Source organism: Carassius auratus, unplaced genomic scaffold (assembly GCF_003368295.1).
Source record: "Carassius auratus strain Wakin unplaced genomic scaffold, ASM336829v1 scaf_tig00214110, whole genome shotgun sequence".
NCBI lineage: Eukaryota > Metazoa > Chordata > Actinopteri > Cypriniformes > Cyprinidae > Carassius > Carassius auratus.
In genome coordinates this window covers 1-72,089 of record NW_020527522.1, presented here as the reverse complement: position 1 = coordinate 72,089, position 72,089 = coordinate 1, and the positions used below count along the sequence as shown (strand labels likewise).

The 72,089-nt window shown below is 38.6% G+C and overlaps 2 protein-coding genes and 1 pseudogene across 3 annotated transcripts; all 3 read right to left on the bottom strand.

Annotated features, from left to right (window-relative positions):
* Window positions 1–35,091: 35,091 nt before the first annotated feature.
* LOC113091170 (serine/threonine-protein kinase 33-like) lies at window positions 35,092–41,788 on the bottom strand (annotated as a pseudogene).
* Window positions 41,789–52,387: 10,599 nt separating this feature from the next.
* On the bottom strand, window positions 52,388–58,283 carry LOC113091174 (ras-related and estrogen-regulated growth inhibitor-like protein). The gene is made up of 5 exons (XM_026256621.1): window positions 58,061–58,283; window positions 57,097–57,153; window positions 55,996–56,069; window positions 55,372–55,520; window positions 52,388–54,579 (listed from the first exon to the last, which is right to left on the bottom strand). The coding sequence occupies exons 1-5, from the start codon at window positions 58,110–58,112 to the stop codon at window positions 54,300–54,302; spliced, it is 612 nt and encodes a 203-aa protein (XP_026112406.1). The 5' UTR covers window positions 58,113–58,283; the 3' UTR covers window positions 52,388–54,299.
* Window positions 58,284–61,523: 3,240 nt separating this feature from the next.
* On the bottom strand, window positions 61,524–71,913 carry LOC113091172 (tripartite motif-containing protein 66-like). 2 transcript variants are annotated; one of them, XM_026256617.1, is made up of 11 exons: window positions 71,801–71,913; window positions 70,478–71,121; window positions 67,655–67,861; window positions 66,481–66,562; window positions 66,271–66,355; window positions 65,537–65,717; window positions 64,798–65,459; window positions 64,591–64,711; window positions 64,347–64,421; window positions 64,098–64,250; window positions 61,524–62,678 (listed from the first exon to the last, which is right to left on the bottom strand). In XM_026256617.1, exons 1-11 carry the CDS (start codon window positions 71,904–71,906, stop codon window positions 62,439–62,441), a joined length of 2,556 nt encoding a protein of 851 aa, XP_026112402.1. In that variant the 5' UTR covers window positions 71,907–71,913; the 3' UTR covers window positions 61,524–62,438. The 2 variants fall into 2 exon arrangements, with proteins under 2 accessions (XP_026112402.1, XP_026112404.1); XM_026256619.1 differs by having other exon boundaries at window positions 66,481–66,559.
* Window positions 71,914–72,089: the final 176 nt, after the last annotated feature.

Genomic DNA, 72,089 nt, shown 5'->3' with positions numbered 1-72,089 from the left:
TAATAATGCATTTTTGAATCGCTGAGGAGCCGCTGCAGTGTGATCAGAGTGCCTCAGGATCTGAGCTATGAACAGGACAATTGACTCAGTTCCTTTTGTAGCAATAGGTCATTTTTTTAGATCAGAAACTCCTTAAAACTATTAAATGTGAAGAAGCATTAGAAAAGCATTAAAGTAACTTTCTACTCAGTTTCGAGTCGACTAAGTTCTCCTCTGTATTAATCCTCTTCTAATATTCTACGTTCTTTTTGTTTTGTTTATTTTTTGAGGGGCCGTATTTGGACTATTTTGTGTGTGTTGTCCATCCCCATGTGCTCCATTACCCAGTTCTTCATGTGTCAAACTACTAATGCTGTAACGTTCACTAACTATGCAAATTAATTATCAAATGTAAACATTTTAATTTGACTAAATACAAATACTAAACAAATATATGCACACATACATTTTATTGGCTTTCATGAATGCATGAGATTAGTGGGCAATGAAGCAATAGGCAAGTTACTCAACTAAATGACCTGAGTACTTTCTCTCTCTATTTCTCCCTCCCTCTCTCTTTCTCACTTTCACATACACAAATTCAAAATGAGGCTAATATGCGAAGGAATCCAAGGCTGTATTGGCCAGCAACACTTCTAATTATGACTGCAGCTCTGGAGTGATTACTCACTCAGTCTCTTTTGGTTGCTCGCTGAAGTGTGTGTGGCTGAAAAATAGATGAGAGCTTTGTCACTCAAATTACTATATGTTTTTAAGTGCTTTAGATGGGTCCATCATGTATTATGGAGCGTAGTGGCGGGACTAAGGGAGCATACACTATTTCTTGACTTCTTTGTTGCCTTTGGACAGCATGAAAGATGCACAGCATCGCTGTTTTAATATAGATTTATGTTTAATGTACAGTTTAAACCTAATTAATCTGAGCGATGCCACATGCTTAAAGATTCATTCTACACTAGCTGAGGCAGCTAATACCACCCATCTGTGATGCTGAGGAAGAGCTTTTTTAATTTAAAAGATTAGGCTAGTCAGCTTTACTTTGATATTAGCTGCTATTTTATTTAGATTGCAGATGTACAGTCCTTGTGTAAAGGCACAGAGATAAGATTAAAGTAGTATTGTGCCACCACACACTGTCCTAAGCTAAAGCGCTAATAACAGAAGGCGTTTTCACATAAAGGGCATGTAATTCCAGGAGCAAGACTTGACATTGCAGCAAATTACCAAACTTTAATCCTCAAATATTGTGATAGTTATTTCACCATCACTGGCACACAGTGGTAACCTTAAAATATTTTAAACTGGAAATATGTAAAAACTCAGACTTGCTCAGTTCTTCAAAATTTCCACAGCTATAGTAATTGTCTCCAAATATGAGAGCACTTTATACATATACTGACCGGAAATGAAAATTGCAAGAGGATTGTAATCATGTGGCAACAATTTCTGCTTTCCATCATGAGCAGTTGTCTTATTGCAAAGTATAGCCAGTATTTCATGCCAAAATTTTTTATTAATTTAGTGGTAATTTAAGAGCATTTTAAAGCACTCACCGTATGTGTTATTCAGGATTAGTGTCCACACACCCAGTAGACCCTTATTATGTGTTTTTTGTGTGCAAGTGTGTGGTGTATTTGATTTCCCTTAAGGGCACTAGCACAGGTTCCAGTACAGTTAGAGAGACTTGGCAGGTTCCTATCTGCTCAGGGTCATTCATTATTGAAGGCTTGATGGGGAATAAGTCCGACTTACTTCATGGCCAATGAGAGCACTGTTCTGTGCCTGAAGCTTGTGGAGTGGTTCTAACAATCAGACAGGTGAGTTAACAGAGAAGCTACAGCACTGCAACAGGACAAAAAATTCTGTAGCACTTCTGTATTCACACTTAAAGAGATAGTTCACCCAAAAATGAAAATTCTATCATCAGTTATTCCATTTCAAACAATTTCAGCAATTTATATATTGTGTTGAAAGTTATCTAGTGTTGTTTTAAATTTAGTTATGTAGTGTTGTTTATGTAGTGTTTCCATTAACTTTCCTTGTGTTGACAAAATTAGTCAAAATATCTTATTATTATGGTCTTGCACATCACATTGACTTATATATTACTAAATGTCATCATTATATCTTTTGTGTTCCACAGAACAAATAAAGTCATGCAGATTTGGAATAACATGAGGGCGAGTAAATGATGACAGAATTTTCATTTTCAGGTGGGTTGTCCTTTTAAAAGCAGGGTTTAAAAAGATTATAACCTGGGTTTGAGTGCAGTGTGAAAAGAAAGGAGAATTTCTAGGCTGTAACATGATAAGACACCTTTGCTTTCTTAACTTTGAGTGATAGGTAATTAAAACCGGTCATGTCTACCTCATTAAGTGCTTGATTCATGATCCTCAACCCATGATTCACATTGGGGGTTGTCAGCTGATAAGGATATCTGAAGTGGCCACAAATCTGTAGTTTTACCTAAACCATCCACTTTCCTAATGGCTATTTAACATAATAATAACATCAGATGGGACGTTCATGAGGGACTTTGGATTTGTTAGATAGATTCATCCATGTGCCATTTAGCCAAGTCCTGTCAGTGTCATTCCGTCACTCACAGCCAGATCTGGCTCATCGGAGAGTCTTACATGGTCTTTGATTTCTTTTGCCTTCTAAGCCCACACTGGGTCTAAATGTCAAGATTCTGTTAAGGGTGCCTTCATTCGACATCAGAATCATTGGTGCACTCACGCCTCCTAGTTCCCTTTTTCCTCCTCTGCAGATGTACCTCGGGTTGGCGGAAGCCTCTGTCGTTTCCTTTGTAGTGCACATCTGTTCTGCATTAAGTGACACAGCTGATTAGCCTCACTCAGATCTTAATAAGACAAGCTCAGCTGCTCGCCAAACCGAAATTGGTGCTCTCTGGCTTGTCCCCAAGCCACATCCCATTACGAAAATCCTGACTCAGATTAATACGCCGTCCAGTTTCCATATTTTGGAAGTCTCATTATTAGGAATGAATGTTAGACGGCCTTGTCACCTTGGCGGCAGAGTGAATTTGTTTTATTGTTGTTATTGTTCGTTTTTTTCTCTGCGTGTCGGCTTCAGCAGTTTTGTAGGTAATGATTATCTGTTTATGACATCTTCGCCTCCAGGTGTGTCAGAGGCGAATCGCCGAATCTCATTTGCTCTCGACTCGCCGTGCGACTTCTGTACAATCTGATTGGACTGACACAGAGGCTTCACACCAGAAATGACTCGCAGTCTATTTGAAATATATGCCAAGACACGGCAAGCATTTGTTATCCACAGTCCCTCCAGTTCAAATGTGTTCGAGTGCATCATACATTATGAATATAGTCAGACATAAATAGCATGTTTTTGGTCATAATGTGATTTATATAGAGCAGTGCAATGTTTTTTATTTTTTCCCCTCCACATTTGCCTAATTGCACCAGGTGTTCATGTGTATGTATGTGTGCAGGGAGAACAAAGCCGAACAGGCAGCGCTACGCGTCTGTGTTTCTAAGTTTGACCGTGAATGCTGAAGCATGTGGGTGTACGCTCATTCCCGGCTCTCTTTCTCATTGTAGCGGCAAGGGGTCGAACTTCTTTCCACTGTCTGCCATTGTCTCCGTTCTGCCCCCCTCCTCGTCGATGCCCCAACTTTGTGATCTGTGTGTCCCAGCCCACCTGTTCAGTGCTCATTACTGTCAGCACCGTGGTTAATAAATATCCAGGTGGAGAGATCTTCCCATCGGCCCTGCTTCATCTCCATAAGTCTCCCTCTACACACACACACACACTGTAGATGAGCCTGACAGCGTTCATGATTACACTGTAAGTACGGCCGTTTTTCACCCCATGCCCAAACCCTGACACTGCACTCCATCTTACACACAAACACACACACAGGAAAGTTTTCACAATCCCAAGTCTGTTTAAAACTTCGTGAACTCTACAAAACATACTTTCACTTGAGGACATACTGTAAATGTTTCCAAATATAACAGATTCCTAGCAAAACGTGGAGCTTTTACTAAGATAATTGTGGATTAGCAGTGGCCCTCAACAGATTTTACAAGTGCCAAAAGTCTATAAATTGTCCTTAAATTCAACATCAAAATTATGCTTTTACTCTGTGCAGTCAATAATTCACTGAACAAAGGACTTTGTGATCGTCGCAATCCATTTATATCTTTGTTGTATGTAATGTACAGTAGTCCAATTTATTTTGGGGTCTATGATTTGAAATATTTAATACTGTGTTTGCCTTTATTTTTATTGGACACTTCAAGAAAAGAGATGGAAACAGGATCTGGAAGAACCATTATACCAGGACATCTATCATCTATCTCAAACGCTGCAGAAGCAGAGCTGCTAAAATCATCAAAGACTCCACCCACCCCAGTAACCATCTTTTCACTTTGCTGCCATCTGGTAAGCGCTTCTGTAGCCTGATGACGAAAACCGAGAGACTGAGGAGGAGTTTCTTCCCCCATGCCATCAGGCTCCTAAACTCAAAACCATCCCTTAACATCTTCATGTCTCCACTTAATGTTCGCTTTATCAGTAAGATATTCATCATTCACTACCTCACACTGACACACTGACAGTGTCAACCTGTTTGCACATTTGCCTCTTATACATTCCTGTGTATCTTAATATTTAAGACTACAGTATAAAGCATATGTGCACATTGTACATCCCTGTGTATTTTAATATTTAAGACTACAGTTTACTTTCATGCACATTATCTTGCATTTTATATTTAATTCAAACATATACACCTTTTTTATATTTTATTCTTATATTTTTATTGTTTGCTTTTATTTCATTCTTACATAGCTATATTTATGTATATTTTCATCTGTGTTGTTTTCTTTAATAATTGCACTGTCCATGGAGCGGATCTGACTCACATTTCACTGCTGGTTATATATTCTATTTATAATTTTGTATGTGACAAAGAAAAATCTTGAATGTTGAATCTAGTTGAGACTACAACTCAGGTCTATAGAAGTGCTGACACGTTCATGCTACTTTGATTGCAAAAACACAAATACACAAACATTTATATTATGCGGATTATTATTTGGGGGGGGGGGCTATCATACACATAAGCAAGATAGGGGAGTTAGTGGTCAGATTTCCTTAGTGCTCCAAAAGGCCATGAATGCTGCCTTTAAAGGCTGCGGAAATGACAGTTAGTACACAGACACTTGATTCTGAAGAAGCAATCAGACGCTAAGGCATTTAATGCACTGCCTTGAGTCTGGGCCACAGCAATTGGGTTTGATAGCCATGTCATTATGAGAGGAGGGCGTTTGGAGGTCTTCAGGAGTCAGGGATTACAGAGGGGAGCGGGCGTGAGTGTACGTGTCACTCCAAGCCCTCTCAGCAAAACTCCCACCTTACCACTGATTCCCCCTCCATCAAAAGCCTGGGCTGGAGAGGAGCACTTGATCAGATGATAGTATGTCTGTGCAGACACCACCAAGTACACTCAGGGATTCATGCAAAAAGTTAGGATTGGGACTTGGGACTGACATTGAGAAGACGTTGTTTAGAGGATAACTATAAACGTTGTGTCTTGATTAAATGGAAGATATTTGGTCAAGACTGTATGCCACTTTCCATATTTATGGTGGTGGACTGAAACCTGTGACATCCTCAAAATGGCAGACAACTGTGTACCATGAGAGAAGGTATATATTGGATGTAGTAAATGCAGGGAAAGGATGGAAGATGGCCGTGTTAGAGTGTCATCATCAGTGTAGAGAAGTATAGAGAAGAGCACAGACTTTAATCTCTCTCTCTTTGATTGGGCAAATTGTGTGGCACCCATCACTTGCCACTACTTCACTTTGATTAGCGGCTCCATGAAAATGTATGTCCCGCTCTCAAAGAAAACTGGGGGAGTCGCTACCTGTCAAGAAATTCACAAACAAGCCTATGTAAAGCTCTGCACACCGCATACATTAAACTCTAATCCACCTAGCCGTTTCATTGTGGGGCTGAGTTGCTAAATCCCCCCTGACTCCCCCTTCCCAATGCTCTTCCCACATCTGACACACACATCCCAGGACGACAGGAAAGGAGGCGCAGAACCAGCCCCCCAAACCACAATCAGGGGGAGAGAGAGCACTCTGCAAAGCATACTACAAAGGCATCCCAACAGATGCCGTGAATACCAAAAAAGCCCCTCTCTCTCTCCTTTGTGAAACGCAAACAGTAAATGAATTAATCAGAGTGCAGGTAGATAAATAAATAATGTATATAAGGAGCTAATTAAACGTGTTTATTCCTGTTATCATATGTTGCCCCCATTTCCCCCTTTCTCAAAGCCATGAATTTTTTAAGTGCTTGTTAAATTGGTCTCAGGGGCAAATGTGGTGGCAGAGGGGCGGTCAGCACCTGTCTCTGCTGAAGGCAGGTGCGTGACCAACGGCCCATGATCCTCTGCTGTGCAAGGCTTCATGTGGAGAGAAGAGAGGAAGCAGGCATCATGCTGGGAGGTTAGCGTCCAGACGAGGAGTGGCTGACAGGGCCGGCACTCACAGCAATGGCTTGGCTTTGATTAATGAGGGCATTTGAAAGACAATTAGCGGGAGCAGATTTACCTTCAACTGCCTTATCAATCAGAGCCCTTTATTTCAAAGTAGAGCACCCCCTGTCAGAAAACGGGTGTATCAGCACCAAGCCTTCGATGTGTAGCAAGCTAAACAGAGCCAGCAGGGCGAGGAGAAGGAGAGCATTTGAAGCTTCGTAAACCAAAGCAAACTTTCAGGCCTCACAGTCGAGGAACTCTTTATATCTTTGACTATAAGTTTTTCAAATGGCTTTTGCTATGAGAGCCCAGGATTAATCGATGATTTCAATGAAAATACTTATTAAAGCAGACCATATTTCACTGTTGCATAAATTCTGATGTGAATGTGTAAATTGTACCATCTGTGGGTAGATTTAATAAAATACAGCCATGCTGACATTTAACAAGGTTTTAAACCTCCTAATTATTAAGTAATGATCCAAAATTGCAGACATAAATCATGTTAGTGGGCGTAATGCCGAAGACTTTGTACAGTGTTCACATTCACTCTTCACACGATTGCAGCCCACTACAGCACAGAAGTCTTGCATTAAAAAAAAAAAAAACTTCCGTGCAGAATTTAGTTGAGAATGCATTTTAAATTTCAGTTTAGCTCCTGAATTTGAATTTAAGTACCAAATAGGATGCAAAATTTTTTTATAAGGAAATACACTATGTATTATAGTTAAAAAGTAGTTTTTATTGGAAAAGCAAGGCAAAAGGACAAACTTTAAATGGTGACCACATTTTTTTGTGCATGTGTTTTTTTTTTTTTTAAGCCTTTTAGTTCGAACATGGATGGATGGATGGATGGATGGACTACATTTCCCAGAATGCATTTATGGCGTGTTGAATTTCTTTAAATTACAATTAGGTAAATTCCTCTTCCTTTGATTACAACACAAAGTTTTTGTTGAGTGTGGCCAATTAATTTCATATTCATATACTGAAAGCGAGTCAGTTCTTCAGTTCAGAATTTTGGCTGATATGCTTAAGATATTTCCTGTAGTTTTTGACACCCCTCGACAAATATACTTACCAGGACTCACTCTCTTCAGTAACTGTGCCCAATTACACACGTCAGTCATTCAAACACAAATTATTTAAACCACTGGAAGAATGATGAAGGTTTGACTCACTGGAGCGCTTAAGGGGGTTTAAAACAGAAATGTGTATTTATAAAGGCGGAACAAGTGAGTAAAGAAGCGTCTATATCGATCTGACTCCTTGTAGATAAAGCCAGTAAGAGGGGTGAAAAGAGACAAGCAGATGAGCTAGACAGTACCCCTGGGAAGAAAATCAATATGGCTGCCCCACTCGGTCCTCTCTGATCAGACTATTCTCATTGGGCCCTGGAAGCTACAAAGGGAGTGAGTGGACAACTCGAGCCAGTTTTTTACATTGACATATTGAAAGGTTTATTTTAGACAAACAACAAAAATGGTTAGATTATTATTTCATGTAGAGCTGAATAGATTCGAAACAAATGTAATAATCAAACCAAAGTTCTCATTTGTCCATACCGCCGAGAGCTATTAGAAAAGTACAGCAGACAGTGTAGAAATGAGACCGAATCTTGACGGCACTTGTCTGACCCCAAGAAAGAGCTTGAAAATGAGTGTAGTTTGCCAGCTGGCATTAACAGTCAGACCTTCCTTCATAGGGACATGACATCATTAGAGAAGAGGTCAGTGAGGGAAGAGAACTGCTCCAACATAGAAAGCAAGGGAATTACTCCCACAAAAGACTTCTCTTGGGAAAATGAAGAGAAACCTGACAATGAAAGTAGGGATTCTGTTAGTCATGCACCCTCGTTTGTGCTAGGACTGACATTAAGCCCACAGGCAAGGCCAGCCCTCTATGCTTCACCAGGCCACTAGCTCTCCTTCAGCTGCAGCCCTGTTCGCTGTCAGGAATATGCTGGCGCTCCTCTATTTTCCATTAGCCGTTTATTTCACGGAGAATTTACTTGCTGCATGCCATAATTGGTATGTAGGGCTTCCTAACGCAGTTGGTGCTTTGGACATTTGGAAGGTGAATTTTTACACAGGTGAAGGATGCATTATATTACCCTTTAAGCTAAACATTATTAGATTTTAATTCTCCATTATTTGCTGAACACACTGAAACACTTGATTTCACTTCATGATTTGATTATTGCAAATAACTTTATAAAAAATATATATATAAAAAAACGCACATTGATTCATTTGGCAGACACTTTTATCCAAAGTGACTTACATTGCACTCTGGGAATATTTCATCAGTTCATGATTCTCCAGAAATTAAACTCAAGGCCTCAGCATTGCTAACACCATGCTAACAGTTTGGTTAAGTATCCCTTATATTATTAAAAAATATATATATAAAAAAACGCACATTGATTCATTTGGCAGACACTTTTATCCAAAGTGACTTACATTGCACTCTGGGAATATTTCATCAGTTCATGATTCTCCAGGAATTAAACTCAAGGCCTCAGCATTGCTAACACCATGCTAACTGTTTGGTTAAGTATCCCTTATATTATTATTGCATTATTTGTATGTTTATGTAATGATTTAAATGTTTATGTTATCGTTTATTTAATGTTTGGGAAATGTTCAAATTGCCATTCTCTGTATTTATATGCATGTGTTATTTTATGGAGCAAAACACTACCATACAAAGGGCTGGAGTTGGTTTCAGCCTCTTATAATCACCAAGGCTACATTTATTTGATCCAAAAAATTAAAGTAATATACTAACATTTTATTACAATTTAAAATATTTTTTTCTATTTTAATGTTTTTAAAATGAAATTTAAGTATTCCTGTGAAGGAAAAGCTGAATTTTCAGCAGCCATTACTCCAGTCTTCAGTGTAACAAGCTCCTGCATAAATCATTCTACTATTTTGATCTGAAGAAATATTTCTTATTATTATAACTTCTTATTATCCTTATTATTATTATTTGAAAAGAGTTTTGCTGCTTAATATTTTTTTGGAAACTGTGATCATTTGTTCAGGATTATTTGGTTAAAGAAGAGCATTTATTTGAAATGAAAAGAAATCTCAGTTACCCCACTTTTTGAACAGTAGTGCATGTTATGTACGCACAACCAGTTGTATGCCAGAATTCAAGTATGATGGCATTTACATTGGAAGCTACTGCAGGGCACATAAAAAGTTAGTACCATTGTGCATGTCCAGTAAAAACATGGTAGTACCATGGCACTCCTAGGAAGTTTTTGTAAATAAACAGGTTAAAGCATTACTGTGTGTGTCAAACTCTTTTCCATTCCCATATCCTTACCAGGCAATTATATGGAAAAAGTTCAGTATTCGTTTTATGGTTCAAGAAGTAGTCCTAATTTGTGGTTTGCCTTCACCTTATGACACCACACATTTAATGTATTTACAGGACGAGTGAGAGCGCACACGTGTCATTAGCCCACATTTCCCAGTAGTAATAGCAATAGTGTGCATAGCTTTGAGGTTTCATTAGTGATGTTTTAAAAGGAGCCGTTTTGCGTAGAAACCCATGATTTGTTTTCCAATGTTTGCTGTATCTAGGAGACAAATTTCTTTAGTTTCATAATAGATATTTGCTCTTGGAGAGGAATAAAAAAAGATAATTTCATTTTTCAATAATGAGGGCACCTTAATTATCTCTCTCTCTCTCTCTCTCTCTCTCTTATAACTTTCTGGGGCCCAGTTACAGCAAATTAGTCATCCATTGTGTATTTAGAATTCCACATGCATGCAGCAAGTATTGAATGACAAATTGCAATAAGTCTTTGTCTCCAGTGGAGACCAAACCAGAGACTGTAATGATATTCATTTTCAAAGAGGAGAACATTCTAATGGGCAATTAAGACGATCAAGCCTGCCAAGCTACATGTGAAGAATGGAGACCCGGTGCCAGTCATTATGTGTCCACCCCCTTTCCACTTCTCCCAAGCTGGATCTTTGTCTAACACGTATGCGCGTACGAAGGGAGGAGCGGGAGGGTGCGTGGGGGTGTCGGGGGAGCTCCAAAAGCACAATATAATTGAACTTTCCACATTACTTCTCACTAATATGTGCTGCCACTTGGTCTCATTAGTGGAATGATGTGCTCTCCAGTTCAGGAATGAACTCTTTGCCCGAGTAATTAAAGCTCCTAAAGTTTCCAGTCCTTTGTTTAAAGAATTCGTCCTTGTGCTCTCCATGCCCCATCAGCTGCCTAATTAGCAGGGCCTTTGTGTGATTAAAAATTCTCACAGAGATTCCATTGGATATTTTCCTCTGTTAATGAGTGTTTGTGGACAGCTGGGAACAGGCGCCGTCTCCCTCCTCGCCGGACCTCCTGTGCACCGGGCCAGACCTCTGTTAAGGCCCAGGAGTGAAAGCTGTCATTTCTGTAATGGGGATGGAAATTGGTCAAAACCAGCGCCGGCCTCCCGTAGGATTGGAAATGCCTTGAAATATAAATGAGGATGAATATTCATATTTCTCCTTCTTTCTCTGATTCAGTAAAAGTGCTGAGTATTAATATACATGTCAGTCAGATTAGGAAGCCCCTCGGAACTCTGTGCCAACACTGGTCCATTAATGCGGCCCTGGCTTCATTTGCTATTATTCTCAGGTTCTTTCTCTCCCCAAAGTTGGGGTCACCTTCTCCACTGAGAATTCCTCACTAGAAGCTTTACCTTTTGTAATGTTTCTCCCCATTAAGTGAGAGAGAGAGAGAGAGCGCGTGTGTGTGGAGAAAGAAGCAGAGAGGCATTTAATGAAGCCAACTCGGAAGTACGAAAAGTAGGGGTCAAATTCAAATGAAAGAGCAAAGAAAAGTAGTGCATGCACTTGGAAGAACTGGAACCTGGAGCAGGGAAAAAGGAGTTTGGGGGGGGAAACCTGAAAAGAGATAATTGGCTAGTACAACTGGACTGTTCTAAAAGCTCCTTTGTATGGTGCAGTGATTCTCAACTGGTTTTGCTTCGACTTGTCTGGATCGCCATCAAGTGGTGACCGAAACTCTTTATGATACAAGTACACACAAATGTCTTTAAAATAAAACATTGACATTTATTAATATAGATCATTCGATTTTTTTTAGTGACTCTGGTGACATCGCTACAGTGAATCATTGAATCTTCGATTCAATTGAATCTTTCAAAAACACTGATTCTTTCAGAAATGAGATCAGTGAATGTCCTGGTGAGTCATTAAATCATTCACTTAACTGATTTGTTCAAAATCACTAATTCAAGAAATAAATAATTTTATAAGTGAGTGATTAAATCATTAACCCAAAAAATTCCTTTAACAACACTGATTCATCCAGAAACTAAATCGACTGTATGTTGCTTAGAGACATTACACAATACTAATGTTTTGTTTAATGAACCATTGTATAAAAGCAAAACACATAGTTTCCGTTCAGAACAAACACATCTTGCTAAAAGAAAAAATAGCACAGGTTGATACAATAAACAATTATGTGGAAATGGCTTACATTTTTGTTTATCACTGTGTGCGAGTGTAATGTTTCTACATTTCCCGAATCCTATACCAAAGATTTAACGACATATTGCGAAATGCAGTATAGGCTTCAGGAAATGTGAGCTCACGGCTCATGAGGCTTGAGGCAGCACAAGACAAATCAATGATGTGATAAGTACTTGACATGGGTTTGGAGAAACTGTTGAAGCAAGCGATTCTGTGAAAGTTTAATTACAGTTCAGGAGCAATAGATAGATTTCTGGAAACATCATTATATACAGAGAGCTGGTGCATCAGGCCACCCACCTCATTATCCTTCTATTTAATGTGTCACATTTCCAGAGAGCAGAAGATCTGATGACAGAACATCTCACTGAACAATCTACACCTGAAAGGACATGTTTTGCTTTGAAATTTAATTGAACAAAGTGACAGGAAATGATTCCTTGCCTTGCCTAAATATGATTTTCCAAAGAAATATGATGTGTCTTGTGATAAAGGCCCTGTAGTGAAGGTTAAAGTGATTAGACTTGATTATCAAATAATGAATGAGACACTGATGTAGTCTTAATTGCATGCTCCGGTGACTGCGTTGTTTGACATACATCATGTGTTCAATTTGTAAATATAATCCAGCTCTTTATTCTACAGCCTTTAGTCTCTACTCTCTCTGGCACTACTCTGCTCTGCTTGGAGTTGATGTCTTAAAGTTAGCATGAAAAGAAAATTAACCCTATCTGTTTTCTAAATGCATATTATATATCTTATTATGGTGAACTAGTCATACATCCAGATGTTTCTTTTTTTTTAAATGGATGGATAGAAGTCTTGGCCCTTCATCTTTTTCTTTTTTTTTCACTCGATGAATGTCACATTATTGAAGAAAACATTTGTTGCTACTTCCATTACATTGTATATTTAAAAGGTACAACACAGAATTTAGTTAAATTAGCCAAGTAAAATCATATTTTATCTTAGCTAAAAGGGACAACTGGATCTCCTTAGGAGTCAAATTAATTAATATGAAACAAGTAAAATCATGTATACGATGTATACATTTCAGTTCAAAGTCAGAGAATCTTGATCTTGAGTAACATTTGATATCCCCACCTCCTTTTTGGTTACTAATTATTCGGTTGTAATTAAAATCAAGTGTTTTTCAGCTGTGGCTGCTAGATTGTCCTGTTTGGTGATTTGAGCGTATGTAATCAGAAGCAGTACTAAAATGTGTTTCATTAGGTGTGAAAAGACCCCATAACTCAATTGCAACAAGCCAAACCTCCTCCTGGCACTGGCTGGTTACTAATCTGTTTTTCATTTCATCTGCACCAATGCAGGAGCTCCATAAAGGGAAAAACGACATACCTCGCTGGTTGCTCTCCTGTGAAGTTGAGGGTCAGATGGTAGAAGCATAGCTGAGAAACTCTTAAACACTCCAGCTGTGAGTGAAGATGTGCTATTGTTACCAAGTAGGTGACTGCTTTGAACGAGTACAGTCTAATGCGATTCACTCCAGACTCCACAAAACACAGTACTAAACATTAACTGGAACTTCCTCATGACTGGTGTTTTATCTTGTGTAAAATGTCAATGTAATGTAATGACAAATACAGAACACTCACATGTTGATATTCAATTCATTATTGTTTGAAAAAGGAAAATGAGGTTCACTCAAATATCAGCACAGCAGTTACAGTTCGTAGATTCTCCCTATAGCACAGGAAGTGTTGTTTGATGTACAAAATAAATCATGGGTATGTGGCAGGACAAAGAAGAGATAAAAGGCACTTGAGGTAAAATAAACAAGTGAGGAGACATGACTTCCACCCCCCCACCCCTAAGACTTGACGGTGTGAGTGTCTTCTACTTGTCTTTTTTTCCATCATGAATAGATTATCGCAGGGCCTAATTTGCTTGGTGAGAGCCATGGAAGAGTGCACCAAGCCCTCCCCTCTCATTTCTTCAGCGATGACTTCTGAAGCTCTTAATAAGGCGACAAGTACGCCTTCCCGTATTGAAATACATCAAAACCACTAATCCTTGTAGATTGGAGCCACCCACTGATTCAGATTGTCATTATGTATTTCATAAACGTTCCAGTCTGAGGTTTTTATGCTCCCAGATAAAAGAAAGTCGAAAAACCTCAAGAAGTTGTGGGTGGAGGAGGAAGGTGTAAATGTTCTTTTCATTAGCATTCCTTGCTTTCTGAGGAGTTAAGCCCGAAATGGCTGACTACCGAAACATTCTCTATGGCTTTTTTCCACCTAAGATGAAAGCCCCATTTGCGATGGCAATAATGGTTGCAGAGCCATGTCATTTGATGTGGCTTGTATTTCTCTGTTCTCCATCATTTAATTGGGTTTAAGGAGCGTGAGAACACTGCAGACTTTGTGACCATCACAACTAATTGACCAGAAGAACTTTACTTACAGTGGTGCACCACTGTGAAAACAAGGGAGATGGAGACAGTCTTCACTTTTGCCTATTTGTAGATATTAAACAGTTTTATGTTACTACTTCACATTTGAAGCCAGCAAACACAAAGTACTGATCCTCCTTTTAAAAACATGCTGCACTGCAGTCTGGAGTCATTTTCAGTGGGCTCATTTCTCTTAACTGAAGCTGATAAGTTGATTACTGATAAAGTATGATTAATTTCAATTTCAAACTAATTAAAGTGGACTTTTATCTAAATAAGTCAACTTTGATAGCAATAGACATTCATTTTAAGTTGAAACTAAAGTTGGCTGTTGACATTTGTTATTTAATTTTCTTCTGTTGAGCCACTCTAACACGATTTCCTCATTGTCTTCCATTATACCGATTGTGCTTTTCCTATTGAATTAGCCTTTAAGCAACTAAGAGAAGTCCATGAAGCAATATGGCTCTGGCATTTCTTTACCGAAATTAAATGTTTAATTAAACCTAATTGAAAACATAATTGTTCCTGGCAGCAAATAATAGAACTGGATTGTGCCTGTAAGGAGAATCAATATAAATGCTGACATTCCTCTTGCGTCCGAAGAGAAGTTTGTCAATTCAGGACCTAACGAGAGTAACTCGGGGGACGGACACTATGGGAAAAAAAATAAGGTAGCTGTTGAAATGGACTCCTCTATTTTTCATGAACGAGGTCACTTATCAGTGACCGGAAAGTCACCAAGTTCTCTTCATCAATTTAATAAGGATTCAAAGTAGAAAAATAGTACGGCCATTTCTTTGTAATACACCCCTGGGCTTTTTATTATGACTTCATTTCCCAATGTAATATTGGAATGTCTCTATAATTGTAAAAGTGTAATAGACTCTAATAGAATTTCATTTTGAACCCTGAATGGTCTATGCCATCTCTGCTCAATTTGAGTAGAATAATGATTTTTAATGTCCACACATGGCTTCCTGTGACCTTATTCAATCTCAGGCCTGATCAGGAAATATATCGATTCAATTACAGCCTGATGACAAGCCAACTGAGGAGAGGAGGGGGAAAAAGGTCAGCATATATTTGAAAATGTAAATCTTAACAATGTCTTTTGGGTTTGCTGAAAAAAGCCATTATCAAATGCCATTTGGGTCCAACAGCACCAGGCCTTTTTTTTTTTTTCTTCTCCCTCTCCTTCTCTTTTCCCTGAGCGATGGGAATCGTTACAACATGTTCAACACCGAGGTCGGACTTTCCTATTGTCTGGAGTTGTTATATGCGAAGTCATTTAACAGGAGGGGCCTGCTTATTGGGTTATGTCTGTGCTCTGTACCGCTACTTGTCATGCACCGAAAAGATGTTTTGCTGTTTTGACAGCCTTGCTGCCGTATTTCCTCTTCATAAGTCCAAGGATGTGGCTCTGCGTGTGTAGTTATTGGCTGAATTTTAAAACACGCCGAAGTGCTGCAAATCCACTCAGAGCAAATTACATGCACATCACAACGGCTGCTAATTCTTAGTTCGGTCATTAAAAACTCATTAAAATTAAAGTGTTCATTTGCATAGCTCTGTGTGTTGCATCATAAATTATTAATTGAAAATAAATAGATGAATGCACTTTGGAGGAATAAGTGGTGGAACACATGCACCTGCAGTACAGTTTTGACTGTTTTTGTTAACATTGACAAAACACAGAAGGGGGAAAACAGTGAATCTGAGGTTGTTCAAGGTTGCTTTGTGGGCTTTTTTCTTGATGGCTCTTAGTAGCTGATGCCAAAATACAAACTATTTTCTGAAAGTAATCATTAGTTCTTAATTCAAGATGCCTGTCTGAAGCAGAACACATCTTTTACTTTCTATCTTTCTACCTAAATGTTGAAATCCATTAACCGTGGTTGTTCACTAGCACTTATATTGCACTTAGGATTGCTTCAGAAACTAGGATTTGACATTCAGCGTTGAGTTCAATACTTGATTAAAGTACATACTGTTATGTGTCAGGCGCCGTGCCTTTATGCCTCATTTGATTTTTTTTCTGTGATATTGTGCCCTTTTTTTCATTTGCAAGCATTGGTAATTGCAACCCTTTTTCAAAATCACTTCATTAATTAAATGAGATTGGAAAAGGTTTTGCGCTAATGGATTACGCAGGGGCCTGGTGGCTCAGTCCTGTTTACCCGAGGTCACATTTCATTTGCTGCCTATGTCAAGCGACTGGCGGCAGGACCCTCTGAGGCAGGCCAATCAATGTCTCCGTGCCCAAGCCCTCAAATGAATCCATTAAAGTTATGCGGATGCATCCTTCCTCGATGGAGAGGGAGAAAAAAAAGGTCTCCTGATACCTCTGATAGAAATTAGCCATAAATTAGGAGCAAGGCTGCCTCAGTCTGGAAACAGGCCAAAGCGGAATTAATAGGCCATCAGTGCCTCTTGTGTGTTAAATCCCATTTGAATCCCAGTGTTTCATGAAAGTGTTTTTTCTGCTGCCTAGTCTGGCTTTGCCTCTGACCCCCATTCTTCAACCATCACAACCTCAGGCTTTTAAAGAGTTCAACAAAATGTAAATTCTGCCATTATTTTCTCACCCTCATGTAATTCCACACTGAAATGCTGTTGTTGTTGTTTTCTTCTGTAAAACACACACTGATTTTTTTTTAAGAACCTTCACATTTCTCTTTTCCATATGACAGTTCATAGGAATCATATCTGTCAAGCTCCAGAAACCACCATAGGCACATGCTATTAATGACGCCATATTTATAGTCCATACAACTTTTGCAGTCCATTTCAGAGATCACGTATCAAGTAAACAACAAATCTGTGTTCGTTTGCCAATGCAAGCTATTGTATTCTAGTAGATACTGAATTCAGAAGACTTGATGCATAGACACACTTACACACTCACACGCACACAAGCACACACACAGTGGGCAGTGAGAAAAGTATGAAATCTTAATATTACCTACTTCCATGCATTTTCATAAACTGGGAGATACATTAGAAGTTATTCTGAACAAGTGTGTATTCTATTGTTTTTAAGTATGCAATGACATATCAGGGATTATGGGAAGAGAGAGGTATTGGTTAGTAAAATTATTTGACATATGCATTACTTACTTTAAAAAGTAATTTGGATATTATAGTACATAATAAAAAAATAAAACAATGACACAGTTTAGATTTTTGGGTGAAGCATTCCTTTAATATACAAGGAGGTATTGTTGGACAGAGGCTTTGGGGACTTGTAGAACATGTTTGTCTCCGGTTCACAAGAGTGGACGACTCATGCTGTGTTTTTGATCTGAATCTCCAGAACTAATCGTAACTGTAGATCTCTCTCTCCTCCAATTGCAGATTCAACCCCTCAGTGCAGCATCATTATTTTTCGTTGTGTAGAGAGGCATGAGATATGAGACATGAGATAATTATTAGACATATACTTTATACATAAAGTAATGGCTCTTGGCATCTGTGATTCAGAGGAGCTGTCTGGCTCCTTTTCTCATGCCCACTCATATTGAAGCTCTGCATAATTCATTGGAATGTTGCCCTTGATAAAGCGCAGCGTTGTACTGTGAGGCTTCACCGTGTATAGTTCTGTCTCTCTGTTCACTTTGGCTGTTGCTGAGGGTAGTTTTGTCCCTTAAAGACCAATTAGCAGCCTTTGTTTAGTGCAGCGTAATCGTTTAAACTGATAGATCAAGCTGTTTTCTCCACACTCAGGTTCAGTGCTGATGAAAGACTGAAGAAGGAGCGGATAAAACAGAAAAAGCTCTATCGTTTATTCCGTTCCCTAGCGGAGTTTGGCTGATTGTGTATGCTTCCATGTCACTGACCAACAGCAAAGATAACCTCTAAATGAACTGTTGCCCACTAAAATCAAGCGGCCAAGCAAACTAGGAACTGGCAAACTAGCTAACTGTTGATATGATCCAACAAACATTTCAGACCACCAAACATCCTGAATTTGGGTAAATCTGATTACCTAGGTTTTCAAGCGTACAAATTATGCTTTGTTTGTATCATGTGTGTTGAAATAACCTCATTTTTACCTATCTTTAATATCGCTAAACTGTTGTTTTGTTCTTATTGCATTAAAATTTCATAGACTTGGCTTATTTCATCTAAAGAAAAGTAAAGCCAACTGTTCTAAAATCTTGGACCAAATACTTGTGTATACTGCATGTCAGTTATTAAAATGAGACATCTGAAACTTTATAACTTTATAATGTACACTTCAGCATACTTATTACAGATATAAATACTTTTTAATATCACTCTGACTAGATTCTTCTGAAAGAAGAAAGTCATATACACCTAGGATGCCTGAAGAGAGAGTAAAACGGTATTTTATTTTAATAGAGTTTACTAGAGAAATTACAGTTGTTGTTTTATATATATATGTGTGTGTGTGTGTGTGTGTGCGTGTGTGTGTGTGTGTGTGTGATACACTATAAATGCAGATTCAGTACAGTTAATTAATACAACTTGCGGCCCAAAGTTTAAGAACCACTGGCATAAACAACAACAGCGCTCTCTGCTCCTCTCTGGCCTGAATGTAGGCTGGTCCATCTGAGCAAACCCACATAAAATGACCCACTGTAATGGATTAAACTGCACATGCACATTCTTTTCCATAGCTGCCATACCACACGCACAAGTATGAACACATCCGCATACACACAACGTAAATGAGATTTTAAATGGCTCTATGCTTTGCCTTTTCTCTCCAGCACCAGAGTCACGCATCATAGTCCGCAGCCAACAAAACAAGATGAAATAAAATTCTAAGCTGTCCTGGCAGTCAAGGACACCATTCCCTCACCGTAATAGCCTGTATCGTCTGGACACTCCTTGTGTAGCTTTTCTTCATTGCTCTGGGCTTTTCTTCTAACAATAAGCTCTTTATCACTCCTCAACACAATTCATTTAAAGCCACCGTCAAGAAGCAATCAAACCTTAAGTAAGAGGATTCAAAGTCAATGTGTTATTGTTCAGCAAAGTACCATTGCTTCATTTCCATAATGCACACAAGGAAGATTCCAGGGAAGTCACACTTTAGTGATAGGACACATGAAAAGAAACCATTTGCTTGATTCTATTTATTGCCATATTATTCATGTTCTTTTGTGTGCACGTTATGATTTAACTGTTCCTATTGTTTTCTCATTTCCATTCTGTAATGTCCCCGTTTTCACTCGTGCTTCTCTTATTTTCTGTCCCTTTTCCCGAGATGACTTTCTGTTTGGCTTTCTTGTCTCTCTGCCCTGGACACCAATGATTTAGAGACTCTTGACATATCCATTACACAGTACAGATTGGCTATTCTCTCCTCCTCATGTCTCAGCACCTATAGAAATGACATGTACTGTACCTTTTTATTTTTTCTCTAATGCTCTCAATTCATGGACAGTTGCTTTAAGCTAGAAATGGATTCAAATTTCAGGAGTCCTCCAGTACTATTAAGTAGAGACTTCAATGTTGGCAAAGTCTTTTTGGAAAATGCTTTTTTTGGTTTCTGTTGCTCCTCTTTTTACAGCACTATTGGTCATCCTTGTTTGTTTGTGTCCTTTATATATGCATGTATCATATGTATGTGTTGTGCATGTACTGTACTGTATGGAGGCCGTGATTAGTGTTTTGATTTCATGCACTTCTTGATTTGTTAAAATATGCAACTTACTCTCAATATGTCTATACGTTCACTTCGAGCTTCACTGCTATTGTCTTTAGTTGGATAAAGACTGTCACAACAGCACTATGCTAATTCTTAAGAATGCTGAATTTCACCTTGTCTTGTGCTATAGGATGCAGCACATGACCTTAAGAGCCATCTGGCCCTGAAGTCTGAAGTCTGGAGTGTCTCATCTAACTGTCTACTGTTTAAATCAACCTCATTGCCGATACAGCACAAGGTATATTGTAGTTAATGGTCTGACAAACATGTCTCAGGCAGGTCCTGTCCACTCTCTCCATCTCTACGCGACTGTCCTTCCTCACCCTGCCACTCCTCCGTCACTAGAGGATTAGAGCTAATGCTTTAAATGAGCACGGCTCAGAACCAAAGGGTATTAAAGGCAATTAGCATGCTAACAAACCGCTAATAACATGTCGTTTCCACAGTTTGTGCAGCTTTACCTGTACTCTTTTGACAAGAGCTTTCATTCTCTCATGTAATGAATGTACTCGGGTGGTCTGTCAATTATTGAACACAACTATTTTAATATTAATAGTTATGCTTTGTTAAAAAGCCTGGCAAACATAAAAGGATCACTGGATTAATGTTTGCACATTTTATCACTACTCTGCCATGATGTCACGAGAGACTAGGGTTTTATTCACAGATTTCACAGTAAACAGTAAAACAACTTAGCGGGCTCGCGGAAGAGGTTGTATGAGTTCTGCAGTGACGCCATAGAACGTCTCGCTAATTAATCCCATGCAATTAACACTAGCAGTCTATCACGGTGGGTTTTACACCTTGACAGATTTCCCGGAAGCCATGCACAACATTATATATGTCTAATATTATTTATGAGGGTTTTGGATATAGCAGATCTCTGGTAAGGCAGTGTGATTTAAAAAAAAACATGCCTGATTCATCTCCGCAATCATCTCTGCGCTCGCCCAATAAAGAAAAGCACTACTAATTACAATGATAATGATGATAATAATAATAGCATCATTTCAATCTCACTTTCAGTAATTGCATTGTTCCACTCGTTTCCGTTTCTGCTTAAATTATATTTAACTTCATCTATCCCCGGCCCTGCAAACAGGATTACTGGTACTTATCTGAAATGAAAGTGCATCTTTGATGCACTGTAATAACAGGGAGTGGAAAATCCAGCCCATCGCAATAAAGCTGAAACTAATTCATTAGAATGGCTGTCTGCAAGGAGTGTTTTTTCGATTCCGCCATGCGGCGCGTGGCTCGGACCCACCACGGCATTGGTCTCCTGTCTCAACCCCCCGCAGCCCTTCCCTGGAGCAAATAATAAAGGTGATGATGAGGGCCATTTGTGTGATGTGCCATGACCTGAGATGGGGAAAGGGGCTGTGAAAAAGATCACAGCAGCTGCATCAACAGCCATGTGTGTCAGGCCTCTTCAAAGGCTGCTGCTAAAAGGCCAAGCTGAACACAAACAAGACTATCAAACTCTGCAACTTTTCTGGAGATGCTCAGGGGGAAAAAAAGGTGACGAAAGAAAAGGAGTGAGGAACCATGTCGTCCGTGGCTCCTGTTCCATAATGGAATAGAAACAGGGGCCTTGTTTGGTCGCCAAACACAATTAACAGGGTTTCTTCACCCACATCAATACTGCTATTTGCATAGTGTATTGATCTGAGGTCCTTATAATCACAAAATGTTAAGTGCACCAATTAATTCTCAATCTGTTTGTGCCCTTGTCTGTTCGCCAGGAGCTCTGAAGGTCAGCGGGAAAATGAACTGCTCTTTTGATTTCCCTCTATTCTTTTTGTAAGACAATGCCATTCTCTCTGAGAACCCGAAAAAAGCCCACACCAGCATTTTCATTATCATTCCTTCTGAGTAGAGGCTAAAGTGTTTGAAATCTTGCGATCTGATTTGTCCTTTTAAACAAGGATTTCTTTCCTCGTTCACTAATAGGAATCTGTTCCTGCTCTCTCAGCTGGGCCTTGGTTTTTTATAGTTTGAAACCCCCAATATCTACCTCGTATTGTCTAATAAGGCCCCGTCCACACGGAGACGCGTTTCTGTGAATACGCACACATTTTTTATCGGATAGGCATCTCGTCCACACGTATCCGGCGTTTTCGCAAGGTGAAACTGATATTTTTTGAAACCGGGTCCCAGAGTGGATAAATTTGAAAACGCCGTATTTGCGTTTTCATCTGGACGGCTAATCTGTATATTTTCTGAAACGATGACGTCGTCAGCCCACTTCTCCCCCCTAGTCAGACACCTCTACGTCACGTAACAGCAACAAAAACATGAACAAACACTGAACGATTGTCTTTTTATTAACTAACATTAACACTGATTAATAAATGTATTGTTCCATGTTCGTTTGCGCACCACGCGCAAGGTTTATGAGCATAGTCCAAGTCTTCTTCTCTGTTTTTAGTGTATCTCTGTGGCAGAATTACAGCGCCACATACTGGTCTGGCATGTATACTACATCATTATGCGGTTTCGTGTGGACGCGGATATTTCTTGAGACGAGGAAAAAAAAGATCGGATTGGGGTAAGCTCCGTCTCCGTGTGGATGGGGCCAAAGTCTATGAGAGAGTGTTTCACACTTGATTCATACCCTTAACCGTTCTATCGTCGTTACAGCACTATGGAACATGACCTTGCGCTTGCTCCTCTATTTGAGTGGACCATAGCCATAAGTTAGCAGTTTGTGACATTGGGAGAATGAAGACTGCGTCTGCATGTGAGGATTACGTATATGAATGTACCTTTCACTTCTCATAATAGGTATTGCAGATTTTTATCTTTAACTTTGGATAAAATCCTATCTAATAAAATCTTGAGGTTAAAGGTAAGCTGTGACATAATACATCGTCTCTCTCTCTATATGACTGAGAATTTGCTCTTTTTGGTCTAGCTCTGCTTGTTTATATAGAAATTATGCAGAAAGAAGATGCATAGTAACTTTTGTACTCTTTTGTCCTTCCACATCTACTGTACTTAGTCATCCAGTTTGATTGTGCTGAAGGTTTGAAGAGAATTGCAAAATGAATTTGCAGCTCAGTGGCTCTCACTTGTATCGCACCTTCGTGTATGAGATTGGCAGTACGTTACCAACATATACAGCTAAAAAAATTTACCGCGTTCTTCATTGTTTCGGTGCTGTCACATGTCTTTGCATGTCAGGCACGACTGTGGCGCTCTGTTTGGCCCATTCTCTCATTCTCCATCAATGTGGCAGTCACCGGTTACAGCCAAGTGACAAATGAGCTCGCCTTCAGCAAAAGATGAATTTCAATCCACTACACCTGTGCCACCTCACCAAAAGAAAGGCCTGATTACCCGCTATTGCATATTTGAAATGAAATGCTTAATTCCTCCATTAAAAAACCTATTTACATGAATTAGGGACAATTATCGTTTTCAGACCCATTTCGGCTTTGTTCACCCTGTCCATTAACATTTAAAAGCGTCGGCTGCCAGACGCAAGAAAAGCCCGTGATCTGATTTGAGCTTACCCCCCACGTTGGGTGCTTGGATGGACCTTTTTCATCTCGACTGCACTGATGAGAAAGAGCTGGCCTTGCTTCTCAGATTTGCCTCAATTACACATAATCAACAAAAGCAGTTCAAGCAAGGGGCGAAAAAGAAAAAAATGCCTTGAAAAAAGAGATCTGTTAGAGATGGACAGGGCAGAGCTGCTCTCAGACTTGAAATGTGCACAGCATTACTGATAAGCATGGCTTCATTTTTGGCTTTCCATATGGATTCAGACCCAGATCAAGAGTCTAGAATGTCAAGAAGAGGTAAAGGAGCATCTAGATGGAAAAGGTGAAGGTAAAGGCGACTGAAGATTTAATGAGCACATAGATAAAGCATTAATTGCTTTACTACAGGTTTCTTGCACGCCTAAAAGTGAATTCAACACCATTGAGGCCATATATACCCAGCCACCGGTCTACATCTGCTGCCCTTCTGCCCATCCACAAATTACACTGTCTGACCCCAGTTGAACATACATAGAATGAGCACTCTCTTCAAGAATAAGACTGAATGATTCAAAATGTCATGGTTTTTATAAGAGGGTTACAGAGCTGAGAATTATTATTTTTATTCTCACTTCAAAAAAATGGTGAGCAATAGAGTACTTTTCCTGCTCTTTCTAGAACTGGTTAGCCTTATTCAACAAGCCATCCAAGGATTCAGCCTTTTAACACAGGTGCCATGGAAGAGTTGTATAAAAATATTTCCACTTTTTAGTGATGTGTAATTGGTTCATAAGAGGTTGAGGCTACACGATCAAAGCAGAAAGCTGGTTGCTCAGCAGCAGAAAAGAAAACAGAAAGATGTCGTCAAAACTAAAAGTCATTGAAAAGAGATTAAACTGATGCTGTTGTTTTCAAAAGTGTTTATATACACTACCGTTCAAAAGTTTTTGGACCAAAAAAGACAGTAAAAACATTTAGAATGATACAAAAGATTTCTGTTTCTAGAAAATGCTGGCAGGCCTGCCGCAGCAACGGCTTTAGATGACGCTACCATCAACTCTTTGTTCTGGTATGGAGCCAATTACCATTGCCCCATGGATCTCCAAGACACAATGGGACTAACCTGGAGGAAAGGGATCCTCCTGTGTCTAGAGAGCATCCAGACCCAAACCAGAACCAGCCCGCCAGCCACGACAATGTCAAGCCTGCCGGTCGCAGCATTCCCAAGCCCACCGGCCGTTCCTCAGTCAAGCCTGCCGGCAGCAGCACTCTCCAACCCGCCGGCCGTTTCGATGTCAAGCCCACCAGCTGCCCTGATGTCCTCTAACCAAAAGAGGAGGATAAGGAGAAAAAGACTGTTCTCTGTCCTCATCCTAAAGCTCCATTGTTGGCTCCAGCCCCCAGAGTGAGCTCCAGTCTCAGCTTGAGCCCCCGAATCCAGCCCAGAGAGGACTCCAGTCCATGAGTTTAGCCCAGAGAGGACTCCAGTCCATGAGTTTAGCCCAGAGAGGGTGCTCCAGTCCCCAAGTCTATTACAGAAAGGGCTTCAGACCCCAAGTCAAGCCCAGTTGCCGAGTTAGGCCTATGGGGGACTCTGAACCCAACATTCTCCCCAACTATTTTTTTGTTGGGGGTAGTAGGGGTCTGTCCGTGGAGGCTCCCTGTTCCACCATGGCCTCCTAGTCTGCCTGCTCCACCATGGCATCCTAGTCTGCCTGCTCCACCATGGTGCCCGTAACTGCCTGATCTGCCATGGGTCCCAGAACAGGTATCGCCTGCCATCCTGTGTCACACACGTTAGACTGTCTGTGAGTGAGTGAGTGTGTGAGTGAGTGTTTTCATTCCCCACTTGCACCATTTTATATTTTTGCCCTGATTTGGTCTTCCTGTTCCTGCCCTGACCATGTTCATTGTTTCATTAGTTTCCATGTTTATTTAAGCCCTGTGTTTCCTGATTCCTGCCCCGTACTGTCTTGCTGTCTTGAACGTTGATTCTGTGTCCTATGTGTGATTCCTTGATGTCAATAAAGACTCTTGATCTTGATTCTCCTGCATTCTCCTCATTCCTCGCTCCATGTTCCCCACTTTTCACAGTAGGTACACCATGACACACATTCAGTCATTAAACTGAGGAATGATGTAATCAAACGCTGAAACGCATCCTAAAGTTTCCACTTCTGAACTAAAACCTCCAATCCTGCCAATATCACAGGTTTCCACAAAGCATAAAATCAAATGCCTCGGTCTCTCCAGCTTTGGTACAAATATTGAATTCTTTATCAAACAATCCTTTTCCAATATGGTTCATATCAAAGAATGTAGAGGTTCCAATATCAACACACACCCCAAAATCCCACACACATATACTGTGTCCTTTCAATTTGGCATTAATGCAGCATTATACAGTGCTGCTTTTGATACTAAACAAACTTTAACATTGGCAGTATTTGGATTGGTTTCCTTCATATTGGGAGTCATATGTAATATGTCCAACTTTCTACAGTGTAGAAAGTATTTATTCTGTGTTGTGTTGGTCTAGCATGGACCATCTCTACTTTTTCAATGAATTCTCACTTTATAAAGTGGATTGTGTTATAGAAAAATGAAAAAGGTCACTCAAGCTATATTTCACAAGTGGTCATTTTACCCAGTGTTTGCAAAAGTGTCTATTAGCATAATTGTGCTATTGATTAGGAATAACTCACTTTTCCTCATTATGATTACATTCAGTTGTTGACTTCACATACAGTAAATTCATTTTTATGTCAGTCTTTTTGACTGCTATGATCCATGACTTATCTATATCATTGATTTCTGCAAAGTTCATCCATCCATAGGTGAGTGACATAAAAGTATTTTACATAAAAAGATTGAAGAGGGACAATGTGCATGTAAACGAAATGTCACTGTTGTGGAGACAGGCCTCAAAGGAATAACCTAGTGGCTGTGGCCACATTGTGATATAACGCTAATTTATGAAAGGTTTCATAATGGATTGCAGCATCTGGTATGTGTATAAGTGCATGTCTAAATTTAGTTAGTGCTTAATGTGCACTACAGAACACAAAACATCCCTATTTTTAATTCCAAAGTGGTCTGAGTCACAGACTAAAAGCCAAATAAAGCATTGTCTAAATAAACACTTTGCCTGTTGTGAGGTGGACATTTCTCCAGTGGTGGAAAAAAAGCAGCTGTGTGACAATGGACTGCCCTCAGAGAACCTGTGGATATCTAGTCTAAATCCAGCCCAGGTAGCTGTGAAAAAGCTAATAATGCGTTATTGCTGCTCAGGTCTTCTCTGTCATCTCTCTATCAGTCACCCTATACAGGGCTGGCCGAGTGATAATGGGTAATAATGCAGCGGGGAGAGAGACCAATCTCAGCAGGTCCAGAGTGGTGTGAGAGGGGCCTCTGTGTTAGGCTCTATATCCCACGTGTGAGTCCAATTCCGATTGAGCCGGGGAGGAAGTGAGGAATCTTTCTGGAAACAGATTCACCATATGTTAGAGAGTGAACATGCATTTATTTGACGAAAGTTGTAAGCATCGAGAATAAGAGCAAATGGGTTAACAACCTGAGACGTCTCTAAGCATGGGAGAAGTTTTTTGTTTAGTCAAAATCAACAGAAATCTTCAGAGGTATGGCATCCTGAAAAGCCCTTACATCTCTGGATGAGGTAGTTTTTTTTTTTTTTTTTTTTACATTAACTACGCCGTTTTAGGAATTTAATGTTCCAAAGTTCCATTTTAATCTTATTTTAGTGTGTTCAGTTTTATTCCAATAAATACACATGTGCATGTCGCTCTTGCTCTCAGCTTGTGCATTCACAGGGATAATCTGAACAAGGCACCATCCTTAATTCTAACTCAATTACATATTTATTGACATTATATCCATATATATTTATATTATATCCATATATATTTATATATATTTATATTTATATTTAAATGGAGCTATATTCTTCCCACCACAAACTGATGAGAAAAAAAAATAGTTTGGTGCTAATGCAAACTGTTAGATTTGTTGTGAGGGCATTTTAAATCTTTCAAAGAGAATGAGTAATGATGAGGAGTATGGTATTACTATGACTTCAGGTTTACTCAAAGAATGGAGCAGCCTTTTTAAGTGTCAACTCCTTTTGTTACTTTCTGTTTTACTGCAAAGTTTTAAAACAGCCCTAAGACATGACTTGAATATTAGCTGCTTTTTCAAACCTAAACATATTAAATATTCCCCTCTTTGATCACAACAAATGTGTTTTTACTTTTCTCACTATGGTTTATTTCTCTCAAGTATCTGACAAATTGAAAACAACAAAGAACTTAAAACACCACAGCAACTGCACGCAAACAACATCAGTTGATTTGTGGGAACTGTTTAGATCTCTGTAAAATACAGAAAGACCCCCTGGTGCAACTAGAACACATGCTGATAATCTACTCAGACATAGCTGACAATCAGCTAATACTTTTTAAAAAAATAAAGTTTCTTTAGTGATGTCGAAGGTTCCATGAAGAATCTTCAACATCCAATGAACATTTCCATTCTACAAAAGTTCCTTTTAGTGGGAAAAGGTTCTTCTGATTATTGAAATAATCTTTGTAAAACGTTTTGCTCTTTCACAGGTTCTTTGGGGAACCTAAAATAGTTATTCTATTGATTCATTTAAAAGAACCAACTAAAACAGTCATTTTTACTTGTAAATCTGACTACACAGGTCACACTGTATGTATAAGATCACAAATTCAATAAACAAGTTTGTTAATGAGTAAAACTCAAATATTTCTGATATGACACCGCAAGTGTGTTACAGGTTGCAAAAATGTTTCCTGCACTGCTTTTTAGTGGCAGTGTTACTCATAGTATGCACAGATAAACAAAGTCTAATTCACATATAAATGAGTCAGTTCTTATTATGAATCAGTAAAAAAAAAAAAAAAAAAACATGATTAAAAATATAATTATTTCTAGCAAATATAAAAATGCACTGTAGATTATAAAAAAGGAAAATGTAACTGCAGCAGAAAACTCATTGTTGAGCCCTAACTAGTGATATATAGTTTCTCTTTTGTATTTTCTGTTATTTATTATGTTATGGACTTTATCAGTGTATTATGGTCAAGTAGAACCTATTTGATCACCCGCAAGGATTTGACTTGGTCATAGCCTCTCCAAGACACTTTTTCGACTGGGCTTTTCTCTGAAGTAGTCCTCGTAATCGAGCTGGATTTTTCACTGGACTATTAAATGCACCAATTACTATAAGGGTGACAGCGGGGTGCCCTCAAATTTTGTGCCAAAATTGCCCAATAACCCCCTCCCCCAACTCTGGTCAGTGCACCCTCTCCACATAATGCCAGCAAAACAAGAATTAAGTGCTCGAAAGAAATTGATTCATAGCAACAGAAACGTGTCAAATGACATTTCCAACACTCATTACACCTGGCGTGCATCACACCCCAAGAATGTTCCCATTCTTCGGACCTTTTGTCTCACTCACTCTTCTTCTCGCCACTCTGCCTTCTCCGGGGAAATGGTAATTAATTGAAATCATTTCCATGTGTAAGGTTGCCCAAGTCCCTCCTTCCACTGTGTCAATGGGTCGATAGGTATTTGGAGCGAACAGTCCACACAGGTGATAAGAACTGAAGTCACACTGTGTTAAATGATTGCCAAAGCAGCAAGTGAGGAGCGAGGTAAAAAAACGAATCAGATTCAAGGGCAGAGGAGTTTGTGGAGAGGGAACGAGGGATGAGGAAGAGAAGGGGGAGGTGTGCAGTCCTCTGTGGATGACATTCTGGCAGCAGGGGCTGATGGTCAGCACCCGCAAAATTGAAATATTTCAGGTGATTCAAGGATGGCCACATTTCTCACTTCTTTTTCCTCTCACTCTCTCGCTTTCAATTATCAAAAGGTTGTCTGTGGGAATCAAACTGTCTCCTTGGGGGAGTTCATGCGTGCGTCTCGGCACTGTCCTCGGTGTTCAGAGCGCCTTCTCTAAGACGAGGGCCACTCGTGTCCCGCCGCCTGCCAAAGAGCGCTGTATCTTTAAGAGGCCTGTTACATGCTGTTGATTAGTTTTGCTGAGTGGGTATGCAGAGACCAATAAATTAAATATGAATAAATTAAGAATGTACTGTAGCAGAAAATTGCTTGGAAAACAACCACCTCCCCATTAAAATATGTATAGCAATGCCTTTTATGTCTGGCGACATGGGATTAGATATCACTGTAAATTAACACGCCATCCGACCGTAGTTGAGAACTTTTCACTTTTAACAAGGACTTATAAAAAAAAAGCATTTACTCTAGTGTGTTCGCTAATTAATTTGATATTCAAATGAGCTTATGTATTATAATTGCAAATATCCCAAATAAGATCAGTTTGGAGAAGAAAAAAAAAAAGAGGGATTGTGTCAACAAAGATTGATGAAGCTTGCTTTGAAAATGCCATCTGTTTCGGATGTTTACTCCTCTTAAGAAACGCGTCTGCGGTTGTGTCAGCACCTAACGCGCCACACCAACTCCTGCACCACCTGCAAACTCCTGGAGTCACACAGCGGGCCGCATCTCTGCATCCCTCAGTGCCTGCGACTCCAGGATCTAAAAGAGGCGACCGATTTTTTTTATTTCCCCCTCTCCTCCTCCCCGGTGCCCATCTGTCAGGCTACACTACTGCAGAGGAGGAGGAAGGCAAGCACCTTGTTCCAACTGGCCGCCTTTCTAATTTTCGGTGCCTCTACGGTTTGTCCCAAACAAACGCCCCTTTCTCAGCTGCCATGCTACCGTGCCTGCTGCGTGCACACTGGCTTTTTTTTTTTTTTTTTCAGAAGAAAAGTTTGCGGGATAAAGATCTCCCTAAAAAAAAAAAACTAATGTTTGGATGTGCTGGCAAAGAGGAATGTGAAGATATCAGGGCCATTTCTCCACTCCAACCAAGTTTTTCCTCTCGGTTTTTTAATCTACTAAATTTCTGCTCTCTTTCACTCTCTCCCTGAGGCCTACAGATGCACTCCTGTAATTTACTGCAGGTCACATTCCACCAGCACAATTCAATTTGAAGATTTCTCTCTGTCTCTCTCTCTCCCTTCACTGATATAATGAATTAAAAGACTGGCACAAGAAAATGAGGGCCATATGTTGAAATCCCATCCCTGCTACTGACAAGGCATTAGCTGTACACAAGGTTCTCCAAACATGCCTTATGCAAATTCACTCCCCAGCCTTCAGGAGGTTAAGATTTTTTTTAAAGCGTATAATTCATTGTTATCTTCCTTTTTTTGATCAATGGGTCAGTTTGGCTAGTGGTAGTCGACAGTCCATCTTGGTGTAGTACAATCGGTCAGATCAGGCTGTGGATATGAGTCATTGTGTACAGGTAATAAACACTGTCATACACTATAATTATTTAATGGCTCAATCCATCAAAAGTGACTATGGCCAGACATGCAGGAAACTCAATACAGAGCTATTGTGATCCTAGACTCGTCTCTGTTCCTAGTGTGACAGTGCTTCATGTTTTCTACAGCTCCATCCAGTGGTTCCTCTCTGCTCCGAAGGTTTAGAGTTCTAGAACTGAGACTGAGCAATCTCTGAGCTTAGTTCTCTTTTAGATGATAGTTCCGGTTCACTTTGATTGGACGAACCAATTAAGTGTGATGATATTTAGAACTGAAATATTTCACTGTTTGTTTCATACCTTTTCTGATTGCTACACAAAATTTTCTGTTTGGCTTCTTTTAGAACTTTTCTTTTTTCTTTGCTTTTTTTGGTGATGGAGCAAAAAAATTAAAAATCATACTCTTCATACTGTCTGAAATATCACTTACTTGATATTAACTTTTTAGCATTACTAGCTTAGCCACAGGTAAACACTTCTATGCTGACATTAAGTACAATGTTCAATTGCAAGTTTGAAACTGCTTTTATAAGGTTCTGTAAACAGTTAAGGGTCATTAATTTCTTTCATGAAATTCATACTTTTATTCAGAAAGGATGCATTATATTGACCAAAAGTGACAGTAAATACTTTTCATAATGTTACAAAAAAGTTACAAATCTGGTGGGCAAAAAAAGTGTATCATAGTTTCCACAAAAATATTAATCAGTACAACTGTTTTCAACATTGTTTATATTTATTTATAAATACAACACTTAGAAATATTTCTTGGGCATCAAATCAGATTATTAGTATGTTTTCTAAAGAATCGTGTGACACTGAAGACTGGAGTTATGGCTGCTGAAAATTCAGCTTTGCCATTAAAGGAATAAATTAGATTTCTGGTATTCTGGTAAAATATTCGAAAACTACAAATAAGAAACTTGTTTAAAAAAAATCTTAATGACCCCAAACTTTTGAATATATTGTAATTGACATTTAATCAAACAATATGGTCATTTTGTTCCAAAATAAGTAAAACAGATATGATAAATAAATAAATAAATAAATAAATAAATAAATAAATAAAATGAATTAGGATATTAGGAATTGATTTTGATTTCGACCAATCAAATTAGTTATATTGCTTAAATATTATATTTTAAGATCTAAATTATCTTCATATCAACTACAGAATTTGTTATCCAGGTAAAATCTCACCCCTGATGGTCTATTGTTATACACACAGCTTCCATAATGGATCATTATTTTAGTTTCATAGAAACATTCTGTTAAATCTTCTAGCAAAAGTATGGCACTTCATGAATGTGCATAATAAAAATATTTATGAAAATAAACATATTAATGCACAAATTATGTACTGACCTTATAAAAGCAACAACACACACACTCATGGGCTCATTCATAACAAGGCCCTTTGGACATATTCATTAAAAAACAAGCATTTCCTTGTTTTTACCTAGTTGTACATTAATGCAGACAATCACTTCTTTTACTATAAAAAGATCAAATTAAAAAGATAAATGAGTGCACAAGTAATAATTCATTTAAGAGGGTTAAACGGAGGGGCCTTCAATATTCTCCCTGAAATCCCCATGAACACAAACACTCACTCACACACATCCATATGCAAATAGGAGGATTGTAATACAGTCTGTGTGAGTTCTGCTTGACTATTTTAATATTGCATCCATCTCTGGGATTATTCTCTCTTCAGAAGAGAGACCAGTGCTGGAGTTCTGCAATACTCACAGTATACCCTGCTGCTCTCAACAAGATTAGAGCCCCTGCACTTTGACTCCCAATCCTGCTCTCTTCATGGTGTCTAACCACTTGGCGCCCCACCGCTCACAGTCTTAGCATACAGCTAACATTTAAGTCCCCTCACCCGACTTATTTATTTGTGGTTCAAGCGTTCTGCACTTCTAACATTGGTAAGAAAAAATGTATCGGGAATTAATAGGTCACATATATTGTATAGAAGAGTCGCTGAAAATCGAGACAAAAAGCTTTTGGATGGCTTCTTTTTAATGGCTAACAAAAAAGAACTATTCACATACAACAGCTACCTGATGTTATTTAGCAAAAGATGACTACTAGTGTGATTAACACATCTGCAGAGGAAACAGCAGACATTCCTAGAATAAATAGACAGAAAACTTGAAGTCCATCAGGATCATTTTTACAAGTACTGTTGTGGAATTTGCTTTAGTCTAAAGTGGTATATACTATGTTTTGTTTAAATATTGCATTAAATTACTCTGTTATTGCCAATTTACCATTGGAAACATTATTGAAAGCTATGAAACCCTGTTATAGTCGTTATAGTATACATACATTCTTCACAGACCTTCATGATGAAACACTTTATTCTCTAGAGAATTTTTTAGCTAATAGCATTTCAATGTCCAAAGATGACTTATGCACCTTATGTTAGATGTCGTGAATAGACATGATGAGTTCATCTGTTCCAGATCCAAAAAAATAATGCAGGCAACTAATGCCCAAAATATCTAGCTCACCCTCAAAAGAGGAGGCCTCTGTCTACATCATAAAAAAGGTAACATAACTATTAAGATCTATCCATAAAAGCAAGAACATTCACATTAGAGGAAGTACAGTTTTACTTCAGCTTCAGTGTAAAACTATTTTGGCTTAAAGAGTCATTTGTGTATCCAGCGGGCCCACCATGCAGCAGTGACCCCCTGGAATTTCTCACCTTTGGCACTGAACGCAAATTCTCAAGCAGTCTCACCGCTGATGTCTAGCTGTGTTTTTTAGCCCGGAAGCCAAAGGCTGGATTGGTGGAACGGTGGATGGAAGTGGTGCAGGGACGTGGGGACAAGCTTTCACACCTGCTTGAGTTGGATGCTGCAGAGGCTGCTTCTGTTGATGATGGTTTGAGACAGGATCCCGAGATGGAGGAGGCCTTGCTGTAGCTTTTTGTGCTTGGCTGAGCAGGGGGGTTTGTTACCTGTGTGGGACTGCGGAGATAAGCCGCTCTTATTCATCTCACAAAAGCGCAACATGTCACACTACTGGACAGTGCTGTACGCTGGAAAAGGGTTATCTTGGCACCATCTAGTGGCTGTTCAGAGAACATTGATTACAGAGTTTTTTTTTAAATACCCTTTGGCAGATATCTCCTTTTGAATAAGCACAAATATTAAAGAAAATCAAATGCAAACCAATTCGAAGCTCAATCAAGAGAATGACTGACCTGTGCAGTGGATGTATTGAGAGTGCTGCAGGCCTTTGCTCCAGACGCACTCTTCTTAACACCGTTAGAGGAGGACGCTGATAGTTTTTCCTTCAGAGGCTATAGGAATGATATATATAACACATGAAAACCTGAGTGGGTTTGAGAGACCTTCAAAGCCTTTCGAGCAAGTCAGTCCACATGTCAGCAATATTAGAATTTCTGATCATGCAAGTGATCCATAAAACTGCTCGCTAACTGTTTGACAAGGCTACAATAAAACAACATGTCAGCTCCCCGAGAAAATCTGACAAAAATGACACCATAAGCGTTGTTTGTTTACCTCGATTCAGGCTAAAAACTTGTGAATATTGTCTCAGCTAAATGATGTCACTATACAAATATTATATATTAGCTGTGAATATTTTCAGAATGTGGTACAGCCTTAGTGCTTTTGTAAAATGTTCATCTCATATTAAAATTAGTAAGAATTATTTATTTCACATCTGCTATTCACATCACATTTCTGCATTTCACATCTGCACTATTTTTTTTTTTCATATTATAGCTTTCTAACAATCCAAACATTGCAAACTATGAATATTGTTCATGGCTCTGTAACAAATTGCTGATGTTCTTCTTTTGAAAGTCGCCTTGGATATTTAGCATCTGCTAAATGTAAATGTGAGGACACAAACATTCATTTAAAATACATTCTATTACAGTATGTTCATTAAGTGGTATTCTTTAACTAGATATTGTATTGTCTCAGAATTCTCAGTGGGTGCAGTGATATAAACATTAAATGGTGAGCAGATCTGCATTAAAGCATTTATTATTTCAGAAGGACTTCCATTCCTATGGCTGAGATGAAGGATTGAGATTCGTCCAGACTGCTCTAGACAATGTGATCTGACTGGTCTTTTATAATACAATGAACAACAGAATGCTTTTTCTTAAGTGCATGATGATGCAGAAATGCTTCACTTTTGTTTTTGTATGAGCTGTATTGCAACACTGTATTGTTTTTGTTTTTTACCTTCTTGTTTTGGGTGGAGTGTTGGCTGCTACTGCTGCTGTCTCTGACATCCTCAGGAGGTGCTGAGGTTACTGAGAGTTCTTGAGATGTTCTCAGCCCAGACCCTTTGTCTTGAGAGGAAGTGAGAGAGAGAGGTTTTGCAGTCCCTCACTCATCTCCCCACCCTCTTCATCCTCTGGAGCATTCTGGAACTGACGCATCATCTCTACAACATTCGTACTTGTAACAGTGGTGGAGGTGTCCCCCTGTGAACACAGATTTTCTTTCTGGCAGGTCTTTCTTTCTGGCAGGTTCCCCATTTACTCATCCATCAAATTGAAGAGTGCTAATTAACTGATTTCTGAATCTATAATGTTCATGACCTCATTTTAAGAGTAATTGAGTTCTCTTACAGAAATCCAAGGGTTATCTAGCAGCTCATTGGCTGTGATGCGGTGAGCTGGGTCAACTTTCAACAAACACCGTATTACAGTTTTGGCTGCAACACAAAACATACAATAGTTACTACACTGGCTGAACTGCAATCATAATGGAACGGTGTGGGCACCAGAGGCAGTTCTAACCTGCATCACTAATGGTGTGCCACACAGGGCCAGAAAAAGTGAGCTCTCCTTTCATAATCATCTCAGAAAGCTTTTCCTTGGAGCTGGAAATGAAAGGAGGCTCTCCACACAGTCTGAAAAAGAATTACAAACACAACACATACATACACACAAAGTGTAAGTGGGCCATGTGAGTCTGTGTGTGGGCATAGAATGGAAAACAACATGGGAGATCTTCTTACAGAGTGTACGTGATGACACCAATGCTCCACAAATCACACTGTTGGCTGTACTGGTGACCATTAAACACCTCAGGCGCTGAATGAGTAAGTCCATGTGTCAATAATGGAAGATGTGTGAGGCTGGTGTAATGTCTGATATCTGATGCGTGACACCGTTGATGGCTTTCGGCCTCTACCCTTTCTCGAATATTATTCAGCTTCACATCACTTAAATTAGGTCCTCTCCTCTTTACTGCTCATTTTAATCAGCCTCCATTCAATTTATGAAACACCCCCCATAGTAATTCATCAAATCACAAGTAAATGGGACATGTGACTGAATGCGTTTGAGTATATGAATTTCCAATGTAGATAGGTGTCCCGCAAGTGGAAGGCCTGCAGCATGTTTTCACTGCCCACACCACCCTTCTGCACAGAGAGTCCGAAATCTGTGATCTGAGATAAGACAGGACAGGGCTTTGATACAGTATGTTATTCAAAATCAAACAATATTCAACAAAAGCACATACAGGACACACTAAAACATTTATTTCTCTCTCTTTAATTATTGCCATTTTTCAGCATTAGATTCTGATCAATTGGAATGTTGAAAGTAATGAGCTACAGACACACTGCACTTGATCACTCTATCTTTCTGGCTTTCACTTCTTGATCTCATTTAAACTATTTATGGCCCAAACAGACTTCCACAGAACAGCCAGTATACCCACTCACATAGACTATGCACTCCTTGAGCCATATGAATAATATATATGAGGAGTGTATATCTTTTCATGGGTGCGTGGGGGCGAGCAGGATTAATATCCAGGAGAGATGACCACCTTCTGCCAGATAAAAGCTTTTAATACAGTGCCAGGACAGCGCTGTCTTTGGGCCCCCGTTCTACTCTGATTTATAACACAGTGCTGCCCTGATTCAACCCTCCGCTCCAGGTACTGGCTTCGGTCGGCTCCCGTCAACGTTCTATTCTGCTCCACGCTGTGCCCCTGCTGGAAATTTGTCTCAGAAAAGCCACTTGTGATTCATTTTCTTTGAGAATGTGATATGAAAGGAGTTAGGCAGGAGGTCTGGTGTAATGAGACAGTATTTAAAAAGCTGTTAAAAGGTTTGGGCAAGGAGGACAGTGGGAGAACTAATCAACAGACGAGAATGTCCAGAGGTCCCGCCGCGTTTGAATGCCATACCACATGCCTGCGCAGAAGTTTTTACCGTCTCTCTCACCTTGATATTGACCATATCGTTATCGTTGCCTTGGTGAAAACTCTTCACGAGAATGTTTTCCAGTTTGAGGTCACGGTGAACAATGTCGGAGAGAGAGAAAGAAGAAACAGAGCAAGGGAGAGATGGGATCATTTTATTCATAGAGAGCAGAGCATGGCAAAAATGCATCGCACTGGAATGGGAATGGGAATTCTAGTGATATTTTTTTTGCTCTGTATCCTTACAATTGCAATTCATATCATCAGTTCTTATGTGAACCAAGCAGGGCACACCTCTTCTTACCATTCTACTCATCATGATTCTTCATTACTGCTGTTAACTATACACACTTAAATAGAAATGTGAAAATAATCAAATTATAATCAGCGTGTGAGGCTAATATACTGCAGTCTCATAAAACACTCTAGTCCTGTATACAAATTGCAAGTGGAATCATTAGCTCCTCTAGACTTGAGACACACTAGCACTCGGGGACTGTTAAAAAACACACCTATTAATCAGTATTCCTCCCCTGCTCGTTGTTAATGACTCATTAGCCCCATGTAATGGTGTCTCATTGCCAAGCAATGTCCTAAATTACCTCTAAATGCAGATTTCACAGGAAAGAGAGAGAAAGAGAAAAAATGTCAAGAATCGTCAAATAAACCTCTAAGACTCAATTAAAATGGGCTGATATTTTATCTGACAGTTGTTCATTATTATCTCATTATTAAAACAAGCCTGATTCCCCGTAATGACAGAGAAACTTAATGTGGATGCAATCATTAGAGCAATTTTCAGATGGTGGAAAAAAGGAATCAAAGCCACTGTATAAGACAACAATCATGTGAGCAGTTTTTCAAGCTTTAGGGTTTTTATTTAATGCATTTCTCTAAAGGTAAGGCCATTGAAATAGCAGAATATAATTTGAGGTATGTTTTCATTGAACCATCAACCGTAGGCTCCTAAGAACCAACTGCTTATGAATCCCAGGGGAGGTGTACTGAGTTTTGCAAGCGTCACCTTTTTTATGCAGATAAACAATAGCTTCAGATAAGCTTTTGATGATGTGTCTGGTCTCCTCTTCAGTGAAGTGTTTGTTCTTCTGCAGGAGATCTTTCAGATCACCTCCTACACAAAGCTCAGTCACGAGGTACATCCTCTAGAGAATGGTACACAAACATACTGTATGTACAGTACATTTCTCATTTTTGACATCAAACGAGAAACTGCTGTCAAACACAATCCAGCAGCATACACAGTTGTAGGATTCAGTTCACAATAGCACAGCTGAGTGAACTTTAAAGGAAAGCAGAGCGTAAAACAAAGTAGATCATGTTTTTGCTCTCACCTTTGGTGTTTCAAAAACTTCCTCTAGATGTATAATATGTTCATGTTTCACTTGATGCTCACTTCTCTTTCCAGATGTTTTACACCAGAAGTGCCTGCCTGCATGGATACAAAGCTTTTGTGATACTTGACCCATCCTTGACAACCATGGGAGCAGCTCTCCATCAATCACCTCAACAGGTAAAACATAACCACCAAACACTTACCTTCTCTTTGTTCACCTTCTTAATTGCCCACTTCCTCTGCGTCTCAATGTGAGTGGCTTCCCAGACGACGCCAAAGTTGCCTTGACCTAATTTCCTCCCGACGGAATAGATTTTCTGGGTATCCAAATGAAGAGGCTGCATTATGTGAACTATTACATACACACTCGTTCTCCTATATTGACAGTAAACAATGCTCCAGCTCTGACTAATGGGGTCAGAATGAGGGTGGGTTTGTTTTTCAGCTTCTCTATACTCCATTAAGTTGAGACCTGAATCCTTAAAGTGGAACTTAATTTTCAAGTTTGCCAGTCTCTGGAGTTTGGGAGAATATAGTATTTCTAATCAAGTTACAAATGATTAAGTTGCTGCCGCAGTTCATTCAATCTCAGGTCTAATTAACTTGATCATTATCTCTGCGCATGCAAGGCTGTGCACTGCCTGCTGCGGATTTGGCAAAGACAGCAGTCAGTAACCTCTTGAGAGAACGAGGGCAATCAACAGAATAAAGAGGTGTAATTTCCCTCCAGGCCTGATGAGGGCGCTACCAGACTGGAGCAAGGTCACACTGGGGCAAGCAAGGCCATGGCTCTGGTGTTAGATAGAAATGGCCTTTTGCCACTAATTTGAAGCCATAGACTTCTGATGGCTAACAAAATAATGTCTCCTGCACAGCAAAAACAAAAATTCAAGGCAAAATTAGTTGGGATATTCATATGGAATTTAGCATGCACTGCATTGGATCAGTAGGGAGTCTACCTGTATGCCGGATTCATCCTCAATGAAAGTGTGTTGCACTTTCTTCTCTGCACTGTTTGTGCGAGTCCATTGAGATGCTATTTTCTTTCTGCTCCAGAAACATTTGTATGTGTAATCTAAGGGTGACATAAAATGTTTTCCATACATACAGTATTTCTCACATAAGTAATTCGCACATACAGAGCAACAACATAATTTCAAAGATGGGAACCCTCACAAAAAGATACCATAGAATTAGCAACATTGGGGTATCAATCACTTAACGTGCATGCACCCATATTTTTGCATGAAAACTGTGTGAATTTATTTTCACTGCAGAAATTATGATCCCTCAATAAATCACACAAAAAATTGCTTAAAGGCTGGTTCACACGGCAGGATAATTAGGCCCCGATTCACCCCTTCCGACAATCTTAGGATGCTCCGATTATCGTAAAATAATCTGATCAAATATTCCTGCCGTGTGTGGTGTGTTAAGACTGCTCTCCTCTGCTCGGAAGAATGTCGGGACCGCTCCGATCTCAAATCGGGGATATCCAACATGTTGGATTTATTTTGCCCGATTTCTTCTCGTGTGTGGTGTCCCCCGAGGACAAACAATCACGCAGCCTGTGGACTGTGGCGTGTAGCCAATCAGAAAGCGAGGTGACGAGGCAGTGATAGTACAGGGAAACAAAATCAAAACAGCCGTGATGGGTTGATATTGCCGTGTGGCTGCACACCACACACGGAACGACCAAAACTGTTAGACCCGTGATTTTTTATCGCTGTGTGTGGGGTCTCTCATATTTGGAAAATCGGCCGACAATTTTAAAATCATCCCGTGTGAACCAGGCCTAAGTCTTAAAAAAAATGAAAAAAGTAGGAAAACCAAAAAGTACATGTTTGCAAAGATTGAATGCAGTAGAGCTTTTATAAAAAGTCCTTCCTGTATATGACAAGGACTTCCTCTTTTAGAATCATCAACATTAGAATAGGTTAACTTATGTGTAAACCTTTCTGAATGTAGAAACTTTTCTATGCATTCAAGTGCATGTAATTATTAGCGAACAATGACCAGTTTCTGAAAAGCTTGTACATTACACAGTGAATTGTAAAGTTTCAAATAAGATATCTCATTAAATATTCAGGCAGCAGACAGAGATCTATGTCATCATGTTCATGCATCTACATGTCTAATGTCTAAACTGTACCCCTTTATTTGCTAAGCTTCAACTGTCACTCTCCAATTCACTTCTCACTTTAAAAGAATGTGTCTAAAGTCTCCACACTAACATTAAGTACAATTTACTCAGCTTAAAACCATGCTCCAGAGCCAAATTAAATGTAAAGTAATTATGGTGAGATGAGTGGGAGCGGCAAAGAGGATCCGCCACACAGACAAGAGATTAAATATTAATGAGGAAGCAGTGTCTTTAACCTCTCCTCTCTCAGTGGCATTATCAAGTCTCGCTGACAGGTCCTCTCATAACAGCGCTGCCTCTCTTATTACTGACCATCTATCTGCTAAACAAATTGATTGTGACAAATTCTGAAAACTCCAATCAGCTCAGATACTTATGTGATAACAGTAGCAGAGGTCAAAGTGTAACACAATGGGGTTCCCTCTAAACAGGTTTAGGAAATAGGTGAGAATGATCATGGCATAGAGACATCTGAACTGAGAAGCGTCACGTTTTGCAGCATTGGCCTTTGCAATTGCAATAGAATGTATAAAAGAGATGGTTCTGAGGTGAATGGTGAAATGTTGTTGAACCGGTGTTTGTTAGTGGAGAGGAACTGTGAAGTCCCCTTCAAAAAAGCTCTTAAAACTTCAAAAATTGAGTGGCATTGATAAAAAGGTGCATCAGCATTTCACTGGTTTAAATTGGGTAAAACAACGTTAAAACTCAGATAAGTAGCCAAACCAAAATTTATGTATAAATTTCTGATAGCTAGTTTTTCAACTTCTGCTCCTAGCTCTTATACAGAGTTGTTGGTCGCAAATGTCTATATGTAGGTCACGCAATGCCGGGGTCAGTACAGAGTCTATCGCATCTCTTACTGTCCAGGCCACAACCAAGTCCAAAGTACTTTGCTACTCTTTAAGTGCTAGCTTGATACCATTAGCAATTGCCCCGTTGAGATCCTCTTTGGTGGTGGCGGAATCTTAATTTTTTTTCTTTTTGGCGATTGCTCAATCACTTTTTTCCGATTGTCCTTGACCGCTGAAGTACTCATGATGGAATAGATAGAGAGTGGTTCGAAATTCACTATCAGGATTGTAGAATATTTGACAGAGTGTGCAGAGCGAAGGACTGTGAATGCACTGCCTTCGAAGGGTCATCGTTTTTATGATAATTATTGATATTGGCTGACAATGACAATTTTGTGATAATTTTTGACAAAACTGCCCAGCCCTAGTAATAAGCTTCACTCTAAAAGAGACAAATTTGAGTTCCCTCACAGACTATGCCATCAGCTCAAAAACCAATCCACAGAACTCCAAGATTTCTGGAAGGACTCAAAGGAAAGTAATTGTGGCAGAGAGAACGTCCGCAATTGATCCTCTTGCATTTTTCATAACAGTAAAGATCCCATTAGTGCTTGTTTACTGATTGTTTATGGACTATGATGTGCATTATTTCTCCTGACTGTGGGAGGTGCTGTGTCTCTGGCTTGAGCCCAAATTAAATGTGACACTAGTATGATGCCTCAATGCACAAAAAATTTTCTCTCAATCACATGCATTTTTTCCTACTTCCCCTCATGCTGTCTCTCTCTCCTCTTCTTATTTCCCTTCTTGCTAATACTTTATTTGGAATGAGTCATTCATGTTATGCTGTACCTTTTAAGCTCTGTAAAAATCAGTCAATAAATAAATGTGTTCTGTCATGAAATTCTAGATGGCACAGCTGGGTCATTAACACAAACTGATGATATTCACAGTGTTAAACTACTTGGCACAAGCTGCTTGGTTCATGTTGCATATGCAACCAATGAGCTTGCTGCTTTACATTTAAATGGCTGGTTGGCATTCACTAGAGCATTTCGCAGATTACCCTCCACCCTCCCCAGCTTCACATGTACAGATCTGCTACTGGTTAATATATTTGCGCTGCAGCAGTAGGGCTGGACAATATATCGAACAATATGATCATGCGCATCTCGCCAGTAAAGCCGGTTCTGTGATTAGCGGTTAATCCCCATCACCTGCTTTCAAATGGTGCGGCAGATTCACAGAGCTGTTGTTCACTGACAAGCTACACTATATTGAGTTCATTATTGAAGATGAATCGCCTTCGATAATGAACTCGATAAAGTGTAGCTTGTCAGTGAACTACGGCTTTGTGCATTAACTGTCGCTCCATTTGAAAGCAAGTGATGGGGATTTACCACTAATCATGTAACCGGCTTTACAGATGAGATACGCATGATCGGTTATTTTTTAAAATTCACATGTATTCACACAAAAATGTTTTTAAAATAGTGATTTATATTTAATCGAATACAGGTGCATCTCAATCAATTAGAGTGTTGTGGAAAAGTTTATTTCAGTAATTCAACTCAAATTGTTAAACTTGTGTATTAAATAAATTGAATGCGCACGGACTGAAGTAGTTTAAGTCTTTGGTTCTTTTAATTGTGATGATTTTGGCTCACATTTAACAAAAACCCACCAATTCACTATCTCAAGAAATTAGAATATGGTGACATGCCAATCAGCTAATTGACTCAAAACACTTGCTAATTGTCATAACACCTGCAAAGGTTTCCTGAGCCTTCAAAATGGTCTCTCAGTTTGGTTCACTGGGCTATACAATCATGGGGAAGACTTCTGATCTTACAGAAGACAATCATTGACACCCTTCACAAGGAGGGCAAGCCACAAACATTCATTGCTGAGGAAGCCAGCAGTTCACACATTGCTGTATCCAAGCATGTTAACAGAAAGTTGAGTGGAAGGAAAAGTGTGAAAGAAAAAGATGCACAACCAACCGAGAGAACCGCAGCCTTATGAGGATTGTCAAGCAAACTGGATTCAAGAATTTTAGAGAACTTCACAAGAAATACACTGAGGCTGAAGTCAAGGCATCAAGAGCCACCACACACAGTGTCAAGGAATTTGTCTACAGTTGTCGTATTCCTCTTGTTAAGCCACTTCTGAACCACTGACAACGTCAGAGGCGTCTTACCTGGGCTAAGGAGAAGAGCCAGTGGTCCAAAGTCCTCTTTTCAGATGAGAGCAAGTTTTGTATTTCATTTGGAAACCAAGGTAATAGAGTCTGGAGGAAGGGTGGAGAAGCTTGTAGCCCAAGTTTCTTGAGGTCCAGTGTAAAGTTTCCACAGTATGTGATGATTTGGGGAGCAATGTCATCTGCTGGTGTTGGTCCATTTATTTTTTTGAAAACCAAAGACACTGCACCCCTTTACCAAGAAATTTTGGAGCACTTCATGCTTCCTTCTGCTGACCAGCTGTTTGAAGATGCTGATTTCATTTTCCAGCAGAATTTTTGGCACCTGCCCACACTGCCAAAAGCACCAAAAGTTGGTTAAATGACCGTGGTGTTGGTGTGCTTCACTGACCAGCAAACTCACCAAACCTGAACCCCATAGATTCTCTGTCTCTGTACTGTCAAGAGGAAAATGAGAAACAAGAGACCAAAAAATACAGATGAGCTGAAGGCCACTGTCAAAGAAACCTGGGCTTCCATACCACCTCAGCTCTGCCTCAAACTGATCACCTCCATGCCACGCCGAATTGAGGCAGTAATTAAAGCAAAAGGAGCCCCTACCTAGTATTGAGTAAATCTACAGTAAATGATCATACTTTCCAGAAGGCCAACCATTCACTAAAAATGTTTTTTTTATTATTATTATTTTTATTGGACTTATGAAGTATTCTAATTTCTTGAGATAGTGGATTGGTGGGTTTTTGTTAAATGTGAGTCAAAATAATCGCAATTAAAAGAGCCAAAGACTTAAACTACTTCAGTCTGTGTGCACTGAATTTATTTAATACACGGTTTTCAAAATTTTAGGTGAATTACTGAAATAAATGAACTTTTCCACGACATTCTAATTCATTGAGATACGCCTATATATTAAGACCTATTATGATGGGGATATGACAATGTACTGCATAACTTGAATTACTTATTTAAATTATTTATCAATGAATACATGACCAAGAGGATTATTTGCAGAAGCCTAGCACCTGTAGTATATTATTGAAGCATTCATGAAATATTATTAAATATTTGATGTTGTGCTTGAAGGATGCCATAGTTTCACAGATGTTTTGACCATTATTTGAAGGTCAATTATTGCTATTTTACATTAGATCTGAGCTATAAAGCAAATTGAAATCAAACCTTGCATGAAGCAGTGGTCTCCTGCTCTACTTTTACTAAGGATTTTACCTCTCATCAGCAGCTTAATTATTCATTGACAGGTGCCTTTGATGAAAAATGATAAACGTCAACGTCTTAATGAAGCTTGGAATTACATTACAAAGTGATAGAGTGCCTTGCTTGTCCAGACTGCTTACACTATTGAAGTCATTTAACCTCATAATCATAATTTACCTGAGTGCACCTCACCATACTACATAATGTTTTCCTGTTTAACATGCCACTTAATATAGTCCAACAACTCATGAAAATGTTACAGAAGGGGTCATATCTGTAAACCTATCAATGACTTCATGCATATAAATATGGCTTGTCTTGAAAATGTAAACCAAAATCTCATGACTATATTCTTTGTTGGAGGAGGTTCGGAGGTCTCAGATTGTACCTCACTCTAAACCAGGATATCAACTTGTTGTTGAGAAGGGTGGAGAGTCTAGATGAATTCATACTTCAAAGGCAAAATAAAATAACCAAAAAAGGTATGCTTAGAAGTCCAGAGGACACCAAATGTCGCAACAAAAGAAATAATCTGTTTAAACCATGTGATGAGACAACATGTTAAAAGTGTGGTGTGATCCAAAGTATTAACAAGAAAACAAGTCTTTCTATTTACGTGTTTTTGTCTCTTTAAAAATAATGCAAATACATACAGCACTACCGGTGTAATCTGGTTCACAAACAAATGACTCTTATGAGCCAGTTCTTTAAATGAATCATTCAGAGAGACTCACAGTCTCGAAAGTTACCAGCTAGAATAATTCTGCTGAATCATTCACAGAATTAACAGACGGAATCCATCAGAATTATTATCAACATAATAACTTTCATTTTCATTGTAAAATAAAGCTATTGTTGTGGTCTTAATGTTTGTGAAAATTAAAAATAAAATATTTACTGCCTAATTGTTAATATGTTGTTAAATATAGACATTTTAAGTTTAATTACTTTTTTGCAATAATGATATTTCAAAAACAATACAACAACATGCAGGATTCATGAGATAAAAGTCCCTTTACCCGGTAACACTACAACAAATTTACAGTAATCCACATATTTAACATACTAATGTGATTCTATCAAGATACTCTTAAAAACTATTGGATATGAGTAAATGTATTGGGGTGCTGGACTTTTAAAATGCAGAAGCCAGGTGGTCAAGATGGGAAACATCACCTTATCCATGAAAATAATTAAGACCAGCACTCCACAGGGCTTTTGCCTCAGCCCTAATTATACTCATTATTCAACCATTCACTGCATCTCTACACAGTATAGAGCACAATCATCAAGTTTCCTGATGACAACAACATTATTGGGTTAATCAGTGATAATAATGAGTACACAGGGACCCTCTCTGCAGAAGAGGATAGGGTTATAACAACAATCTAGCCTTGAATGTCAGCGAAACAAAAGAACTTATGTGAGCTTCAAGAAAAAGGACAACACACAGCACAGTCTGCATTAATGAACGATTGCAATCATTAACAATTCTTCAGAATGTAAATATTTGAGGAGCTCAACAGGACACCTAACATATCACAAAAGAAAGAGCACATCAAACGGTATCTTTGATGCAGTGCTTAAGGAAGTTAGCCAGCACTCCCTTATGAGCATTTACTATGGCATTGTGCTAATGACTGGCATGCATTACTCTGTGGTTTGCTAAATAAAATATTTAGTACTACTTTTCAACTGTTAGCCAGAATGACTATAAATCTATTGAATTATCAAAATAAAACTAAAATCATGATATGGCTTGTGCATTTAGCGTTTGTGTTTAGCGTTTGTGTTTGTTCAGTGACATGTAGTATTTTGTGTATACCTAAAGGAAAATGGTTTCAGCCAAGCTTTCAGAGCACCCAAAAACATCAATTACATCTAGATGTACATCTAGAAGAAAATCAAATGAGTTCTAGAGATAAACAAGCAAATATTTAGTGACTATTTTCATATATGTACTTCATATTTAGTTCTTTTTTTTTTTTTTTTTTTAAGTTTTCTCTAATGTCTCTAATGTCTCTAATGTTCTCTAATCTAAACATTGACATATAGCCTAAGCCTATAAATAAATGTACTCCTTTCAGTTCCTCTATCACGTTTATTCTTTCCACCAACTGCCAAGTGCCAACCACACTCCATACCGACTGGAATATCACAGGTAGCAATTAAGGACACTTCTAAGCTTCAAAATCCAACCAGATAAAGGCATTTTAATATATAGGATGTGATGCAAACAAAGAATTCAGTCATGTCTTGCTGCTTCCCTACCTATTGAGATTGAGGAGTCACGTGCCGATTTGGGTTGATTTGGGAGGGGTCTGAGCCGGTCAGCCCTGATGGCAGGATACGCTATCTGTTGCCAGGGGCAATGCCTTGAGAACTTCACAGAGGCGCGACTAAACATTTCAGAGCGCTTTCATTTTTGCGCGGAACAGATCAAGACGGATCTACGAATACGCGAAAGAAAAGGAAGAAAGTAAAGCAATGCAAAAACATAAGGTGAAAGAAAGGGGACCTTACAGGAACAAGCTCACACCAAGCGCAAAACTGGTGTTTGGAGAAGCTCTCAGGCAGCTCCCTGCAGCGGCACAGAGACCTGAACAATTTACCTCAGTGCACACATATGGACATTGGGAATTATATTGTTTACAATGTAAGTCACTTTGCATTCACGCTGTTAATGGCTTTAATCTAACCCGGACATTTACATCTCGCAATCACACATTTAACTACCCTGGCTAACCCAGAACTGGTTTGTCCACTTTGCAGCCCCCAACAAAAAAAACACACTGTTTTCTTCACCTGCTGTAGATGGACCCAGCCACAGCAGAAAGCCTCGCAACTTTCCAAAGACTTGTGGCTTTTAAACTCCTGCATTGTGTAGTAACTTAAACAAAAAAATATATAATTCCCAATGTCTATATGTGTGCATGGAGGTAAATGGTCCAGGTCTCTGTGCCGCTTGAGAGCTTCTCCAAATACAGCTGTTTTGCGCTTGGTGTAACCTAAAAAAAACTGTATTCCATTGTTCCTATATTTTCCATATGTTTCGTTTGAGGTACTGCAGTAGTTTTTAACGCAGCAGTAACTTCCAGGCATGGTAAAACAGTGCAGAATTGCGAGAACCTCCTCTTAACAACACATGTAAACAATCCTGTTTCGCCGCCGGTATCCTTCCAACATGGCGGAGACCGTGATATCGAGGGAGGGGTTTGTTCTATGACTACAACTTCTCATTCTCAATAGACGGTTTCATCGGACGCACGCGCCTGGACCTAAGTTAACTTCCGGTCTGTGTTGTGTATATCGGTCTGCCTAGCGGTACAAACGCAGTCAAAGTCAAAGTGATGCGTAGACTGAAGTTGGGCTCAGGTGGTTGTGCTGCGGGATGTGTTCCCATACATTTATTTATTTTTGGAGACTCGCCACAATTTTAAAACGGATCGATTTTCAAAAAGGCTTCGTTGAATAAACATGAGTAACGTTACATACTGCACGTTTAATAATAATTCCTTACATTTATATGTTTAAATATCAAAACGAGGCACATGTGTTTTTATATCGCTGTATTTCTGAAAGAAAGACTTGCATGTTGTATGCCTGATAAAGCAGAGTGTGAGCGTACCAGCTCTGCTTTGTTTACAGCTGTTAACATTACTGGGGAAACCTCTATTTCTCGCGCTTTATGTCTATGCTTTAAAACATCTCCTACTGGAAAAGAATGAATTTGCATTTTCATTAAGTCCGCCCGATCCACGCAGCAAACCTATTTTGTTTGTTATCAAAAAATATCTACTCTAGAAGGACTTGGCTGTTGTTATTGATTCTATTTGGAAGCCTACTGGAAGTTAAATTAGGTCCACAAAAGCGCTCATGAGCAGTAACGTTTGTTTATGTTGATGCCGTTGAAACCGTCTAGACCTATTTTTCATTATTCCATATATTTGATCGTATTTGCTTACAGAATGATAGAATGAAACTATGCTAAATATTAGTTCATACTCCACTTTGCAACATAAAGTCTATTTTGTAAGACAAAATGAGACCTGGCAGGCTGGCACAACCACGGCAAATATTCAGTAGCTTAAAGCAAATAATTATTTAAATCTCGTGCAAGTAGCAATTAACTCCCTGTGACCTGTTCCAGCTAAATATAATTATCTGGCATAGAACCTGCATAATAATAGATGTTATATTTCTCTCATATGTTTCAAAACACCCATTACGCTTGTGTATGCCATGGTTTGGTGACTACATCCTGAGTGTGCTAAAATCTAATTCTTCTGTTTGACCAATTTATTTTATAAACATACAGCATACAGTTGTCTTTTTAAGATTTTTTTTAAAAATACTTACTTCTGTATTATTTTAGTAGGTTTTTTCTTTTCTTTTCTTGTTTCTCTCATTTAATGGATAGCTGTTAACCAAGCAACATTTCTCAGAATTTTTTAGTCGTGTTGAGCTCCAAAACAGAATTAAAGTAACATAGAGCTTTCAGCATAATGGTGTACATTATGCGACTACAGAGACATGTTCATAGTATTCTCCGCGATAAATGGTCGAATAAGATTTATTTAGGTTCACATTAGTGAGATGAAAATTACACTGCCGCTCAGGGACATGTTGCCATGGCAACATACAGCGCTTGGCCAGTTCGCGCTTCCTCTTCGAAGTTCGATGAAAGCTCACAAGACATGAAGACAACCTGCTTTTATAAATATACACTTACCTTTCGTGTGCGTTGTCTACTTTGCCAAGGCATTTTCCGCTGTGATGCTCCTTACAGGTCACCTTGATGCAAGAGAATTTAAGATGCAGTTGTCCAAACTTTCCTCCATCGAGAGGGAGGAGGGCGAACTACGGTGTGCTGTGAGGGACATGACGAGCACTACACGAAGTCGAACGCTAATGCTGCTCCTTGTGAAAGCGCGCAGGTGATGGAGATTTACCGCTGATTACACAACCGGCTTTACTGACAAGATAAATTAAATATTGCGTGTGATTTATCATGCAGCCCAACTGCCTAAAATATAAAGTATTGGTAAATAAACCAAACTAACAAGACACGTGTTAACAGGATATCGGCCTACTCGGACTACATAGGCTAGTGCTTAAAGAAAATATCATAATACACAAAGGGAATGTTTCTGTCACCCACTAACAAAATATTTATGGCTAATCACCTGAGATCATCCTGGATTTGTCTGCTGATGCTGGTTATCCATCTTCACACACCTTCCACAGCAGCCACGAGTTGCATTGGAGTGACGTCAACTCCCTGGCTAGACTGATTGAGAACTGATTGGCTAGAGGCGCAGCTGTCAATCTAGAACTTGCGGCCAATGGTGACGCTGAAGCCTGCCCTGATTTACATGAAACTCAAACTGCAACTTTTAGAAATACAAGCGTAGAACGTGGAAACAAGCAAAGGGGGAAAAAACCACAAGCACACAAAAAAATAACATATGAGCAGGAAACCTGATTTTGTTTGCAATTTGGAAAATTTTTAATTCATGTTTCAGTTTTGTGTAATCCATGACTGCCCTGTTTGTTATTAAAAAAATTGCATGTTTTTCGTTTTGTGCATTATTATTTTACACGTGTTTTAAATATGTTATTTATGCTTATTATTTTTCGATCTGTGACTGCAATACATTTGGCGGGATTCTAATCCCATACTGCGGTCCGTAAACTTTGTTTGTGTTCAAAATGTAGAAAAATGTATATAATAAGCGAGTACACCATGAATCCATTTTCCAAACCGTTTTTTTTTTTTTTGGCTTGTCCTGAATCACTAGGGTGCACCTATAATAAGTGTTTACATTCGGACTATTTTAGATTGCTTCGGGGATACCGCGGCGTAGTAACCCAGTGCCTTTGTGATTCAACATAGACAGAAACAGAGAGAAGTAGTTCCGGTGTTCGGTCGATTTGTCCTACGCTGTCAGATTTTCCTACCTCCCACCAAAACAGTGGGTAGTACAATTCCACAATGAAAATTCTACTGTAAAGTTATGGTTTATTAACGTCTACACCTACCACAACCCTAATCATACCCTTACAGTACTGCAAATACAGTAATTATGTGTTATATTCGCGGTTGTAGCTAAAAGGGATACAGTTACAGGAATCCAACAATAAATATTATTTTCTACCAATTAGATTGCGTTTTTATTAAAGTCTACACCTACCCCAGCCCTAAACCTACCCTTACAGTAATGCAGATACATTAAATATCGTTGTTTAGCATGAGACAAAGGACGCGATATTGATGTGCGCGTGCGCAGTAAACCCGGGTAGGAAAATCTGACGGGGTAGGATAAAATGTCAGGACACCGGCTACGATGTTCTTCCGCAAGACGCAAGCAGTTCTGTTTATTAACCGCTAGAGCGTCAAAAGTTACCTAACGTAGCTTTAAAGTTGCGAGTAGAAAAAACGATCCAAATGATTCAGTGCGTCGAATGATTCCTAATGAATCACGAACCGATTCCAGTTCATTGAACTGACTCAAATGAGCCGACAAAATACTGTGCACACGATGTGATTGTGACAGAAAATGTCTCTCTCTAGGATCAGTAGGCTATGCTGTTGCTTTCTAGTCAGACAAGGATTCATCAGAACAGTTTAATGAAACACAGCAGAATCACTGCTCTTAAAGGTATTGTGTATGTAGTGGCATAGCCTATTTAAAGACATTTACTTTAATCTTACACGTACTGCCGCTGAAATTACTGCAGGAAATTATTTAATACGCTTTTAATTAAATTTGATATTTAAAATTGTGTGTGAATATTATGCTATATAAAGTTTTGTTTTAAAATGCAAATTTAAACAGTAACTTCCATCAGTCAAAATGAGATGGCATTGATCAGTAACAAAATGTTCTTCTCTTTTAGATTTTGCTTATGGTTAATGTATCAGTTGTGTTTGTCTCCATCTAGTGGATCAGCAGCTCCTGTAAGGTTCATGACTTTGTTTAGTCTAATTTTAAAGTGGGACATGTGGTATTTTTCCTGAAGGTCTGGCAGTGGCATGCTATTCTGAAGAAATGCTTTTTTTTTTTAAAGTACAACTTAAGTATATTCATTTTTTAGAGCTTGTGAGGTACTGCATAACTTTAAAGTTTTGTTACATTCATTTTTATTTACATTTTATGTACATTTTATTGTAGGTCAATATGGTAAGAAAACAAATGGTAATTTAGTAAATGTACTAAAAAAACAAATTGCATGAAAGATTTTAAAACAACAGGTATGGAATTTAAACTAAAACACTGAAATGGCTACATTGATAAAGTTCATTAATAAGTTGCACTCGTGAAAATAGAATCAATTTATACTTGACTGAAATAGATAGTATAGATCAACACTTTAGACACAGAAAGAGAAGATTCATTGTTAATATATCAGGTTATGATAGAATGTCTATCTAAGAAGCAAACACATTTTTTTTATTAATTATAAAAGAAAAATAGCAATAGAAAAAAAAACATTGGTTATTATGTTAGTGAACATCTTAACACATTTTAAAAAATCAAGGTACACATTCCACTTTAACTACAATAGCAAGCAAAGTTCTGTACAGTTACAATATAAAGTGGAACATACAATAAACAAAAATAGACAAACACAACCTGCTTAAGCTAATCTCTCAAACTACTGAACTAAACATGACATTACTGGTACCTAAACAATAAACTGAAAGTACAATCAGTATTGTATTTTGTAACTTAATTAGCAGCAGTAAATTCTGTTTATTACATCATCTTATAAGCAGCCTTGCACAAAAAAACTTTACCTTTGTTTTCTCCATCGACAACTCTCAATTTATTGATATTTCTGAGATTCTTTGAAGTTTATTTTTTTGGAAGTCTTTCATGGCTTCTGTTGCTCCCCATTCCCCTACGTTGTGAATCAGTATATCATAAACACAAATTCAAGCACTTGCAAGGGCCTTGAGCCACTAAACATTGGGGCAATGATCGAAAACTGGCTCACACATAAATGTCACTGGTATTTATCAACAACATCACTGTATTATATTCCAGGACCAATGCCCTTCTCGTATGATTTGTGTTGTTTAGCTGACATCTTCACTGTAGCTGTAAAAATACAGTGCCACAATAACATATCCACTCATCCACCAGTTCTCTTGACTCTAGAGATACGAAAACATGACAGGGTTTAAGTGATTTAACAGTTCACATACAGTTCTCTTTCCAATCTATACTGTTAACTTTTAATGAAGTGATCAGCACTATCCCAGCCAACTATTGTCCAACTAAAACAATTCAGAGATAAAACATTCCATGAATTATGTATGATGTTTAGTGCTAATGTTTTGAGAACATTAGTAAAGACCAGATAACTCTGAACTAACATTCTGTTAACATTACTGGAAGAACTCTTTTTCATAACTTTGCGAGAAAGTTGACAGAACATTAACCAAAGTTCTGGGAACATTCTTTGTTAGTTTGTTTTACCTTGTTTTTGTGATTAACAAACCAGAGTGTGTTTTTACACGGGTCATTCCCAAGGGTCCACAAACCTCTTCTTGCAACTGTACGTGGGGAAAAGCTGCAGTTCATTGTTTTTATTCGAAAGAGGCCCTAAGAATGCTACAGAAGGAATGCAGGAGAGTTTTATTTTCTTTCCTCAGTGATGGGTTTTTGTTAGAAAGGTAATTTATCTGCATTTTACACCTCATCACAGCATCTTGATATATGACATTCACCTCAACTTTTTTGTGCATTCCTTGACGCAAACCCGGTCTCATGCCATTAAACATTTTTCAGAGTGCAAGTGAAATAATATGTGCTACTCTTTCAAGAGAAAAGCAAACGCTTCACCAATTTGCAAACATTCCCCATTATTCTTAGAGATATTGAAAATATTATCAAGAGGTGAATATTTGCCAACAAAAATATGAATTTTAAGACAAAAGTTGCTTTGGGTTTTCTGACTCTCCTGAAAGAAATAAAAGAAAAATCATAAAATAATAAAGAAACATAAGGCAAATATTTTTCTTTCTAAAGAAAAACACATTCCATAAAGGTAACTCTTGAACTAAAATGATTTTTGCAAATAAATGCAGATATGGTAAGTGCGAAGTATGTGTCAATGCATGGGATACTGTGTCAGCAATCCAAAAGTTTGAGAACCCCTGCTATATACGATGTTCTCGGCTGTGTGGGATTTCTCATAGTGGTTTGAATTTGCACTATGTATCGAAGCCTAAAACATTTCCAAGAACATCAGGTTTAACAGGGTGAAATCTCCATTACTGATTCAATGGAGACTGACTCATTGCTCTTTTCTAGGCTTTTCATGTGCTGCACTCAAACAGACTGTCTCCTCTTGCCAAAGACATTGTTTATGAGCTTGGCCATGGATTTGGAGCCACTGTACCGCCTGCGGTCGCCTCTATGCTTAAGCTGTTCCATCACATGGCGGATGAGCTTTGTGAAGAGGTTGGAGATCTCCAGGTAGTTCTCAGCCGCTGAAACCTCCTGGAAGATGCATTTGTTCTCCTGGGCAAGAGAGCGGCCCTCCTCTTCACTCACTTGGCGGCTGTGGCATAAGTCCTGCTTGTTACCCACCAGGCAGATGGGAACCTCCCTATTGAATTGAAATCTGATTATTCGCTTTCAAGAGTAGTGTAAATTGATTAGTGGTTAGGAAAACATTTATAATTGCTTCTTATAGTTTAAAATGTAAATGTGACATTAAATAGTAACATCCATATTGAATCTGAACATGTTCTTACTCTGAGATTCATTTCTCACACTGTGTGTCCTAATTGGAACAATGGCAATGGCATTGCCTACATTTTTCCTCATCTGACACCATAGAAAGTGGAACAATTTGACATTAAAACATATCAAATGGTCACAATGTGGTTGGAAATGGGTTGGAAATTTGTTGCGAAGCTAAAACTTCATGTTATAAGTCAAACCACTTGCTGCTATTTTTGAAGTGTCAAAGTTTTAAGCCGGTTTTGGATGTTGGATTTTGACCACCCGTGAGTGATCTCCTTGCCCATTTCGGGGTTCTAATGGGCTCCAGATGCCCAGTCTCATGCTCACTTACTACTGTTTCAAAAAGGACTTTCAAATGACAAATGTGAAACCTAAACCATCCAGACTTTTACATTTCTTTTTAAATGTGATGGACTAAAATGGAAAGCTTTGGCCTGCTGATCATAATACAGTTATCCAAACCACTGGAAATCTTACAGTTCTTTTGATTATTTGATGTGACCCAAGACTGTCCTTTACAGATGTGCACAGATCCAAGTAGGAAGCCTCCACTCTGTTCTGCAAATGGTCCTCATTAATTCATTAAAACACCATCATCCTATTCCAGTCATCTGACGAAGGTCAAAAGGTCACTGAAGATACTCTGACTCACCCTTTACAGGTCTCTCGACGACTCTCTTTGATCTGTGCCAGGATGTTTTTGGCATTTAGGAAGGACGTACGGTCACTGATGGTGTACACCACCACAAAACCATCAGCCCAGTCCAGTGGTTCCTCTAGGATACATCTGCTTTCTCCACTCTGCCAAGAGGTGGGGGCACACAGAGATCCAGTCAAAAAAAACATGCTCATGTAAAGTCCCGTCCGACAAAATGGAAAAGTGGATTGTTATTTCATTTGTTTAGAGTTGACTAGATCTCTACCAGAAGTTTTTGTTTTGGATGCAGTGATTGACTGCCATACCGGTGTTGACTGTATATACACAGGTGTTTAGTTACAGGGTAGAAAGGTGTACATCTCATGATTCAGTTTTGGAAATCAAAGTAAACTGGCGAAGTAAAAGTTCCCAGATGCAGCAGCTGTTAGACGTGAGGCTCTGTTTTTAAAGGCTCTGCACTGTATACTCTGCTTCAGGGAAAGACCATAAATCCCATCAGAACACAATATGCATTTCTCACAAGAAGCAGGTATATCCGAGCATGTTGCCCTATGGCAGTGTTTGTATGAATGCTTGTCATGAGCTCAGGGTAGCCGTTATGAAAGAATAAACACATACCTGTGAGCACGGATCAAAGACTTCCAAGTTCAGCTGTCTTCCATCAATGGAAAGCCTTTTTTGGTATAAGGAGTCTGTAACAAACAACGTTGGATAAAATCCTTGGTATTAAAACAAACGTGCACATCATAAAATCAGACCCCTGAAATCAAGGTAGACTGTTAGAGGCTAATATAACATTCAAGGGAATAAAAGTAGACACTGAGTGCATGTGATGTGATGTACACATGTAGTTGTATCAGATATGCAGTGATTACTGGGAGCCTCAAAAAATCCTTGGCATGATTAGATGGAATAGACTTTTAGGAACTAGACAACAGGAAAACATACACTACCAGTTGAGCCTTTTACAATCAGTGTAAACATTTATTTATTAAGGGATGAAAATTGTGTAATCATTTACTCAGCCTAATGTCTTTCCTGTCTTTCTTCTGTGGGTCACAAAAGTTGACATTATGAGGAACGGTTTACTGTTTTTGTCCATATAATGAAAGCTAAAGGAGTAAAACTAAACGGAACCCCATTATATCGTATGGAATAAATATTGTAAGCAATTAACTCATAAAGGTTTGGAATGACATGAGGTAAGTACATTATGACAGCATTCACTACTATCTCTGTAGAGCTCATCAAATCAAAATAAACACACTGTCAAAATGTATGTTTAAAAAAACTCAATGTAAAATATACAGTGACAATGTTTCAGGTATTAAAGGATGGCATAATGGTGCCTGTATATTTTACAACTTCATTTCATTAAGTTATGATAATTTACCAAACTACTAGAAGTACCAAAATCTGCTTTGTACCTTAAAATGTGCTGAAAACCACCAAAATAAAACAGGTTAAAGAGAAAGTCACATGATTAATCAATTAATTGTAAACCGCCATCATAAATATATATAAATATATACGGCAAAACTATTTTACAATGTACTCGATTTCTCACTTTTATGCAATAAGCTTTGTTTCAATGTATTCTTTGTTTAGTTATTTTAATCCTTTTACTCATTTCACGCATACATTTTTAAACTCAGATACATATAAAAGGAAGTACTCTTGCATTAATAAAATACATGCTGTGTGTGAGATTTTACTTACTGGTATTTGACGCATATTCTCCTATGAATCGCTTTGTCAAAAATCTCACCAAAACCGCTGAGGACAAGAGACAGGATTTGATTGATCAGTCAGTTATTGAGATTGATCATCCTAAGCCTTGATGTAAATGCCTCATATTACAGTTTAAAATAGGAAGAGAGAGAACAAGGTCAAAGAACAGCCCCTCGTCAAAACTTGGCCAGTCTGCAGTGAATGCTGGTGCATATTTGGCAAAGGAAAAACTGTTACATTTCCCCATGAGCACACTACCTGGTCTATATTAAATATTTGAGCCATGAAGCTATGCTGTGCTTATTGAAGTCAAGGCTTGAGTTTCCGTGTATAAATACACAGTCCGAGGCAGCATCGTGAAAGCTGCTTTCAATTCCCCCAACCAGTTATAAACCATTAAGCAGTCAGGATTTAATATTCCTCAACCCTCAAATTTGCAACAATATACCTTCCTTGTTCTGTTCTGTCTTTACCCTGGCCATTCGGATCCGAACCCTGATTTAGGACCCCCGACTAAACTAGTTTTATTCTCGGGGGACGTGGCATTATCATTTCCCAAACACTTAATAATCATTAGCACAGGTATGCAGCCTCAAGGGCTAAATGTTCTTATGCTGCTGAGTGGAACAAAAAATAATCTTTCCCCAATTTCAGCAATTACTTGCCTCTCACAGCCATCTCTTTCAATTTCCCTCTCAGATGACTTGTATAACCATGACCTCACTTCTGATCTGTTCCAATATACAAAGTGCTTTGAGTGTTTGTAGAGGGCAGACATAATGTCTTGGTGCATTGTGAAGCACTCCCACACACACATTTCCAACTCCGAATGTGAGGACCAGGCAACAGGCACATGTTGCTGTAAAGTTTAAGTTAATCTGAAAGACACATATTTAGATATGCATATAAAATGTACACACTACATACAGTAGAGTATAAGATGAGCACTCACCAGATTTGCCTGCTCCCTCACTGCCCAGCAGGGCTAGTTTGATGTCATTCATTGTTGTAGTAGATGGTGCCCGATGTTTGCTGTGCTTCTCTGTGTCCAAGTAGTTGGACAGTCCGAGCTACAACTCTTTATTATTTACTCTTCTCGGTAAAGTGGTGCCACGCTCCCTCTCTTTCTCTTTCTCTCTCTCTCTCTCTTACTCTCTGTTGTACTCGCAGATGTTCTTCTTGTCCATCTCCCCTCCCACTGCTCATAGAGTGCTGAGCTGCCACAAGGTCAATTCAACATCCCTTCCATACTGAAAAGTTATACAGATAAGTGGAGAACTTTGCTTTTGTGAATTTAAACCAAAGTGCTCTGTGATCTGATTTTGATCCAAACTATTGGAAAATAATCAGGAATCAAATCATGCTGAGATTCTAGAACATTCCGTTTACTGTGCATATACTCTTCTGGTTGCTTGTTGCTCTCAGAAATAATACTATTATGTACCATTTAAGTACTAATATGCACCTTTTAGTGGTAAAGGTGTACCCTTTGAAAGGGTACTGTGCCAGTGACAGGACAGCTTTGTACCTGATGGTGTATATCCTCTCAGCCAAGTCCCTATATGAAGTATTAAAGTATACATAGTCTTACTGAAACTGAAGTTTGGGACATTTATTTAAAGTGGTTGGCAAATCTGTCTTGCATCAAGTATGCTATCTCTCAATTATCTGGGCGAACATGTTAGCCCCAACAGCAAAGTTCTCAGTGCCAACGTACAACTGGGCCAAGAATGTCATCCATATTTTGATTGCAGGGATCAATTCCTTTTAAAGTGGAGAGCAGCAATCAATTTTCCCTCTTTTCCAGAACAGTTCCAAAAAATTGAAAGATGTTCAGCCATCCAAACTTCAATTTCAAGGGCTGCTACACTGGTCAGGGAGTCTTTTTTCCGCAGTCCTTTTTTCTCTCTCTCTCTCTGTATCTTTTCATTCTTCAGCTGAGTTCACTGCAGTCCCATTATTATTCTGTTATGTTTCATTTGTTTTTTCTCATTCGAGGACACACAGACACTTTAGAAATACAAAAGCTCAAAGTGTGCCTGGCACCACAAATATGTGGCATATATCAGGCTTAGTCCATTTCATTACTGAGTATATCGCTTTAGACAGAGTGGAATTCTCAGTGAGACTAAAAAACAGAATACCACTCAAGTTGCTCAAGTTAAAAAGCTTACAAAGACGACCTGAAAACAAGCAATCACTGACAGAAAAAAAAGAAATTGTGATTATGAAATGGAAGTATAGCTATTATGATTATGAAACAGAAGGAAGCTGCACACAGATGTGAATCAATCATGGTGAATGCAAGTTAAAGTTTCATAAGACCTCACAATATTTTATCGGTTCTAAAACATTTGTTAGAGCTATAAACTTCTCATTTGCAAAGGCCTAAATATTGATTCTATTAGACTGCAACATGTTATGAAACATTTCGCTTATTTACTTTTCGTAATTATTTACATATTCCAAATGCAGTTGCATGTCTAATCACAATCAATTATTTCAAAAGGCACACAAAATAGGCAAAAATTGCCCAATAAACTACAAGAAATTATTACCTCCCTTAGGAGTCATTATAAATGAGTACTAAAAGCTGGGGGGGGGGGGGGGTTGGGTCGGGGGCCGAGGGCAGCAGCTGTATCTCACGAGAAGAAGAGAAAAGTGGGATTTAAAAGCTGCCAGTAGAATTATTGCATCTTGTCTGTGTTTAGTGCAGCCTTGTGGGGGCTCTGCTCTTATCCCCCATCTTTAAGACAATCAGGGATGTAATCCTGCAGGTACTGGGGGTATTCTCCAAGACCCAGACCCAGACTGATTTAAGTGTCATCAGGAAGCTGTCAGTTAAGATGAGCCAGGAAATGTCTGCTGGGGTTAAGACGCACAGTACCTTTCCAGGGAAACTCAATTTGTAAAGGAAAACTGAAGAAAATGATCACCCTTTTAGATAGCATCAAAGCTCACTTAATATCTTTTTATCTGAAGATTGTCCCGTACGTGAGCCTGTGAGATTACAGCAAGAATCAAATTATTCATCTGCGTTTAGTATAGTATATTCGTCTTGCGTGCAGAATTATTTGATGCTTAATTTCTTTTGTATACAGTCTTGATTGAAGATATTACTAAAGAAAGAATAGAAATTGAACTACTGCTATTTTTAAAAAGCAATGCACAAGTCATTAATCAAACTGATGTCATACTAAACAACAGCCTTGATTTCAGAATCTTGAACTAAAACAGTGACATGTTTCCCTCGTGCAGAAGACATATGCATTTTGTTTTCACATATCAAACACAAAGTGGAAAAACCTCATTTTGATTTAGCGTGGCCGGTGGAGATGGCATCCGTATGTTTTTCCCTTGTAATGAAATTATCCAGGGCCCTCTTCTTGGCTTATGCCCTCCGTGCTGTTGGATGGCCAGACCTTATTAATCTGTCAGAACTCCACATGCAACAATACAGCCTCAAGAATCTCCGGGAGCTCAAGCAAGTGTCTGCTCTGTGGGAAAAAGCCCTCACAATACTTATTATAGTGTTCACATGCTCACAAAAGGAACACCAGTGAGTCACATACTCCACTCAGACCGACACCAACACTGCACTTCTGCAACTCTCTTGCTTTTAGAGCTCTATTTCCACAAGTAATGCTTTAAAAGTTGAAATGATTTTTAATCAGTTCCCTGCAAGTAACATTGAATTAGAACATGTAGTTGGAACAGACCTGTTTTCAAATGTGTACACAAGTGTGTCAGAGATGTCTGTCTTTTGTGTAATGGAATTACACAGATTCTAAAGCTATTGGATGCTGAACTTGTCGAAAAGTTGTCTAAAGTTTCAGTCTGTTAACCCATCCAACACTTATAAAAATCAGTAACACACTCAGAAAAATCTATTTTATAATAAATATGCTTTGTGTATATGCCTTTAGGGATTTAAGTGTTTAAAAGCTGCATGTCTACCTGAGCTAATGCCAATTTCCCTAAACTGTAAATGTCACAAGAAAATTAATGATGCAGTAGGAAGGGTTTGTTGACACAGCAAATTATATTGAAAAATTCCAGATGTAGTTTTAACCTCTATTTTGCACATTTCAATCAAAGCTAGAAGTTAACAGTTGTTTTTGGAAAAAGCAATTACTTGCATGATTCATTTGTGATAAAATTTACTTTTGGCAGGCCATTGATGATAATACTAGAAAGGCCAAAAAACAAAAACATCACTCAGATATTTCTTTGGTGACTTCAGCGCACCAATATGTAAGGCTTGGATTTAAATTCTGCAAAGTCTTAAAGGTTAAATCGGCAACATTTCATCCATAACTGACTTTATATTTAAATAAGGTGCATTTGAAAACATGAAAACATTAGGGAGAAGCAATGTTGTTTGTATAGCAGAAGGAAACATCAAAGTATGAATTGCATATTTACACCATACAGTATATATATTTTAAGACTAAATACAATCCAGCTAAAGATAGTTAATAGCATTATTAGACGACCTAACATGATCTGCACAGCAATTTCAGCAATTAAGACCAGTATTACAAAATTCAGAAGACATACGAATATCAAACCTGTTCGTGAACCACATGGAGGAACATGCTGGACTAAAAAGTGTTCCATACATCTGTGAAAAGAGACTTATTTTGTCTCATTAGTCAATGCGCAATTAAAAGATTCATTTAAAACATCACAGTTGTGTAGCAACAGCCTAATATTATCCCTCTTTAATTCTAAAAAGGGCTTGTGGGTTTCAGTCACATTACGCACATCCTCCTGCCGCTGAAAAAGTCCAATATGAACTAATGTGTTGCCACGGGCTATATGAAGTGCTCCCTCTACAGGTCAATAAAATCATCACAGTAAAACAGCTGGAAGAAAGTACCTCATTAGAAGGGATATTTGGATAAAAAGAGGAAGGAAATTTAGAGCAATTATATTGTATAATATTACCAGTGAATGTTGCTTATCTATATATTTACTAAATAGCAGTTGCCAGCAACCAGTCAGCTATCAAATTGATTGTACAATTTCATGTAAGTATAAGCGCTGGAATAAATACTAGTGCAAGACCTTAGGCCAAGTCTGGAGATATAGGCTTATATCAACACCTACCCAAAGCTACAGATAACAGTATAACACATTAACAGGATACAATGTGTGAGATTAGTCCTCAGAAAAAGCATGTACTGTATTTCAACATGAATCTTACAAAAGCAAGTCAACCAGGATGGAAAACTAAGAGCAAGTTGGTCAAATGTCTCTGTACATATATATATATATATATATACATATATATAGAGAGAGAGAGAGAGAGAGAGAGAGAGGCACATCTAATAGTGATTTCTCCTCCAGTTGAGGGAGTGCCTTCTCTTCCTCTTCCTGTGGCTCTGCTCTTTTCTCTCTGGCCAGGGAAATCCAGTCACCATGGCTCTCTGCAGCTCCTCATGATCCTCATTGTCTGAGTCCTCCTCCTCCTGGACAGGGCAGGTCAGATCTGGGAAAACCTCCCTCAGTTTGGATGTAAAAAAGGACTGTAGACTATGGCCTGCCTGAGCCACCTCTGAGTCCGGCTGGAGAGAGAAAGCAGCATTGTCAAGATCTGCAATTTCTGACCTCTTAAGATCTAGAGACATCCATATGCCCAAGCATATTCCTATACATATTTAATAGTATATCTAACTAAAGTACATGATTCTGCTACATGCCAATAATGCCCTACCATCTTGATGATAAGTCCATCAGTATCTACAAAAAATATATATTGTTTTCTACAAGATTAAGTTATTAAATGTAGGGAGTATCTTAAATGTGCTTTATTTTTATAAGCATATATTTAACTAAATATTACGGAGCCCCGCACATGACATGCAGGAAAAAATTGTAGGCTAAATCGTGTGTACGATTTACTAATTTGTTTCCTCAATGTACTAAAATGTGCACACGATTACTATTGCATTCCCTCATTTTACTATTTAGTTCACTCGATTTATAAATATTACCAACAATTTGCTAATTTGTTCCCTCGATTTGCTAAATTGTGCGCACGATTTAGCAAATCAAGGGAACGCAATAGTAAATCGAGGGAACGCAATAGTAATCATGTGCATTAGTAAATCGTACGCACAATCTATTAATTTTTTCTTGCATGTCATGTCCTGGGCTCCGTAAAATATATTGAGGTCCATGCTAAAAACAAGAAAAAAAAGGGTTAATAAAAATATACATTATAGGTTTTGTGTTTCTGAAAAAAGTATCTTATGCTCACCAAGGCTGCATTTATTTGATCAAAAATGTAATTAAAACAGTATATTATTACAATTTAAAATTACTTTTCTATTTTAATTTATTTTTAAATGTCATTTATATATAAATGATAAAAATATTAAAATTAATATTTATATTCAGCAAGGACTTAGGACAGTAAAGACATCTATTTCATTTAAGTTACAAAAGACTTCTATTTCAAATAAATGTTGTTCTTTTAAACATTCTATATTCATCAAAGAATCTTGAAAAATGTATTAGTATCCACAAAAATATTAAGCAGAACACCAATTATAATTATTAAATAATCGAGCACCAGATGAGAGTATTAGAATGCTTTCTGAAGGATCATGTGACATTGCTACACTGCCACATACTCTTGGTAATGTAGTGTACAAGAAATGAAGATGGATTTGGAGGAGTAGCCACATTATATTCTTGTAATTTGATTGACAGGATTAGATGAACAAACTCCTCCCAAACGTACGTTCAGAGCTTCATTTATTCTACAACGCAAATACACAAAATAAACACAGATGAGTGTTTTTTTTTTTTTACCTTATCTATTCAAAATTTAATTTCAGCTAAATTAAACAGGATATTAAAAAAGCAAAACATAATCATTACATCAGTATGTGGTCTGAACGTGAATCAGTTCTGAAATTAAATATTCCCCGCTAATGGCTAGGAGGAGGAAGATTAACAAAATAAAGCATTTCACTCACGTAGTTGAACTTGGCACAGTTTTTGAACATGAGCAGGACATCAGCCACAAACTCTTGCGGGGAACGATAGTGTGTGTTGCCGGTTCTGCTGAGCCTGTTCCGAATGACAGACAAATCCATGGGTTTCTTGATGATCTGATAATAATGACGGGCCTAAAAATAGATAAAGATAAAAAATGAACAGATGGAAAGATAGATGAAAGTATCATCTACAAATACAGAATCACAAGATATTCATTTTAAAATTACCAGAGGGCTGACAGGCTCGTGGAACGGGGCGCTGAGAATGTTGCTGAGGATCAGCAGCGTCAGCTTCTCGCATTTCTGTGATCAAACAGACAAGCCATCAGTCAACAGAGATATTTGACGTTTGTTAGACACGCTGTAAAACTCTTGAGGGAGGAGCTTTTTTTGGATTTAGACTCCCAGACCTCTGAGGTCACAGGATTAGTCAGAGCTAGGCCAGATGAGACTTGACATCCCCTTCACTTACCCTCTGGTCACACGCCGACAGCCCATATGCCAGCAAAGCTGTGGACATCTGGTCACTCTCACAGTCATATTCCACCTCTGGCTGCTCCACATCCCTGCACAGGGTGCAAATCCAGTCGCCTCTGTGGAAGCCCGAGATGATACAGTTAGTTTCAGCAGTGTGTAAAGACACAGGTGGACATGTGAAGTAGGAGGGAGAATGGCTTACATGGGGAAACTATGGAGAGGGGGGACATGGCATGACAGGTGAAAGACCTTGGGGCAACGGTCACAGCAGAGAAGGTCTCCTCCGATGAGACAGACCGCACAGAAGTCCTCATTCTCTATCTCAGGGCTTTCAGCTGCAGGTTCTGATACAGTCTCAGAGCCGGAGACAGGTGGGAGAACCGGCTGCTCGGCTTCCCATTCAGACTCCGGTTCAAGATTCAGAGTCACTTCGGCTGTGGAATCTGGATCCGATTCAAATTCTTGTTCAGAAGCTGAGAGCGCCGATTCAGAAGGCTGCTCCGAAATCACATCCGATTCAAATTCGACCTGCAGTTCAGATTGGGAGCTCGGATCTGAATCCTGCAGGAGCTCCGATTCCACGTCTGCATCCGAGCCCAGTTCGGCCTCTCTTATGGATTCAGTTTGGAAATCAGAACCTGTCACTGATCTGAGTTCAGATGGGGAGTCTATTTCTTCAGTGTCAGGTTGTAAGACTGGATCTGAATCACTGGAGATGGCTAGTACCCCGGACTCTTGGGTTATGTTGCAAAATTCTTGCACAGGAGGCTGAGAAACCTCAAGGGAGCCAGATGACTCTGGTGATAGCTGCTCTGTGGGTGACATGCTGTCCTCTGTCTGAACTGACTCCTTATCCAAAGTTCCCTTGAAGGACATTAATATTATTAACTGTGAGATGATACAAAACCTAGAAAAGCATTTCAGCAACTTTAAAATGATACCTGAGAAGTGACCTTTCTCTCTAGCACCCTGTAGACAGTTTCTTCAGGTTTGAGTCCAGGCTCAGTTTGAGAAGTAAGGTCTGTGCCCTGATGGTTCTGCGGAGGATGTCGTGACACTAGGATCTTGAGTCGCTCAAGACACACAACTGGAACCTTCGAACCATCGGAGGCTTCTTTGTCACTGTAGGAAAAAAATTAGAATAATTCAAGGTACATTTCCAATGTTACTATTAGGGCTGCACAATACAATACAATACAATACAATATAAATGAAACCAAAACTGTGTATGGCTTCGTGTGGTGTTGCATTCTTTTACAAAGGAGTTTCTCAGAGCTGCTCAGTTCACTGTAAATGCTGTTGCACATGAGTTTGGGTCACTTGTATCTTACCATACTTAATCAGAACCATTTATAGTTATTACGGTATGGAAAATTTTTCAGTTTTTACAAATGTATTTATTAATAATATAAAATTTTCCTTAATACTTTTATTTTACAGTGAAATATTATAATAGTGTTATTTATTTTATTGTTTCATATGAACAAAGACAATAAAATAATAACAACAATAATAACCAATAATTTCGTAGCAATAAAATATTAATAATTAATATTATTTTAATTATTTTTAGACATATTTATATTTAAACACAACATTTTTGCCTGAATTGTGCAGCCCTACAAACAAGCGCAGTAAACCTGTAGCTTTTTCTAATTTAATTTCTAAATTCTACCTGCTATCCAGATCCTCTCGAGACAATCTTTTCTTCTTTCTGGTTTTCTGTTTTCTGTTTTCATAGGCATATGCATAAACGTTATCTGAAACCAGGGAAAATGGCATTTAGACTGTTTAATCCACTACGAAATGTCCTCATTATGTGTATTTCTATTGCAAGTTGAACATGAAAAAAAGCTTATATGGAAATCATAAGTGGCCTCTTAACCTGGTTCAGACTTGTAGGTGGTCAGAGAGGATGCAGTGTGTCCTGGGATCATCTCAGAAGCATCGGGTTGTGCACAGACCTGCTGAGATTAACCAAAACAAACCCAGATTAAAGAAATTAACAGCAAAATCAAAATTCTGAAACGCTGCCACTTTGACGACAGGTAATGGATGCAGTGATGTCACAACATCAGCATTCAGACTAAATCAGCAGATATCAATATGAGCCAACAGTGAACTTGTTAAACCAAATACAATCAGTTATGTGGGCTGCTGCATCTAATTTGTTCTCTAACAAAAGGGGTTCAACGAACTGTTTCCAAGACAACAGTTATCTCTTTTGATGTACATCATCTGGCTTATCCCTTAAAAGGCAAGCAATAGAGCTGTGTACACTGGAACAAATGTGTTTTGGACTGTATAACAGACATGTTTGAAATGGACATTAAAATGAATCGTAATGAAAAGCACATCAGGACAACAGCCTTTCATCCATGTCAATTATTATTAATATTAATATAGTGAATAATTCATACTAATATACTATTGTTATCTTTCTAGAAATATATTTTCAAAAAAGTTTGTGGGGTCCGTGTTTAACATTACGACTACGCCAAAAGGCTATAACAAAATCCCTATACTGAGAAAAAAAAAAAAAAACACTTAAGTGGTGAAAATTTTAACTCTTGATAGTGCATTTCACAAATAATTACAAATAAATAGTAATTAAATTTTGACTGAACTAATATGTTCTTGTAAAACATTCTAATAATGTTTGGTTTAAGTACAACTTTGAATTTTTGTTTAGTTTTTTCACTATATAAAAAAATGCAGAGCTCTGGGACAAAACTCACATATATAGTGGCTCTCAACCTTTCTCAAAGGCCTCGCAATTTCCACAACAATGTAAATAAAGTGTACTGCACTAATACAAGTCTCCATGTCTACACTCTTAAAAACATCTCATAAAATGACATTTTGACATTGTTGGTTCCATGAAGAATCTTAACATCCATGGAATCTTTCCATTCCACAAAAGGTTTTTCACAGTCCACACTAAGAAAAAACATGATTCTTTTAAGAAGTGTTTGGGGAACCAAAAATGATTCTTCTATGGCATCGCTGTGAAAAGAGGGTATGTCTGTCTCGTCACGTACTGTATATAAAAAGTTTACCTGCTGTGTTGTGCATCCCTGGTCCCCTGCCACTGTTGCCAGGCTATGAGCAGCCCTGTTCATCCTGGCTTTACACAGACTTTTACGAGGTCCTCTGGGTCCTTTTGAGGTGCTCTGAGACCTGGAAGCCCTCTTTGAACCGGAACGGCTCTGGCCGTTACCTGCTCGGCCTTGAGCCAGCGTGAATGTCTCCAGCGCTGAGGATCTCTACGGAAGAGAGCCAAAGTCTCATTAGCGCAGCGCTAGGCTAAAAGTGATCTCGACAGCATATGCGGCACACTACAACCATAGCAACAGTGACAACAGAGGACATGAAGGTGAGGAACAACAACCTTGAGTGTGACAATGCACAGTACCTACACTAGTTTGGAGTAAAAGAAAGAACAATCACATCTATCAAATGCAGAGAGAAATGTGCCGCATCTCAGAACACTACAAAATAATTCTCCTGATAATATATGACTTAGTTACAGCACCAATTATCGTATGTAAATCCCACATCTGGGGCATGGAAGGCTTCTTTGAATAAGCAGCATTAACACATCAGAGATTAGACTTTCTCTCCTCCATGGCCCTCTTCTTCTCTTGTCATCATTTCACTAATGCGAGAAGTTCTAGAAAAGCCCAAGCGACTGCATCCTTCACTAACGCGACAAATGTCAGAGTAGGAGGCAGCAGCCCGTATGCTCGACGTAACCCCTCCTCCATCTGTCTTTTAGCACTCTTGGTTTTTTTCCTCCCTCTCTTTTCTCTCGTAATTACCTCAGGATTAAAAACACTCACCTGATAGAAGCCCAGGAGGAGAGGGTGGAATAAATCGAGCTGTGGAGAGTGTCTTGCAAGCGTGTGTGGGAGCAGAGAGAAGGTAGGAGGTCTCAGAGACTTTAAAGGTAATCGTGTGGGCTCTACAGCGAGATGAAGAAAAATGCAACAGCCGGCTCCTTCAATTCCCTTAGCTTCTCATTAATGCCAGGTTAAGTAAATATGTGGTTGCACCCAAGTGCTTTTCCCTCTCCCTTTAATCATGTCACAGTTATGGGCTGAAGATGATACATAAAAAACATTTGCCTCTGGAGTGCCAAATCTTACAGGGGAAACTGATTTTGATTGGTGTTTGTCCTAGGAAAATGTATTAAAATACTGATATCATGAGATCTAATAATAACTTCTATTGCCTGATTTTGTTCTCATCCAATAAAGCTTAAGGAGTGGTTGCTGAGCAGAGCAAGTTTGTGTGTGTGTGTGTGTGTTATTGTGTGGTCTTGATTGTTTCTGAGCTCGCACCACAGTTGTCCTCACTTATGTCTCACCATCTGCTTGCAGATGTGTTGTCAGCGGCTGTCAAGTTGAAAACACATTACAGCCACATAAATAGAGATGATGCTGCCTGTAATGATTCAATTTCCTCTTTCTAAATTAGTATTGAGAGTGGTGGAGCATGTTGCGATGTTGAGTTCAGTGTTCTCACGCTGTCACCATCTCTAAATACACTTAAAGCACAAGCACAACATGTTCAAAAATTAAAAATAAATAAGAAACTACAGTAAATGGGTGACATGAAGTGTGACAGTTAGTTACAGTGGTGACCACTCCATGTTGGAAGTGCTATACTTCAACTAAAACTATTTTTCATTAATCATTAATTGTTTTTAATATATTATGAATTATTATTATTATTATTATTATTATTATTATTATTATTATTATTATTATTTAATATAAAGTATGCAATACTTTGAACACAATAGTTAAAATAATAATCAATAATAATATAATACACACATATATATAATAAATAATATTAAAACATTTATTTTCATTATTGATTTATTACTTGTCATTTTTATGACCTCATACAGCTTAAAAACATATGCCTCATTTAACCTCATTGTAAATACAAAATATTTTTACTATATTTTTTGCTTACAAATACTACTGGATAAAACATTTTAGCTTGGGCTAAGTATGAAAATGTACATAATATTGATAAACTGTACAAAAATTACACATGGATATTAATAATTTACATGACTTTTTCATGTAATCTAACTAATGTAACTAATCACATTACTTATTCTTAATATTTGTTTTAACATGTTTGCATCATGTCCAGAGTTTGCATTTGAATACTTTTATTCAATTTGAGGAATACTGAATCTGTTTTTGAAATTTAGTCTAGAATTAAACATTATATAAACATCATGTTTACACAACACGCATACAATGCCTCTGCACTCACTCTTGATTTCAACACAAGAGCTGTCAGTAAGTACATGAGAAAACAGGGTAACTAGCGTTAATTATTTGAAAAGTTAAGCTTATTTTCTTATAAATCAAAAAGTAATGCATTACTTTACTAGTTACTTGATGAAAGCAGACTCGCATTACTTATAATTCTTTACCCCCAACACTGGCTGCACCACAGGAAAAGTGAGTTCTTCAAATGTTATATGGTAATAATAGTTATGATGACCCGTAGCTTTGCTGTAAATGCATACTTTACATTAATTCAGTCATAGAAGTTTTAACCTAAAATCTTGACACTGAAAAACGAATTATCAGCTACTAAAAAATCTGAGTCAGTATACTGTAAGGACCCCACACTTCAGTTCTCGTCAATGCTTTAGCACACTTGCAGTGCTCCTCAATGGCCTTTTCATCTGCTAGGACTTGTGGTGTAGACCAGTAAACAGCGTGGTTGACATGCAACCTTTGCAAGCACAAAAGAGCTCCAGGCCTGAGGATTGTGGTCAGCACTGAGCACACTGAGAGCAAAGGTATTGCTATGCAAAAGGCAGATAAACACACATTAATTAAACTCACCCTGTCGTCACTGATGCGAGCAATGATAGGCTGCAGTTCAATCATAGGCTGGTTGCTGGTTTCTGTATTCATCTGCACTTGAGCCTGATTGTGGACCTGCAGCAGCTCTCTGTCTGGTGATGCTTCTTGCCCTGTGGTTGCTTCATGTGCAGATGTTTGCTCTCTTTCACAGGGAGCCTGGCCTGGTGCAGAGTTTCTGCCATCCATGGCAGCTTGGTTGGAATTAGCAGGGAGCGGATGGTTGTTGGATCCGACTGGCTGCCTAGGTGAAGCTGAGCTGACTCCATGCTGGACAAGCTCAGATCCAGGGTGTGAGGTGGACGGCTGTATAGGCTGAGCTCCTGGTGGATGCCCTGGGACAGATGCATCAGCCTCCCAGCAGCTGTGAAGGGACGGCGGGGAGCTCCGCCTGGTGGCCTGAGGACATTGAGCAGGGAATTTATCCAAAGAGATGGACTGAGTAGGTCTGCAGTGAAGGCAGCAGAGCTGGGGCTGGCAGAAGGTCTGGCAGGCGCAGCCAGGGTCATGCACTGCATGGCACAGAGGAGGTATTGCTATGCATGGGACAGGCTGGGGTCGCAGGATACTGGGATGACCCACAACCTCTGAGTATGAACGACTTCCACCATCAACAACCAGCTGACCTAAAGCAAGCAAGAATGATTAAAGAGCTTGCACGGCCACAGATATTCCTCAAACATTGACGTTTTCTTCTTGTCCACCAGTGTTAATCTAGTGGTGAATGCGTAAGAAAGCTTATTTCTATGTCCTCAGTGATAAGGAAGACAAGACAAAAACATGCACATTATTGATAAAATGTAATTATCATCATTTTTTGGTATAAATAATATTTTTTTTATAATTAGAATGATTCTAATTAAAACTTACTGCTAACAAAGATATGATACATGTTTTTCTGATACATTTTAGGATTGGCTAATTACTATGACGAAGAATATTTTCATTAAAAGTTATAACTAAAAAAAAAAGTGTGGTCTTTTTAAGGAAAATTAGTTGTAAGCTCATTTAATAAAAAAATGTCCATTCCGAATTAACAGAAGTGATAATGCCATCATATTTGTATACTGCATTGTGATTGGTCTACTTTTATAGTCACTTTTATACAGCTGCCAAATTGAATTTACACAGAACCAGTCTAAAACCAACTTTAAAACAAATTTTAAAGTTTGAGGGCTTGAAATTTCCTTCAGGATGTGCAAATCTAGTTTAACATGATAAATGTGTAATAAAGTGTAATAAAGTACAGATGTAAATGGCTTTAAAAATAACCATCTAATGCCCTTGCCCAATAGCTCAGCTTACCTAAAGTGGACATCTGCTTGGTCCAGAAGCTGGCATCCCAGTTAAACTTGATTTTCAACTGGGTCCAAGCCTCTGAGAGCATCAGTGGTTCCAGTAATTGCTGCATCTGAAGAGCAATCTGACAAATGAATAATAGATCAACCTCATGATAACAGAACTCTGAGTTATAAATATTGCATGCAATTCTGGCAGCGAAACTGAAACTCTTTCTGCAATGTTTCTCTATTTTTATGTTTGTGAGAAAATGATCAATGCTAGTTCTAAGAGATCTAAATGCAGCCGCAAAAAA

Excerpts from the sequence above, each read along its gene's own strand:
- LOC113091174 (XM_026256621.1), bottom strand. The coding sequence starts at position 58,112 with ATGAATGACATCAAACTAGCCCTGCTGGGCAGTGAGGGAGCAGGCAAA. Across the intron at positions 55,521-55,995 it reads TCTTTGATCCGTGCTCACAG|AGTGGAGAAAGCAGATGTAT; the intron begins GTATGTGTTTAT and ends ACCTCTTGGCAG. Across the intron at positions 54,580-55,371 it reads CGTCGAGAGACCTGTAAAGG|GGAGGTTCCCATCTGCCTGG; the intron begins GTGAGTCAGAGT and ends TCAATTCAATAG.
- LOC113091172 (XM_026256617.1), bottom strand. The coding sequence starts at position 71,906 with ATGCAGCAATTACTGGAACCACTGATGCTCTCAGAGGCTTGGACCCAG. Across the intron at positions 67,862-70,477 it reads CTCGCATCAGTGACGACAGG|AGATCCTCAGCGCTGGAGAC; the intron begins GTGAGTTTAATT and ends TCTCTTCCGTAG. Across the intron at positions 64,422-64,590 it reads TGTCGGCGTGTGACCAGAGG|AAATGCGAGAAGCTGACGCT; the intron begins GTAAGTGAAGGG and ends GTTTGATCACAG.